This window comes from Ambystoma mexicanum, chromosome 5q (assembly GCF_040938575.1).
Source record: "Ambystoma mexicanum isolate Mex_15411 chromosome 5q, UKY_AmexF1_1, whole genome shotgun sequence".
In the NCBI taxonomy this organism is placed as follows: Eukaryota; Metazoa; Chordata; class Amphibia; order Caudata; family Ambystomatidae; genus Ambystoma; species Ambystoma mexicanum.
In genome coordinates this window covers 615576193-615648281 of record NC_090933.1, presented here as the reverse complement: position 1 = coordinate 615648281, position 72089 = coordinate 615576193, and positions in this window count along the sequence as shown.

Sequence of the window (72089 nt, the reverse complement as noted above, 5' to 3'; positions counted from 1 at the left end):
ATAGGGGGAGCCAGGGGTGGCAGGTGCTACCCCTGTCAACCCCCAAATGATGTCCCTGGAGAAAGGGCGTGCAAACATTTTAGTCCATTTACCTTCAGTCTAAATCTCAGGTTTTCTGCCTTTTCTTTTTGATTTTTATAATGCTAAAAATGATGGGGCTGCCGCTTCAAAGCAAAGGAGGACATCAAGTGCAATACAAAAGTGTGATATATATAAAAGGATTGTACTTTTAACAAACTCTTTGATGCAATTTATAACTGTTTTTGATTGCAAATAAAATAAATAAAAGGATTAGGGAGCATGGGACATGGTTAAATGCCCAAGTAGACTGCCTAATTGAAATCGAGATCTGAGCTGACAGCTGGGTTACATGTTGTGGCAGATGCTTTTGCTAAGGCAACATAGGTTATAGAAATTGATGTGCATTCAGGTATTCAAGTTACAACAAATACAAAATACAGGGGCTATTCAATCGCCCTGAGGAAGGCGGCCACTATGCACAAGCATAAATCCCTCTGATGCATCTTTAAGATGGATTACATTGCCGTCGAAACGTTCTCTGTATGCAAGGGGGAAGAATGAACTCACTACTAGGGGTTCTGTTGTTTTATACCGATCATATAATCACAACATGTGTTGATTAAAACCAATCATTGACCCCCTGTCACGTTGGCAATTGTAACATAAGATGCTCTCTATGCATCAGATACTTTAAAATTGCACATCTCTCCAAGGACATAGATGCTCACAGGTCCTTAAAAGCGCAGAGTTTTCAAACGCTTATTGATTTTTATATAATTCAACTATGTGTTATGGTGCACTCCTCAAACCTTGCCCCCCCCCCCCCCCCAGAAAACAGATATGCGTCAGCTTTCTGGTGCAATTGTGAATAATTGTATGTCAACCTTTTTGAATCAAAGGTTTTTTTGTGTGTTGACTACTGTTTTTATTCTGATTCTATTATATGTTTTTGTCTACACTTTTGAATTTTGTTATATGTAAACATTTAAATAACTTTTTTGTTGTGTTTCAAATATAAATTATGTACATTCACAGCCCCTGATGTGTATGTGTATAAACATTCTTTTCCTCTCTGGACAACTTCACGGGTTAAGAACTTTGAGGATTACTTCCCTTAGTACATGTATTCAAAGGGTCCCCAATATAAATTATATATTTTGTTCCTTTTATTGACAAAAATTGGGCTGAACTTTTTGTTTTGAGGAGCAGTTCTATTTTTCTTTTTGTTTTTAAATCTCAGGTTTTCTGCATTTTCTTTTTGATTTTTATAATGCTAAAAATGATGGGGCTGCCGCTTAAAAGCAAAGGAGCACATCAAGTGCAATACAAAAGTGTGATATATATAAAAGGATTGTACTTTTAACAAACTCTTTGATGCAATTTATAACTGTTTTGATTGCAAATAAAATAAATAAAAGGATTAGGGAGCATGGGACATGGTTAATTGCCCAAGTAGACTGTCTAATTGGAATCGAGATCTGAGCTGACAGCTGGGTTACATGTTGTGGCAGATGCTTTTGCTAAGGCAACATAGGTTAAAGAAATTGATGTGCATTCAGGTATTCAAGTTACAACAAATACAAAATAAGTGGGCATAGGAACACGTCAGATAACATTTTACAGGGCCAAGACAGGGAAATCTGTGTTTATCAGGTAATGGACACATTTTGCTGTGTGGGCGGAGGTATTAGTCATAAGGTAGATCTGAGGTAGAGTCAAGTGTAGGAGTTAGTTGTGGGAGGCAGTGTTACTTGGTTAATGTATGTGGGCATTTCTGAGTTAGAGCTTCTGTTCATGGAGACATGTTCACATTTTTTTTAATCTGACGGTATATTCTGTTTTCAGGTGTGTGGGGAGGTTGTTCCAGAATTGCAGGCTTAATACTGCAAGAGATCTTCCTTCTTTTGAACCTCGTTGTACTTAGGCTGGTAACTTGTGATGATCTTAACAGTCCTAAAGGTACTTATTTGCTTATGTAAGAGAGCAGGTATTTGTAATGGGTAGCCCATTGAGGTTTTTCAGGCCTGACGTGATATGGTTGCAGTGCTTCAGTCCTAAAATACGTCTAGCTGCTTTATTCTGGACAAGTTTCAGTTTGTTTAATTGTTTTTGGTTTGGTACTTTATGGAGACTATTATCATAGTCTTGGCAAGAGGGCACAAGGGCTCTGGTCTTCTCAATTGCCTGTGTGACTTCACAGTAGTGGGCCATTACTCAAAGGATGTTGGAGCTGCAAGTGCAATGTTTGGGCTAGCAAGTCTATTTGTGGTTGTAGTGAGAGTTTAGTGTCCGATGGGGTGGCTGACCATTCAAGAGGTAGTGTTGCTGAAGTTAGGATCCCACAAAGCAGAGACTATTAGCTATGGTCCAATCCTGGATGCTCTAGAGAAGTTTAGTTATATGCTAATTGTTGTCATGAGGTTCAAGGTTCAATAGAGGAAACTTGTTTCCATATGCCTGTTTGTTCAACCATCAGAATGTTTTCCATCAAGTAGGAGGGTCCCTTCACTGTGGAGTTCCAGTTGGGTGATAGTTTTCTTTTCCTGGATGTATTAATTATTATTATAATTATTATTGTGTTATTAATATTATTATTATTAGGGTCTTTTTTGAGTGCGGACCTACGTTCGGAAAGCAACAGAGTCCTTCACAACTAATAGGGGGACGTACACTGTGAGGGAAGCAGAGATACCAGGTAGTGGGGAGCTAAGAATGGAGGAGTGGGAGGGCAGACTTTTCCACAGCATTGAAATGCATGTTAGATATTGGTCTATCATTTTATCTCTGGGTCTGCACTTAACTTTTTTAGGATGGGTGTTGGGATACTGCCTGATGTTAGTGACCTGTTACAACTCGGTCAGTGATTCACCAGGTTAGCTAGTTTTTTCTTGATCAGGATGATTGTGCATTGATCAAAATGTTCAGCAGAGGTGTTTAGTTTCTTAGTGATTTTAATCATCTCTTCAGTTGTAATGGCATTGAATTCCATAAGCATGGTCGGATGCCCCTGGTTTATGATGGTGGCTGATGCATCTGATCATTTCTGGTGATCAAGGTTGGCTTTCATTTTTGCAATTTAACCCTGAAAGGCATTAGCAAGAGAGGTGGCCAATTGCTCTTAACGTTTGGTCTGATTACCGGTTTGTTGTGGGTGGGCTAGTTCTTTAAAATTTTAAAAACCTTTTAAGTTTTACTTTGTACAGAAAAGTTGTTTCTTTCTTACAGCTCTTCTATTGTAGACATGTCTATGAATTTCTCATGCAACTTCATGATTTCCACCATGTGTGTTGTAGCTGGGGCTTATTCTTGTAAGAGTGGCCAATTCATGATCAAATCATTTGTAGTTGATTTTGGGTAGGATTGTTATGCTTTTTTGTTTCTTTGGTGCAATCATGTCCACTGTCTTAGTGATTTCTATGTTCAGTTTTTCTAGTAAGAAGGAGTGGCTGGTTCTGGCATTATTATCCTCTTTCAGCAGTGTTAAAACTGTCTTCAAAATTATATTTGTTGACTTTGTACATTTATCTGAAAAATATCATAACAAGTTAGCCGGTCTGGATTTAACGGTCAATGGATCTAACTACAAGTTCTGTGGCCATGTGGTGTTACACCCACCAGGTCTGACCTGGCGGGCGTTACGCAACCGGCCACAGACAGGCACAGAAACACCAGCACCATTAACCACCATTAACCACATGGTGCCGGTGTTTCCACTTCCCAAATCCCATGGAGTCCTATGGGACTCCACGGGAATGGGGATTTACAGAATGCCGGCTCCGGAATTACCAGATCACCGGGGCTGTAATGCCCCAGTAATTCCAGCAAGTCCGGAGCCGGTAAATCCCCACGAGTCTGGTGGCAGCCTGCCGGTTTTACCGGCATGGTTACCGCCAGACTCGTAATGTGGCCCCTAGTGTTTTTGGTTGTACTTTTTAGTGAGTTTATTTATGTAATGACTCTGGATCTCTCATTCTTTTAATAGCGGATAGTGATCAGACCATGACAGTGCACCGTGTGTGAACTGTTTGAGGCCTAACTAAAATGAGTAAATTATGTCAACTACCTGCATGCCCATCTTTGGGTGTAGGCTTGTTAGTCTAGTATTTGAAACCCGGATTATTCATGATTTGGGTGAATATTTTGGAATCTGGATTATCAGGTGGGTTGGGTCATGAGATTATAACCATAATCTTAAGGATTTGGTTTGAGATGGCTTGTATTCTATCCAATTACTCTGAACATCCCTGGAAAAGGAGAGGTTCGCTCCTGGAGGGCAGTAGATCACTATACATTTCATGAAGATGTTATTGTTGATGTAGCATATGCACACTCATTTTTCAAAACCAAGAGCAAGAGACATGTCTGGATATTTGTAATCTCTATGGGTAAGTGAGGGCTACTCCTCTTCTCTTTTATTAGTTCTGTTTGAGAGAATTTCTTTTTGCAGATGGTAGTATGGAGTCAATGACTACTTGGTAATTGTCAGTGAGCCATGTTTCAGTGATTACTACTAAGTCCACGTTGAACTCTTACATGCAGTGGAAGACATTGTTTGCATTGCTGGTATTTGATCTACTTTTAACTGTACCTATTTTGAAAGATGTGATTTCTTGTTTCATGGATGAGGGAGAGATGGCTGGTTTGTGGGCATATAAACTGATAGCTGCCATAAAGTCTTATACAGTAGGCAGGGCTACTCTGGAATTTGTGGTGCGGGGGTTTAGAACATTAGTAGACTTTCCACCGTTTTACAAATTCCTCCTTGAAGCATTGTTCTCAGAGTTTTCCTGGGTTGTTGGAGGTGAGTTGGTTAGGGAAGAGGTGCTTTGATGGTTAAGGGTCATTTGGAGGTTCTTACTGTCCTTGAGTAATCTGATAGGTTTGGGTAGTATGTCATCAAGTGCAACTAAGGTTGATTTTGTAGTCTGGAATATATTGGTTCAATGTTTGCATGTGTTTATGGTCAATTTGTCTTTTTGTATGGCGGGATAGTTGTGTCCCAGAATAGTCTTGTTATTATAAGGTTTTCAGAAAATTCATTGAAAACGTTTAGGGTCATCGGCCAGAGGTATAGGTGGTTAGTAAAAATGAGAATGTCAGTGCACCCTTCTTTGATAGTATGACCCCAATAGAAGTCAGCAAAAGGGTGTCTGCATTCCACCTGATTGTATACCCACAATGCCCTGCTGGTGTGGCTCTGAACTTGAGGTGAACTTCCAGCAATGGTTACTAGGTGACGTTGTGGCATGTGTTACTTGGCTCAAATGGAATATAGTACTGGATTATTATGGAGGCAGTTATTTTTGAAATTTTTATGATCATTTTTAGAGGTACTTTAAGGGGGATGTTCATGTAGTTATAGCTCTTAAGGGTATTGTGGTGAATATTATCTTTTTTTCCCAACTTTTTAAGTTTTCAGCATATATTGCCCATTAGCAGGCATGCAAGATTATCTCATACTCGTTACATGGCCTCAAAGTCCAGGTTCCGTTATAAATTTAAGACAGAAACATTTATTTATGCAGAGTCCCTTGACTATGTGTGCAAATTGTGGATTTTCCATTGTTTCCTTCCCTTGTGCCACCCTTATTTCTGTTGTTGTTCCTTATAACAGTGGGAGATGTCAGTGTAGTGGCGGCTTGTGCGTGTTTGTTAGAGTGTTATCACTTTATATTTTGACTGTCGCTTTTCTGGGCAGGCAATTGTTTTTTCCATGGCCGAGATGTCCCATATTTACCCCTACCATACTGCCAATAGTGGACCTTAGGGCCTCTTCCACGCTCATGCTATTACTATTCAGGCTGTGATGAGGAGCTGTGTGATCTAAGCGGCTGTGGTTCCACTCAGGCCATACGTGGTGTCGAGTTCTAGATTTCCCCAAATCATATTTAGAAGTGTGCCTCCCGCTGTTTGCACCCCCCACCCCTGGGTAAATGTGGGAAATCTCCAAGTGGGATTGTCATTGCAACCTGTTCCATCTCTGCCCAGATAGCAGGAAATTTTCCCGGGTCAGAACACCTAAACATGTGTGTTACTTGTGTTGCCATTAACTACCTATTAATGTTGGGAAGCCTTAGCCCTACCTTGTGTACTGATCTTGCAAGCACTCATCTGGATATCCTGTGCGACAACTGGACCCATAAGAAGGTGTATAATTTCTGCTGCAGCCTCTTCAGGTGGTATTTTGCTTTGGGTGTCTGCAGATTGCTAAAGCGATACAGGAGTCCGGGCACTGGGTCCATTTTTAGGGCATGTATCCTGTCAATTCAAGAAGTCTCTAATTGACTAATTATTTCCAGGTCTCTCATCAGCTCGGAGATCAATGGAGGTAGTTTGAGTTTTAGAAGGCTTATGTGTTTTGGGCCCAAATGAATGCCTAGTTCCTCTATTAACATTCCTGACCACTTAATGGGGTATTTGTGGGTCAAGGACACTATGACCAATAGATGTCCTGTAATGTTTAAGTCCTGTGACTTCTCAAAATTAATTCGTAAACCTGCCACTTATTTGGAGCTTTGTGGTGCCTCAGGTGAGGGTGTAATAGAGGTATCTGCTTACCGAACATCAAGATCTCGAACGCGTATGATGCGATCTTGTGCTCAGTTCTCCCCATGTAATTCGTCATATTAGGTGCTTAGCTCGGATGCTTCTAGCTAATAGTTCAATTGATATAGCAAATAATAGTGGTGACAGGGGGCAGGCCTGCCTGGTGCTACAGGGTAGCCTAATTGGGTTTGTCAGTTGCATGTTCACATGCATCCTTGTGTTAGGGGAATGAAAGAATTCCATTATCCAGGTCTTGATGTTAGGTTCTAAGTCTATCACCACCATAATCTCCTCTAGGAAACTTTAATTCACCCAATAAAAAGCCTTGTGGGGATCTTAATGCTAGTAAGGAGAATGTTTCTATTGCTTGTGCCTATTTCTACTATGTTAATGGCTCTCCGGATGTTGTCTTGCATGGATCTGTTGTTTATAAATCCTGACTGGTCTGCTGTGATAAGGTGCAGGAGGATTCTCTACAAACTTCTTGCCAGAATTTGGCCTTAGATCTTAACATCGTAATTCAGCAGCATTATTGGCCTGTATGACTCACAGAGCGCATGATCCTTCCATGGCTTGGGTATTAAGATGGTGCTTGATTCCGCCATGGTGTCTGTCACCCTATTGGAAGTAAGAAAGAAATTAAATAAGTATGTCAGAGGCTTTGAGTAATTGAGCTTTAAAAGTCTTATAGAAAGGCGATGTGTATCTGTCAGGGCGTGGTGATTTTCAGAAGGATAGGGATTGAATCTCTACATCCGCTTTCTCTTGGGTTAACAGTTGATCCAGCTTGATCCTTTCTTCTTCTGATATTATGGGCATTTGTACTTGTTTGGGACTTTTGGTTTAAAGGAGTTCCAGTCAATAGAATAGTGTAATACTGGTGTAACATGCAACTCTTTTTCTCTTCCCTGTGACATATGTCACCTCTTCGGTCCCGCAAGCCTGTGATATGATTCCTAGTTTTGTTGCATCTGAGCTTGAAGGCTTGTAACCTACCTGCTTTATTTCCCGTGGTATAATATCTTTGCTTTATAAGGATGAGTGAGTGAGCCGTATGCTCAGGGAAGTGGGCTTCCAACCTAGCCCAGGCTAAATGCCATTTGTGCAAAGGTTGTATGGAGCCTCTTGTCTTGTGTGCCGGTTCCTGTTCTTCCTGTTCTAACTCTGCGCGTAGGTCTGCGTTAACCCTGGTGAATGCTGTAACTCTGGAGATAATGTCTCCCCTGAGAGTGGCTTTGAAAGCATCCCAGATAATATTCATACTCATGGACAGGGTGCCATTTATCTTGAACGCTTTCAAGCTCCTTGCCTGATGCGATCAATTCAGCAATGGCTATATTCTTACCCCCTTTGGTTGGTTTTGCCATTGTGAACTCTAATTCTTCGGTGTGTTACACTATTGATGTCAGCATTGTGCTGGCTGTCACTTCGGAGTGTCATGAGCTACTGACGAGGGGAATTGCACCTGGTTTTTGGTAAGTGTATGCAGCATTGTTTTTTTAAAAAAAAGGTTTTATTGATTTTGCAACAAACAACACATAACTTACACTCCCGACATTTACAGTTACATGTGTATCACAATATGCATTACATGTTTCTCTCCATAATGTCTTCACCCCTCCCTCCCCCATAAACTCGAGCACTCCCCCTTATACCTCCGGTTTATGTTGCTCAGGGTCAGTCCTCCTCCTCCTGGTTCTCGGGCAGGTCCTTGTCACTGGGGTCACTTTGGGTGCACCCGTGTAGCGAGGCTATTATTTGTCTCCATTCCATCAGTGGTCCCACTTCTTCACCCTCCCCTTTGCTAGCCACCTGATACCATGGCATTGTCTCCGCATCTGCCCACTTAAGGAGGTCCTCCCACCACTTCTCCACTCTAGGTCTGTGAGCGGCTTTCCAGCTCATGGCGATTCTTCTTTTGCCCAGGATTTATACTAAGTCTTTGAGTTTGCACACATGTTTCAAATTACGTGGCCTGGTGAATCCCCCTAGCATGCATGCCCATATGGATTCTATGTCTAATTTAATCCCCTTCTCGGACAGCTTGAGTTTAACTTCCCCCCAAAATGTCCGACCTCTGGGCATGCCCAGAACATGTGGATCATCCTGGCTCTCTCCTCTCCACACTTAGGGCATTTTTGTGCCTCTGCGTTTCCAAATTTCACTATCATATCGGGGGTCATATATGCTCTGTGGGTGACACACAGTTGAATTTGTTGTAACCTGACATTTCTAGACAACTTGTGGTATCTTTGAGCCCTCTCCCATTGCCTGTCTTTCATGGCTTCTCCTGCCTCCTCATCCCAATCCCGCCTTAGTTCAAGAAGCTCTTTTCCCACTCCCGACATAGCTAGTTCATATATCCTGGATATCTTATCCCCCTTCCGAGATGTCATACATTGTTTCGATAGCCGTATCCGGTTGCTCTGCTAGCACTATTTCGGACCATGTTTCTTTCACTCTTTTGACTATTCAGTTATATGTGATATGCTGTCCTAGCTGTACCCCTGTTCCGTCCACTATTGTTTGGAAATCCATGGCCTCCCCCTCCTGCCAGATGTCCCCCAGGGTGGCTAGACCCACTGGCTCCCAGTATTTCCAGATCGTTTTTCTTAGTTGGACATCTGCTCCGCATATCGCCACAAGTGGCGCCTGCGGGGAGCACGGGGCCGGGCCACCCATGGACCGGCACGCTTTGTGTCAGACCTCCCAGCCCAGTGTCAACAATCTCTGGTTTGGGTAGCCATATTAGTTCTCGTAAGAAATATGGGGCACTCTCCTCCTTCAGCAGCCTGGATTCTGCCGTCTCATCCTCCGCCAGCCACCTGGCTACGTATTGTAGTTGCGCTGCCAGGTGGCATATCCCCCCTCTATCATATGCATTCTGTAGTTTCCACAGGGCCACTCTATTTCTTGTGTTATGCCACAGGAAGCCCCTGCACAGGCTGCGCAGTTTAGTAAAAAAGCGCCTGGGCACCAGGTATGGGATGTTTGTAAAGAAATGCAGTAGCCTGGGCAAGACCACCATCTTCAGCAGGGCCGCCCTCCCTACCATAGCCAGGGGTAGTTTGCCCCAAAATTCCATGCTATTCTTTATGCCCTCCACTGCTTTCTCTGTGTTGTGTTTGTGCTCAGCCGCTGCCGTATGATAAATGTTAATCCCCAGGTATCTAAACGTTTCGGTCTGCCAAGCTATCTGCAAAGTGGGCAGGTTTGTTTGTGGAATGCCTTTGTATCTGCCCAAGGGAAACATACTTGATTTTTTGGGGTTGACCATTATCCCGGAGAAGGCCGCATAGCGTTCCATCACTTCTAAGATGTATTGCAGGTTCTCCTCCGGGTAACGCCAATATATGAGCATATCGTCTGTATATAGCGATATTAGGTGCGGTCCTCCTTTGGTGTGCACCCCTATCTCGCTGTTCTGTTGTCTGAGGTAGATAGCCAGTGGCTCGCGTGCGAGTATATACAACATCGGTGACCATGGACAGCCCTGCCTCGTACCTCTACTTAATTGCCAACTCTCCGATATGATCTTCCCCGTTCTTACTCTGGCTGTGGGGGAGCTGTAACACATTTTGACCCACCGCAAGTACCCAGGTCCCATCCCGAATCCCTTTAGAGCTGCCATCAGCCATGGCCATCGGACCGAGTCAAATGCCTTCACTGCATCCAGTGAGACTACTGCTATTTCGTCTGGGTCCCCCTCTGTCTGCTCTATGATGTGGTGGAGCCTCCTATGGTTGTCGGATATACTCCTACCCAGAACATATCCTGTTTGGTCTGGGTGTATTAGTTTATTTATCATTGGCTTAAGTCTATTTGCGAGTACTGCCATGAGGATCTTACTGTCTTTGTTCAGCATGGACAATGGTCTGTGCGACCTGCAGTCCACGCTGGGCTTGCCTGACTTAAGGAGGGGAATGATCACCGCCTCTCTCAGGGATTCCGGCAGTCTCCCTTTCTCATATGCCTCATTCAGCATGGCCAGTAACGGGGGAAGGATCTCTTGTCTGTATGTTTTATAAAACTCGCTGGGGAGCACGTCCATACCAGGGGATTTGCCCGTGGGTAGATGCATCACCACTGCCTCTAATTCCTCCAGCGTAACTGGGGCTTCTAAGTTCTCTCTATCTTCTGCGCTTAGTTGGGGCAATCCTATGACTTCCAGGACCTCTTGTGTTTCCCTCTCAATGTCCTCCCCCACATCTGCATAGAGGTGTTTGTAAAATTCGAGGAATCTCTCGTTCACCGTTTCTTGGGTATTCCAGACCTGTCCCGCCTCGCCCACTATCTCTCTAATTGCAGGCCTTTGTTCCTCATTTTTATATAGCCACGCTAGCAGCCTCCCTGGTTTGTCCCCACCAGCATGTTGCCGTTCAATATATTTCTTATAATTCAGGTTGCTGAGCCTGCCCCATAGCTCTATGCCCGCCAATTGCAGCTGACTCGCCCCTTTCGCCTGTTCCTGCGAGGTCCCCTCTTTCTCCATTATTATTTCCAATCTCTTTTCAATATCCTGCAACTCCCGCTCTATATCGCTCTGGAGCCCTTTAGGTTTGGAAATGGCCGCCCCCCTGATTACCACCTTGAAGGCCTCCCACAGGGTCCCTTCCGATTCCACGCTCCCCGTGTTAAGTTCAAAATAGCTTATTATCTCTTCCCGTAGGTCCTCTCGGAATGAAGCATCTCTCAGGGCCTCAGCTCTGAGTCTCCATGTGGGAACTCTGGCTCTTGGGTGCTGATGCCTCCACTCTAGGACCATGGAGGAATGGTCTGACAGTATCCTGGCTTTGTAATCTGAGCCCACCACCTCTCTAGCTATTCCAGGGGTGGTGAACATATAATCCAACCTTGTGTATAGATTATGTGGGGCCGCGTAGTGGGAATAGTGTCTTGTTGTCAGGTGCTGCTGCCTTCATATGTCTTCGAGCCCAAAGTCCCTCAAGAGGGCCCGTAGTGCTCTTGCTGCGGGTGTGGGTTTATCAAATTTTGTGTCTGATCTATCTAATTTAGGGTCTAGCGTACATTTAAATCCCCCCCCCCCAAATAATCATCTCGATCGTGAGGGGACTGATCTTCCTATATAGCGTTTTGTACTAAGTCACAGTATCTTGACTAGGAAGTGTATGCAACATTGTTATATGGATTCTCGTTTTGATGCTACTGCCTCTGGCTCCCTCCCGTCCACTGATGGCAGAGCATGGTTCTTTTCCACCACCTCAATCTCACCAGTTTACTCTATTGACAATGTTTCCAAGGGTCTTTTTGAAGCCCAGACCTAAGTCTCGCCTGTATTATGTCCTCATCCCCTTCGCCTCGGGAGGTATTCTTAGAAGTCAGCAATTAGATGTTTATGAGGCAGGGTGGCCTGGCTCGGTCCCACAGAGACAATCGTTGCATTTCACTGTTGCCCATGTACACCGGTGTTGAGCTGCTCCATATCACTGCTGCCTTTCTGTGCTGCGGACCTGAGTTCTCCAGGCTCTGTAAGCTTCCCTGCAGCGCCTCACTTCTTCGCTCAGCTTCTGAAGCTCCCTTTGTTTTTCCCCCTCAGTGCTGCCATCTACTCTGCTAGCAAGCTTCCCATAATCAACAGCCCTCTTCATACATATAGGTAGTGTCGAGTCACTGCACACAGTGACCTGGGATCTCAGGCGTGCCAGGACCCTTTCTCGTGCATTCTGGTGTCTTGGTCGCACTTCGCTTATGCTCAAGGAGCTTGGATGTATACTTGAACCTCTCTTACTAGCAGGCCTCGCCGGGAATGTTTATTTTGTGGCCATCATGTGGTGCAGCCAAGCCAACCCTCCCTGCAATAATATACATTTTAATTAATTGTTGTTCCTGAGATTGTTTGTACAGATTGCAGGTGTGGGGGAGTAAGCAATAATACATGCCCTTAAGGGGTCAGATTAAGTTTTCAAAAGCAGCAGATCAGATGCAGTTTAGATATACCATCAATAATACAAGATCAAAGGGTCAGAGATTCAATTTTATTTTGAATGCGGGTCAGATAGAGATTACATATACCAGCGATAACACAAGACTTTAGCGGCCAGATTTAATTTTTCAAATGAAGGTCATATGCAGATTAAATATGCCAGCAATAATACAGGGTTTCATGCTCCAGAAGCATATTCTTAAATGCAGGCCAGATGCAATATAAATGTCCAGGGAATAATACAGAGGTCCAATTGTTTGAAATCCAGGACAGGAGCTGATTGCATATACCAGCAATACAGAAACCTAGAGCCTAATGTTTTTTTTCAAATGCACATGAAAATACAGAAACATCCTTGAAATGCACAAGAAGAAACAAAGACTTAGTGTATGGTGTCTCTTTTAAATGGACAAAAAACAGGTCAGATTCAATTGTTTAAATGCCACCAGCCATTACAGGGACTTGGACCTACATCAGGGTAGAAATAACCAGATTGTAGTCTTTGGAGATTGTAATTTACAATGCAGTACAGAGTGCTGTGTTGGTAAAGACGAAGGAGGGTAAGGGAAGGACTTGGGCCTTTCCAGACCCTAACATGGCCAAACAGATCCAGCCCTTGTCTGTTTAGTGCTTTGCTGTGGATGCCAGGCAGTGGGGCATCTCTAAACAGGAATTTATTGAATGCACAAGGCCGGAAGGGACCAGAGAGCTGCCTGCTTGCAAAATGACAGCTCGTGCAGTGTGTGTTGTGTGAGAGAATAGTTTGGCAGGAGACACCAAGTTGACTGCAGAATTGCCCGAGTCTGCTTACTGTGTTTACTTTCAGGAGGAGTGGCTAACAAAAGACAAGAGAACTCAAAAGCACACATATTGCATGGAGCGCACGCGGTGGGTGTTGTGTGTGAGAGCAGTTTGGGTACAAGACACCAAGTTGCCTGCAGAACTGCCGGAGTCTGCTTACTGTGTTTACTTGGAGGAGGAGTGGCTAACTGAAGACAAGAGAACTCAAAAACACATGTACTGCACAGGGCGTGTGTGGTGTGTGTTGTGTGTTAGAGCAGTTTGACAAGAGACGGCAAGTTGCCTGTGTTTGCTTTGAGGTGCAGTGGCTAACTGAAGATAAGAGAACTCAAAAACAGACATACTGCATGGAACGCGTGCGGTGTGTGTCATGTCTGAGAGCAGTTTGGCAGTTTGGTGTGGGATGTGCCATAGAAGATATATTGCTAGCCATCCGCTCCAAAATAGGACAGCGGAATTACACAGACACAAAGTAGATAAGGTGAGAGCTTATATCGACATGTTCTCTGTGCCTTCCTCTGCATGTATGATCTGAGAAGCAGGAGGAAATTACCTGCTATGCAGGATTCTTTGCAGGAGTCAGCAGCCACTTTTCAAATGGCGATTGACTTACCTTTGCGTGAATCACTGTTATTCACAGGAGGGGGCTCCTCAGGTTTTGTGGGTCATCGGTTGATAGAGTCAATGTTGAATATGAAAGCATGTGAGCAAGCCATAAAATTACCTTCTTTTTTAATCCAGTGTCAACACAACTACAACTTTCTCAAATTCTGCCAATTGGTAAAGAGGGTGAGGTGTTCACGGACTTGGCTACGGAACAATATTTGGTTACAGGACAAAGCACCATTATTTTGGATGATATGCTGTTAAGTGTTCTTGATCTTAACGAAGAGCATTAGGGGAATGAGCGGGGGTTTTATGAAGTGCCACCGGATCTCATGGAGGTCTCACTACATGAATCGGAGACCTCAATATCATAATATGTGTCTACTCTGGCTCCTGTCCCTCCTAGGAGACTGTCGGCCATGATGAGGCAGGTTGACAATACATTGTTAGAAGGATCAGGGCTGGGAAATGATGGCTCCCTACATGAAATCAATCATGTTCTATGAATTTATATGAGGGACTAAAAGTGGAATCCAGGATCCAGATGTCCTTACATGAGTCTCTACTTTTTAAGTTTGCTCACCTGTGAGTGCACAATAAATTGAAATAATTCTTTATGCAAATATAAATCAGAAGTCATCGGGGTCAATTGATGCAAATGATGCAATCAAGGGAGTACAGAGTGATAATTATTCTAAGGGCATGCAACCCAGTAGATTTCAAAGGGCAGTATCAATTGAAGACTTGGAGCTAATGTCTATCGCTCCCGTAAGAAATCAGGAACCGTTGAATGGTGGTAAGTCTTCAATGGTGGAGCCTGTACAAAATTCAGGATTCAGGGAATCAGTCTTGGAGTGTGCAAAGTCTCTTTTAGGTGAACCTTTGATGGCAGACATTTTGGAAGCATACAGTGTTGAAGTGATTGGTGCGGAGTTGGCTGTACAAGAGCAGGGCTTGGCTTAGAAGAAAATAATAACAACGGAAAAGCCGAGAGGGAAAGTTAATATTAAATCCAAAAGGTGTAAGGAGAAAAAGGTAAAAAGCAAGGCGAGGGGCAATCAATGTAATCAATCCCCTCAGAAATGTCTGCGCACAGGGACTAGGCAACCTACAGGAAAAAATGAGATGTGAAACTAGGCCGGTCAAGTGGCACAGCGAGTAGAGCGCCCGCTTTGACACCCGTGCAGAGCCTGTTAACGCAGGTTCGAATCCCGGCGGGGCCAAACTCAGCCTTTCATCCTTCCGAGGTCGATAAATGAGCACCACACACTGTGGGTAATAATAAGCAGCGCTCAGATACCTGAGGGTTTGTAGCGCTATATAAAAGCCTAATTATTATTATTATAAAGGATTGGTCATGGCTGACAGGTGCTTTACACCAGTCGGAGGGCAAGTAAAAATGCATAACCAGCTTGGAGATTCTAGTTTGGGTAATCAAGTCACACTTATTTCTTGGAATAACAGAAGGCATCATGTTATACTTGCTAACCCTGAGTTGTGTAAAACTTTTAAAGCATTTCATTTTATACTGCTACAGGAGATGTAGTTACTGGATTGCCCCTCATTTGATGAGTATCTCATGACATCAGTTAGCTTAGAAAGGTTTGTTGCAACGTCTTTCGGGCAGGTTAGTGCCTCTCATTAAGTGGGATATTGGATTGGAAGTTGTGAGCACGCATAATATATGTATAGGTTTCTTAGCGATACACGGGAAAGTAGTAGAGGGGTAATGTGACAAATCTGCTTCTAGTCAATGTATATTGGCATAAAGGAATCTGTAATTTGGAAGTGGCCCTAGATTCCCTGGTGGCATTTGTAAATGATTGGTGTAGTAGAATATGAAGCGGTCAGCCCATAGTAGCAGATTACCTAAATGGAGCATGATGCAGATGTGAAGACTTCTTTAACGCCCCAACTAAAAGCCCAGAATTCAAAAATCTTTACTGGATTGCACTGGCCAAAGGGCCTGCAGGGGTGGGTGTCAAAATGTTGAATGGTGCCGTAAAAGGAGTCATAACCAGTAACAGGACTCAACATCTCAGTTGAATGGAAAACTTTCATGTGAAATTCCCTGACTTTGACCAATGCTAGACGGTTCCTTGTGCTCGACTAAAAAGGACACACAACAGCAACACCTGTTGCTTGACATTTATTTGAAACAACTAGGCTGCCTCCCACACCCGGGGCTAAATGTGCTTCCATCTATGCTTTATCTATGTACTAACATATATGTGCATATGCTGACCTTAATAATAGCCTAAATCATGATAGCACCTTTACATGTATGATAATCGGGTGGCAATGTTTTTTTGCTAGGTATAATTGACCAAAGAAAAACACAGTTGTTAAATCTAGATACTAATTGTGGATATAAATATTGACATCCTTTACATTTATGATGCCACTTGTATTGTGATCTAATATGTTTTTTCCAAATGTTTTCATCGCGCTTGTTAGCATACATAAACCATTGTTTACATCATTTTTGTTTAAATCACATGGTAATTAAATACTTGGTCGTTGGAACTTTTTTGAGGCCAGATGAGTTCTTCTGCCCCTCCTTATGTTCCTACCAACATTGGCAGCACACGTACGTATGGTTTACTTTTCCCATAGTCACACACGTGTACAACAGCATCATAAACATTAGTTATGGTCTTTTGGAGACCCAAGCGTTTTTGACAAGATCGAGTAATGGTTACCATGGCAACCAATATAAACATCATACCAAATAATGTCACAATTAGGGGACTGACCTGACGTCCTAGCTAAATTACTTTTTCAGCAGTTTCGGGGCACACATAGTTGATGAACAATGTTTTGAGGCCCTTAAGACCCCTTCAAGATGGCCGGCCATATATAACAGCCGGGGACGTAGCAACGGCGTCAGTAACGCGTCGTTTCCAGGCCCCTGGTACACGGAATGACTCAGCAATCCAAGTCGCTGCAACACCGTGCGATTCTCTCGCAGCTCTGCAGCACCGTGGAAACGACTCACAGCCCGCGAGCGCTGTCAACTATTGAAGCATTAAGGTATAGAGTACGCGCCATGCCTATTGTTACTGCTAGTTATATTCTAATAATTCATTTAAACACTATATTGACGCAATGTCCTCTTCCAGGACATACCCTCCACTGAGTACCCGAGCGTGTGATTGCCAGCCTCCACTCTGAGGTAAGCGGGGTTCTGCGGTAAGTGCTTTGTTCATGATTTTGTACCCTACTTGTACCCTACTTGTAAGGGCAACACAAAGAATAGCCTCCCTTCTTTTTGATATTAGGAGCTATCCGGGACTATCTCCAGTGAAGACGGTCATCCATAATTGTGCCTAGGGTTATCCAATCCCTTAGGTAAGATGTTCCTCCATGATTTTTCTTAACATGGCACAGTAAAAATATTAATTTATTCTTAAATTATAAATTAAATCCTTTGGACACTCACCTGATCAATTTTCCTTCTCCCTATCCACAGCACTCCACGTATATTTGTCTCATACAGCCCCCGTCCTGATGAAGGCTGTGTCAGATACAAGGCTCATTTAGCCCGCCCAGACGGCTGAAACACCCCGGTGTCGACGCATCTTTTAAAATCACAGTGTATTGTCACTGTTCTCTTATAGATCAATTTTATCTGTTTTGTTATCTTTGTTGAAAATGTTTATTTACTCACTTTAGTGCACTGTCTATAAAGTCCTGACAGTAACTTATGTATTCTCATGTTTTGATACACAATCAATTTGACCAATCAGTATTCAGGTCGTTGTGATCTATCGCTCTGTATGATGTTTATGTAAAATCATTGACTATATGCAATCTGTCAAACTATAAAAATCAAGAAGTTACCCACGCTGGGTAGCACTTACGAAGTGTTGTGTATATTTACTGGAGAGTGGAAAGAGTGTTTGTTCTCGACCTATCCAATTATATTTTGTTCTCACAAGTAGCCTTCCTGGGCAGAATAGGTATTCTACCACGAGCCCTGATTTAGAATATAACCAGTAAGACTACATGGCGCAATTGTGCTTCCGTCTCCACTCTCGATTATATATTTGATGGGGAGTGGCTATTTAATCAATGCTCTTTCCTGAAGGTCAAGCGTACATCGTTTAGTGACCACTGCATCCTAATTGTAGAATTTAGGCTGATGATGAGTATAGGTGATCATGATGGTCTAGTGGAGTTTACAGTAAATCTGTCAGAAAATAAGATCAAATAGAATTCGCACACTATGAAATTAGTAAACGAAGCACTAATTGGATGCTTAGAAGAACCAACATTATCATGGAAACATGATTCATTTGGTGTGGTTTTGTTTGAGCCCTTCTTGCATGATCTTTTAAAAAATTCATTGAAATTGCAGGGTTCATCAGTTATAAACACACTAAAGAACATGTGTGTGATGAGAATGCAGATAAAAGCATCGAAAGCAAGGAAAGATCTAGCTCCTGAGGTTGTAGTTCAACATATGAAGAAGGTTAAACTCAATTATAAAAATTGGGTGAGGGGAAATAGAGTGTACATGTTACAAAGGAATGCAGAGAGAATGCTTATGGTCCTAAAAAAAGAAAAATACACAAGAATTTTGGAATATGACCAATAAGGGTGGGGTCGCCACGGCAGATGATCAGATTAATGCAGTCCCAGAGTCTATTTGGGCGAAGTACTACGAGAAGACATTCTCGGAAAAGACCCCCACGTGGACCACATGCCCCCTAGAAATGAGGAGATTGATTAGAATAGGAAAGTTGACCAGGAGGTGATTGAGGGCATTTTGAGTCAAATCAGTTCAACAAGGTCTCCAAGTCCTACCAAACCTTTCAACACTCTTTTCAAGAGCTGCCCGGAAATGTGGTCTTTGGTATTGACTATTTTATTGAAACAAGGAATAGAGACCAATTCCTTGCCTGATTCATGGAGAGTAGCTTACGTTATTCCAATATATAAAAAAAAGGGGAGAGATCGGGCCAACAAACTATAGACTAATCTTTATATTGGACACTGGCAGTAAAGTATTTGCGTTGTTGTTAGAGCATTTAGAAAGGTGGGCTAGTGACATGAGTAGATTGATGAAGTGGCAGATCGTGTTCGGGAAACTGAATGGATTTATCTTGAAATGCATTCAGTCACTTGCCTGGTCTAGAAAATATGAATCAGTGTACATTCTTTTGTGGAGAAAGCTTCAGGGTTGGGGAATACCACATGGATTGCTATGACTGATTTGTGTGATGACACAAGCATTCTTTTGTGCTGGTAAGACTGATAAAGGAAAGAGCATTGTCAAGAACAATCTCAACTTTTAGGGGTTTTAGACAGGGGTGCATATTGGCCCCCTGTCTTTTTAATTTGTACATGTCAGTAATGGGCGATTATCTGGAACCTGCTGAGTTTGTTTCTTTATTTATTTATTAATTGGATATTTGTAAGTCGCCTACACAACAAATGATGTTTCAAGGCACCACAAGACAAAAGTGGGGGGGACAAGGGAGAAAGATAACAATAACGGTCCTACTAGGCCTTGCGACATTCGGATTGTGCAACTGCAGTAACAAGAAGTGAGGAGGTCGGGGGAGATTGCTGGTATGTGCAAAATGTGAAGTGTTATGGCGGGAATGAGAGTGCAGGGCAAGAGGAGAGAGGGCAAGTGAGAGGGGGTGTGGAGGGGGCAAGGCGGCCACAGGGGCTCGGCGAGTGCTAAGTAGAGGCCAGGTGGGCAAGTGCTAGGTGTTTCATGGGGTGCAGGGGATGAGGGTCCACATGCTAAGTGCGAGGAAGGGGGTGAGGTTTGCGAGGGCCTGGTGCCCTATAGAACTCAGAGGGAAACCAGGCAGCCAGTCACTTAGGCAAACAGGGGCCTTAGCAGGGGATGGGGCATGGGGAGGGAAGGAAGAAGTGAAAAGGAGCGTCTTGAGGAGTTTCTGGAATTTAAGGAGATTCGGCTGAAGCCTGAGAGGGGCAGGGAGACTATTCCAGAGGGAGGCTCCTGCGGAGGAGAGAGATCTACTCCCCACTCTCTGCTTAGAGAAGCATCTGATCTGCAGAGAGTTGGAGCTAGAAGGGCTCTAGCAGAGAGGTATTTAGGGAGAGACAGTTGGCTGTAGTGGAGACCCAGGACCCAGAAAGCCTTGTGGATGATGCAAGAGGGTCTTGAACTTGACCCTAGCAGAAACTAGGAGCCAGTGGAGAGATTTTAGGGCTGGAGAGATGCGGTCCCTGGGCTTGAGGCCAAGGATAAGTCTTGCAGTCCTACTCTGGATTACTTGAAGGGGGTGAAGGGAGGATAATGAAAGATTGAGGAAGCGGCTGTTACAGTAGTCCATCCTAGAGAGGACTACAGCTCTGGAGACATTGACAGAGAAGGTGAGGAAAGGTGAGGAAAGGGAGAATGCCTCTAAGGAGGTGCAGCTGATAGTGGGCCTCCTTGGGAAGGTCCGGGGTGTGAGGGGAGGGGACAGCAAGGTTTTTTGCCTCACAGGAGAGTGAGGGGAGGGGACCCATAGAGGGCGGGCAGAGGGTAGGAGGGAAGGAGGGAGCTGGAGTACCAATTAGAAGGATCTCAGTCTTACTGCCATTAAGGCAGAGATCATTGGCAGCACACCATGCCTGAATAGCAGTCAGGGATGAGAGAGGAGGAAGAGGAGGCAGTGGAAAGAAGCTTGAGGGAGAGCTGCATGTCATCTGCATAACACTGGAAGTGGGGAGAGAAGGAGGAGATCAGGTGGGCCAGAGGGGTAAGGTAGGTGTTGAGCCACGGCAAGAGGATAAAGCCTTGAGGGGTGCTGTAGGTGGGTAGTGTGATGGGAGAAAAAAGGACCCAATGGAACCTGGGAAGGTCGATCGGAGCGGAATGAGGTCAACCAGTCCAGTGCCAGGCCCGTGATGCCAAGGGTGTCACGCAGTAGATTTGTCAGGGTTGCATTATTGACCTTGTTGAAATCAGAGGAAAGATCCAGAAGGATACAAACAGATCGAGAGTTGGAATCGCGATTTGAGAGCAAGTCATCATGGATGTTCAGGAGTGCAGTTTTTGTGCCTCTGGCTGCTCTGAAGCCAGACTGGTGGTCGTGGAGACAGCCAACAGATTCAGTGTGTTGGATCAGTTGGGAGATAACCACCTTCTCCAGGAGTTTGCCCAGGAAGGGGGTAATGGAGATAGGACTGTTGTTAGCCGGGCACGAAGGGTCGGGAGAGTGATTTCTGAGGTGAGGATGCATAAGGGAGTGCTTGTGGGAGAGCGGGAAGGAGCCAGTGGCAGAGGAGTGATTACAGAAATCTGCCACGGCTGGCGCAAATAGAATGATCTTGCAGTGACATGGATCAGTTACGCAGATGATTTCCTTATCTTCGTCAACACAAAAATAGTTTGACAACGTTTGATTAACACTTTTGTGAAATTTGTAACAGTTAATTCTTTGGAGATCAATTCACAAAAAACTAAGGTTATGCAATCTACTTTGAAAAAAAGAGCTACCTCCTTTCAATGGCGTGTTTTAACAGAGTCTTTGGAGAGGGTGGATGATTTCATTTATTTGTGATTTCCCATCATTGGCAAACCCTGTAAGTGTCAGGTGCGAGAGTGGTTGAGAACCTGGGCGATAACTCTACCAAAACAGAAGAGCAAGGTGGATGTCAGATTTGGCAAGTTCTCACTGCTTCCTATGTTGAGATTTTATGAGGGGAATATTATTCCGAAACTGCTTCATGGAATAGAAGTGCAATTTTTTTGGGTGCTAGAATGTTTACCTATATTAGAAAGCTTAATTTGGCGTAGAGTTTTATGGTTGCAGAATTCAGTTCCATTGGCAGTAATCTAAAGCAAACTGGGCATTAACTCTCTTAAGTCTAGAGCCAATAGGAGAATGTTATCATTTTATCGAGATATTATTTGCCCTTTGGAGTATTCTCTATATTACGTTCTGCATATTTTAGTTACAATAAAAAAATTGGGTTTTCATGAGAATTTGCAGCTGAGTCAGATGGGGATGTCGGAGGAGGATCTTATTAGTAATCCATTGAGGGTCAAGCAAAGTCTGTATAGTAGGGATTGGTCTTTGATTATTGAAAGTTTCCATGGTTATGAATCGATGTGTCAACTTAGGAATGATCACAAAAGACGAAGGATAGTAGCACTGTTTTTGACCATCTACCCAAATAGATCAGTCAGAAAGTCCTTCTTGAAATTTAGATGGAATCTACACTTGATAAAACAAATTTTGGCGAGATATGGGCTTATCTCCTGTGAGATTAATAAGTGCAGGTTTTGTGATAAGACTGACACCCAAGAATCGCTTAGACATTTCATGCTCTGCTCTCCATGTAAAACGCTAGTGTTATTGTAGCAAGTTTGCACATCTCTTGCAGCCTGACAGTGAGAATGATGTTTGGAACAAATGTTTAGCAGGACGAACTACCTCAATAGGTATAGCAACAGCTGGTTTTCTAAAAAGTTGACAACTTGACGAGAATGTTGAAAATTATTGATTGAACTCTTATAAGATGGATTTAAGAAGATGATGTTTTCTTCATATGATTAGTCTCATGTCTTGCTCTGTTTTACATATTTAAATGGTAGGATTCTTTACCATTTTAATGAACTGTGTTAATTATTAGAATTACGATTTTAAATAATTATTGTTTTTACCATTGTCTTGTACTTATTAAAGGTTATTTGATTGACCATAAAACTATTTAAAACATGTTTACAAAATGGCAGCTCAGGGACAACGGCCAGGCAAAGTGGTGGTCCAAATGCTAGGGTCATCTTCATTGCCGCTCCAGTTCCAGCTCCAGTAGGGAGCAAGCAGGGGTTGTTACTGCTTGCTACAAGTGGACAATGACAAGTTCCCTTCTTCCCAGGGCAACACTAGTAAAATATGGATCTGCAGTCCTACAATCGCAAAGGCTGGTAGGACCCGTAAGGGAGCAGACTGCTTCCAAAATTGGGCAAAGGACAGACAAAAAGGTGATCTAGCTGCTGTGATCGTCTTCAGATCCGCTCGAGCAGGGAATAAGCAGGGATTGTTGCTGTTGACTGCTGGCATAAAGGGAACAACGAAGAGCTCTCTCATTCCCAGGGCAAGGGTGGCAAAACTGGATCCTGCAATCACATGCACTTGATGGAACAATCAGTGAGTTACCTGCTTCCAAAATGGCAGTTCCGATATATAAATCGGGTAAAAGAGTGGCTCAAATCCTGGCCTCTTCCTCTTCAGCTGAGCTCCATCTCCAGCTGAGAGCAAGCAGGGGCGCTGGGTTCAGGGGAACTATGGATTGTATAGGAAATATCCAATGATTTTTGAGATCTAACATTCCTGACCCCTTCCCATGCCATCTTCGGGATGTTGGGCCACATCACACACTTGCATTGCCAAAGATGACACTTCCACAACTCAAGGTTATGTGATGAAAGGGTTCAAGGCTTATAACACATCTTGGCTATTCACTTTAATTTATCCATTATACTGAACTTTCAGACAATAAGCGGACAGCATGTTTGAAAAATCCCTATGGTTTAAAGCAATGTTGTTGTGGCCTGGTAAGGATTATTAAACACTGACATTTCAGAGACTCCTGTATTGTAGTATGACTTTAACCACACAGAACAAAAGAAAACAGTCTCCACGGTCTGTGGAACACTCACACCCCTTGCACACTCAAGATATTGTCAGCAGACAAACAACATTCATAAAAATATATTGACCATATAGCAAAACAAATTTAGGATACAGTGGGGTGTCCAAATATATGCTACATATACAAAATACTCTTACAATTTTGTTTTTTCATGGTTTTCTTCAAATTGTTACTTAAGAGCTAGTGGACCTGTAATGTTTCTACCAGTTGTCAATATTATATTCATGTTGTACAATATAGTATTTCAGATGTAACAACTCTTCACAGAACCAACGTTAATTGTGTATCAAACATAAAAGATTTTTTAAAGAAAGAAAACAAATTTGCACAAAAAGCTCAATGCATTTTGGGATGTGATATCCCTTCTTCAGGAGCTGGATTTCATATTAGTCCAATTGACTTTTTCTTAAAACAAACGCTCTGTAGGGTATAACAGAAAACATTTTGGTTAGCTATTCTATACTGTTCCAAATTCTTCATGAATCGTACTCTCTGGACTAGCATATTCATACCTGTCGTGGATGCCAACTGCAGATCTCTAATGGTAAGGCAAAGGCGGAGGTCCTTAAAGGGAATTTCTCCAGGTGTATAGAGAGTCACCTTGGGTCTAGGTAACCTAGAAAAATTAATGTAGGGTCCCTTTTAGTCCATGCGTTATATTTATCTCATAAGGAGGTCAAATAAGCAAGTGGCTGATAATTAAGTAATACTTAAGAGGAGGCAGAACCCTATCTGTCTGTAGGTGGTCAGGTTATGTCATTTTCTAATAGCTTCTCTTGTTCATACTGCATGTGCTGCTGCTTGGCCCATGAGAACAGTAGTCACCGGGTGCTTAGTATTTTGTAAAGGTGATATTAAATGTACCCTAGTTGGAGATCATCGATAAAAGGGGAATGCTTTGCCATAGTCCTGTTTTTTATATCCATTTACAGATAAACAGTAAATTAATCTTACCTGTCCATAGACAGAGTTTTAAATGCCACGGGGGTGTGACCAAACTCTTTCGAGCTCTAGTCTTAATCAAATGACCGCTTGACACTGTGTTAAGTCTGTAGATAGCAAGTCAGAAACAGTAGTATGAGTATGTGAATGCGATAGTGCCCCCTGATCTAACAGGATATTCCCCATTTCTAACCTGCTTACAACTACGGAAGACAGAGTTAGGATGTTTGCATGCAGCATTCTCTATCGGCGTGCTGTGGTCATGTCCCCACATAAGCAAAGCCGAAAGGCTGTGTCACAGTGTTAAGTCTCTAAATAGCAAGTCGGAAACAATTGTATTAGTAGGTGGACAAGATCGGAACTCCTGTTCTAACATGGTACCTTCCATTTTTCACTCGCTTACCGCTATTGCTGGCAGAATTAGAATGTTAGTATGCAGCGTTCTGTATAGGCGTGCTGTGGTCATGTACCCAAGCAAGACGAGCCGTGAGGCTCATTCGTATCTATAAAGCTTCCTTAGCAACTGGTCTATAGGAGGAATATGGAGGGGTGTGCATAACGTGTGGGATACACAAGCTGTCATCACGTTGCAATGGTGCAATTCCCCATATAATTAATTTGATTATATGTGCAAACACTTTCTTGTGTCGGATAACTTTTTCCATATAGAAAGTAATGAAAGTATCATAATGAACAGAATATTGGGTGTTCTGAAACCGATTCCATAATAACAGTAACTATGGAAGCGTATCTTTTGTAGATGGCACATCGGGATACACAACGTCGTTGCGTTCGAGTGACTGCCTCTGGGATATTGCCTAATTGTTGGATTCTTAAATCAACTGGATGTATTTGTATGTACCGAGTAGTCATTGTTCTGAAATCAGTGTGATTATATAGTGAACTCTATTTCGACGTCTAGTAAAAGACAAGTTAAATATGCAGATCAATCAGTATAGTCAGTAGGCATCCACGCTGACATTCTAAGTGTGCATCCCCGTAACTCATTTGGGATGGCATTTAGTGGCTTATAAATAAAGTCATGATGCTGCCTCGATGCATATCTCGAGTTGCTCATAAAAGATAAAAAAGTAACAACACTTACTTTAGCATTCATGTTTTCTAATGCAAAACTCCAATTGCGAAATATTAAAGGTCTCCAAGATTTCAGCTCTTCTGGATGTACATACACATGTCCCAGTCTATCTTCCAGTAGGTAATTACATCAACTTAATGACCCTTCCAATATGAGTTATTAGATTACTTTTGTTGTAGTGCGTCAAGTCGAATATATGTCTAAAACTATGGGTTTACTTCACTGCATTATTCAATTAGACAAAGGTTTGTTAACATGACGTTAGGTGGATCGCATCCATGAGTTATTATGATCAGTATCACATATGAGACCTGCAAGTGATAATTTTACATGGCCAATGTTTACCTCTAGGGGAGGAAACACATATCTGCCTAAAGGTGTATGTGTGTCAATGTAATTGGGGACCATTCAACACGGGAGATAGGCATCATAAAAATGCTCCAAAGTAAAAGTCTTCATTCATACCATGTGGTGTGAGACTGTCCAATTTGTCTATCCAGAACAATTCCCTTTGGTCAAGTTTCTTGGCATGATTTCCTCCTCTTGGGAATCTTTGTACTACTTCAAGTATCAAAAATCTAAATTGAGCAACAGTGTGTCTTTTTTTAGCGTAATGCCTTGCTACTGGTGAATGCGTATTATTTGTCTGACTATTACTTTTGTGCTCATTGCACCGTTCTTTCATCTTCCTTGCTGTTTGGGTTGCGTAGTAAATCCTACAGGGACAATTTAGGGCATAGATTACAGACTTAGTATCACAAGTCGCAGTCTATCAATTTGATTTTAGATCCTGTTCTTGGGTGTCTTACATAGTTGCCCTTTATCACATTGTTACAATGTAGACATGGGAATGTGCCCAGTTTTTTAGTATGTAGGATTGTTTGTTTCTGTTCGCTTTTTCTTTCCGCTTTCACTAAATTGTCTCTTATATTCCTACCTCTTTCATAAGCTATTAGCGGAGGTTCCAGGAATAATTAGGGTCCATCTGTATAATTCTCCAATTGTTCTTAATTAGACAAGTAATCTAATGACTTTGACTCAAGTATTTTAGTGTGTAGAAGAAAGGGATGTCTTTACTCCGTATTTTGTTTTTTAGTAGATCATCACACGAAGTGAGGGTGGATCTGACCTTATCTTCTTGGATCACTTTCTCGGGGTATCCCCTTTCTCTATATTTAGAGGACATCGTCTCCATTTCAATGATCAGCAGGGATTCTTCAGAGGTTATGCGTTTCGCATGAAGAAACCGGCTATAAGGGAGATTATCCCCAAAAGTGTTTCGGGTGATGACTCATGTAGTGCAGGCTGTTATTCACATCCGTGGGTTTGTGAAACACGTTAGTGATTATTAAAGCATCTTGCAATTTCATTTCACATCCAGATAATGTATTGTGGGGCTACCCACCTCCATTGTAAGCTTGATGTGATTGTTGACTGAATTTATGTATGTAAGGAAGGAATCTAGTTCTTCCCTTTGTCCTCTCCAGATGGCAAAATGTGATTGATGTATCTCATGCAGGCGATTAATCTGGAGCCCCAGTGGTGATGATTTGTTATGAATTTCGTTTCAAGATGATACATGAACAAGTTAGCGTAAACTGGGCCCATGGCCGAGCCCATGGAGGTGCCTGAGGCCTCTAGGTAAAATTGGTGCCCAAATCTAAAGAAATTATTCATCAATATGATCTTGGTTAGTTGCAGTATCAACTGCTTTGATGCTATGCAGTGTTCTTACTTTAGTAATGCCCACTCTAGTGCTTCTAGACCTCTTGTATGGGGAATGGACTTATACAAACTCTGTACATCGAAGGTTATCAGAAGATCATTCTCTTGGAGATTGTCCAGATGTTGAATTACATTAAGGAAGTGTGTAGTGTCCCTTAGATAAGTCTCAGTTTTTTGGACAATTGGTTGCACCGCCTGTTCAACATAGATGGCAAGGGGGTCAAAGATACTCTTGTACTTGCTACAATTGGTTTTAAGGGTAGATTGGGTAGCTGTTTGCGAATTTTTGGGAATCCATAAAATACGGGAGTAATTGGATTGATTGTGTGTAGAAAGCACCTGTTTTTTTAACTAATCCTTCCGTTGTCAAGGGCCCTCTGTGATGTTGTTTGTATTATTTCCATGATCTTCTGTGTAGGGTCTTCATCAATAGGGATGTAGGTATTCGTGTCATTAAGGAGTGTGAGACACTGAGTGTTATAGAAGGTGGTATCCATTATCACCATAGCTCCCCCTTTGTCTGCCGGTTTTATGGTGATAGAAGTGTCATCTGCTAGGTCTTTCATAATCTGACTCTGATGTGTTCTTATGTTATGCCTGTTGATTTTACGCTAGAGGGCCGACAAGGATGGCGGCTTCCTAAAGAGCTCTGTGCAGCTCCCAATAAATCCTGCAACATCATCTGTGGTGAACACTTTAACTGCTTTTGCTGCTAGGAGTCTGCAAAGGGACACTGCCATCCATATAGAGCCCATTATTACAGCTGACGGCTGTGATTTTACACATCAGCGGTGCAGCCGATAGGGGCCTACCCGCCTACCCTCCCGCGTTGCCTGGGAGCCCTCGCTAACAACGCAGCAGACAACCAACAGAAGAGGAGCCTGCGGAGGCTCGGACCGGCGTTGGAGGAGGGTGGCTGGTGGACGCCGGGGATGACTTGCCGGGGGCTCCGGGCTGCATCGGCGAGGCAGAGGGGCGAGTGCAGCCCGAGCGCCTGGAGAGGCGCGAGTGCTACTGTTGCTAAGGCGGCCCATCGAGGAGTGGGGAGACAGCACCACTTCACCCAGGCGAGCCCCTGATGAAGACAAGATAGGAACGTTCCACGAAGTGCGCAGCACTGCAGGCGTTTGCTCGCTCTGTCGGCCTCTTCACAAACTCCCCGGCCTGCCCGTGTGACATTTACAACCACCAGCAAGCATGGGAGCATGCTCCACCTTAGACAACGTTGACCCTCTCCCTGGGGTAAACTTGGCCATATGTGGGACCTCCATAGTGCACTACAGAGACTCTGCCAACAACACGCAGATCAGCAGGCAGTAAAGAGACACTCTCTTCATTTGTCCCCAACTAACGTGAACAGCCCACCACACATACCAAGCCATGCAGCCTTTCTCCTGCCCTCCAGACTATGGAGGTGTGTGTGGGCGGCAAGATCAAACCGCGCAGCCTCCCTGCAAAAAGCTGAGCCCCCGCACATACCGCAGCGGCTGCTCCCGGCCCCAGACAACAACCACAACAGTCAAGACCAACGCGGCTACACCCGGACATTCTCCCTACCAGGCAGTGTCACTGTGCAACAGTCCAAGAGAAGACAGAAAGTAATATTCCCAGTCAGTCCGGACCCTCACGGGGCTAGAGGTAAACCCCACCTCTGTTGAGAACTGAAACCCACACCTCATCAATATCAGTGAAAGTTCCATATAAGCAAGACCCACCCCAAATCCCCAAACGGTCATACTCTGAAGGTGCACTTTTCTGGAACCAACTGTCCTAAGAGTCCCGAAGTCTGCGCTGACCATCGGCGGAAGCCCTACGCGGTCTCCGGACCTCAGTGCAGATCAACCAGAACACGTAACAACCAGTGGCCGGTCCTCACAAGCCGCCCACAACACTGGTGCAACTCACCATACGCTGTTGACCCCACTGGGTCACTACCATCAGCATTCTAATTAACCGACAACTGCATATCAACAGCAGCCACTTCAGGGCTGATCATGGGGAAGACCGACAAGTCCCAAAGGAAACTAAACTTCGAAGCCAGCTCCTCCACTAAATCAACCAACCCCAACAGCAGACCAGAGTCACCTTTACAAGAGGTCTCCCAAGCAGAGGAGCAATCCCAGAACTTTGACATTAGGGAAATCCTGCTAGACCTGAAAGCTGGAATTGGGGGCTTGGGAAGCAAACTAGACACACTGTCCTCGAAGGTCGATCAACTCCAACATCGTCTGTACAAACATGCAGTTGAACAGCGCGTGTCAGACCTAGACGATGGTGAAACACCTCTGACCTCCAGAGTATCCTCGTTAGAGTCTCAAATGAAAGCAGTGTATGCCAAAAATGAAGATTTGGAGGGGCGCTCTCGCAGAAACAAGGGGCCTCATTACGACCCTGGCGGAACGAGTTAACGGGCTCCGCAAAAGGAGGCGGACCCGTTAAACCCGTTCCACCACATTACGAGGTCCCCTCGCGGGACCCGGTAAGGACGCCTGGTAAAACCAGACATCGTTACCGGGTCCCACGAGGGGAAGAGGGAGCAAACAACGGGCCACTCGTAATCGGCCCGTTGTTTGCTCCCTCTCCCATTCCAGTTCAGCCCTATGGGGGCTGAAATGGGAATGGGCAAGGTCCGGGCCCGAGTTCCTGGAGGGAGGAATTACCGGGCCCTCTAAACTCGGAATGGCCGGTAATTCCCCATTCTGGGAACCCGGACCCAGACGCGATTTCGGCGGTAGCCATGCCGCAATAGCAGCATGGCTACTGCTGAGGTCGTAATGAGGCCCAATATCAGAATTATTGGGCTCAGAGAGCAACAGTTTTGAATCAAAATGGAAGAGCATGTTGAAAAGATTTGCATAGAACTACTTGGAGCTGAGACTCTCTCCCAGTTGTTTGTCATCGAAAGAGCACATAGGGTTCCCAACACTAGACCAATTCCAGGAGCAAATCCACGCCCGATTATAACAAAGCTCTTAAACTATAGGACCACGACGTGATACTCAGGGCTGCCAGAGAAAAAGGAGACCTCCAATATGAGGGAGACCACATTCAGTTCTTTCCAGACTTCTCCCCAGCTGTCCAGGTGCAAAGGAGGTCATATGCAGCCGTCAAACGCTGATTACAGGACAATAAAATACTGTACTCAATGCTCTTCCCCCGCAAAACTTTGTATCCAGCATGAGGGCAAAGCTCAATTTTTCAACACACCAGAGGAAGCCAATGATTACCTGGATCGAATCGGCTGCAGACCTGCCCCTAACAATGCGAGGCCACAACGCAGAGACCGGATGAGGAGAGACCCACAATAAAACACCTCTCAAGCAGCATGTGAAGGTGGTACCAGGTCACCACCACTACTCAAAGATAATCACCACAGAAAGACTATCCTACAAATCAAGGGAGCCCTTTCCCCCCTTGGAAGGCTACTAGCGCCCCAAGCACGGCAATGTTAACTGTTTTGTTTATAAGGGAGGGTTCATCATGGGCCAGTTGAGGGTTGCCTATGCAGGGGAGGGACATCAGTAACATGAAGATGTCATCAACTGCTCACCTACGCTCCATTACGGATACACCACAGACCACCACCACGACGACTACAAGATCCAACAGACTCTCACACATACCCAGGCTACAGCCGAAACACGCCGACCGCGACAAGCCTGTTACTAACCAACCACCCACCCTCCTGTAGAACTGTTTAAAGTAGCCACCTGGAACATTCGAGGTGGTAATCAACCTGAAAAACCAGGAAGATCCTCCAATACCTCAGGAGGCACAAAATCAGCATAGCCATGCTGCAAGAGACCCATCTCCTACCGACTTCGGAACAACACTGGGCCCGATCCTGGGGTTGCCATAGGTACTTTTCATCATACTCATCCTATGCAAGAGGGGTTGCAATCTTAATCGACGAGAGGGCCAATTTCAGTTTGATCGAATCGAAGAAAGACAGAGGGAAGAGCCCTGCTGGTAAGAGGGATCATCGCGGGGCAAGAAATAGCCCTAGTGAACTCATACACCCCCAATACGGACGGACCGAACAATTTCAACTGTGTCATGTCACATCTGGGAGTGCTTAGTTCGGCGACAATCATCTGGGGAGCGGATCTGAACACACCGTTAGACCCCAAGACCGACAAATCATACAACACAGCTGATGAGCCCTCCAAAGCAAGTCTTCAGGTTAAAGAGATCTGTCAAGCATTTAATCTGATTGACATTTGGAGATACTCCAACCAAGATGCGAGAGAATACACGTTCCACTCGGCAGTCCACAACACCAGCTCACAAATAGACTATATTATGGTGTCAGCTCGCAGCCCATTCTGCTGGGGGCCTGGTCAAATTCTCCCACGATCCTTTTCCGACCATTCAATGGTGACACTTGAATTTACTCTTTCTAGCGCTAAGACACCAGTGCTCAACTGGAGATTCAAGCCAGGATCACTATCAGACTCCGTGCTCAGAGCAGAGCTACAACAGGAAATTACATCATTCCTTGAGGTAAATCAAGTCGTCAGTTCTGCTGGCACCTTTTGGGAAACACTAAAATGCTATATGCGTGGAGTGTGCATGGCAAAAGAGAACGGTATCTTGAAACTGATACGCCGTGAACTGGCAAGCAGTGAACAACGTCTGAAAGAGCTCAAACTCAAGTGCACCACTTCCAACAAACCACACCCTCAAGCTGACCTAAAAGAAGAACTGCTAAGATTTTAAAAAACGGCCGAGCGTGAGCTGTAGTTCCTGGGGCGCAGACATCAGATCCGTCAATACGGTGAGGGCCAGAAACCTGGGGCGCTACTAGCTCACTTAATAACAATCGACAAAAAACCTGCCCGAGTAGAACATATTCGTGATACACAAGGAACCCTAGTTTACACAGAAGAAGAGATAGTTAATACGTTTTGTAACTTTTATCAAGATCCATATAGCTCCAAAAGTACCATGAGTTCTGAGACGCTGCAAAACTTCCTTAACAACACCAAACTATATTGGGCAGCCAGTGAACTTCGCGAACCTCTAAATGCACCTATATCACTAGAAGAAATTCTAGAAGCAATCAACAATCCCCCAAACACCAAAGCACCAGGCCCCGATGGCCTCACAGAAGAATTTTATAAAACCTTTGCAGACACCATAGCCCCATTACTTCTCCAAGGCCCTCATTACGACCCTGGCGGAGAGGGGTTTACGCCAGCGTAATGCATGGCGTACCTCTCCGCCTTACTACGACTTCCCGTAGCGCCATGGTGATTTTTACGCCTGCTTTTTGCAGGCGGAGAAATCCATGGCGCTACGGGACTTCTTGTTAATTACACCACCGTAATTTACGGTGGCGTAATTAACGCCTTCCCCACTCCCATTATAACCTATGGGGCAAAAATGGGAATGGGGAAGGGTAAATGGGGATTGGGGACTAACCGCCCCGCCAACCTCGGAATGGGGCGGTGAGTCCGCCAACCCCCATGGCGGAGTTGGCAGCTCTGCGCCATGGTCCATGGTGCAAATTGCACCATGGACCTCCGCCAGGGTCGTAATGAGGGCCCAAGTCTACGAAGAAACTCTAGAGCAGGGGATTCTCCCACGCACTCTACATTGAAGCCGTGATCCTACTGCATAAAACAGGTAAACCCCCGGAAGACTGCACCTCCTATAGGCCGATCTCCTTGATCAACCTCGATAACAAGATTCTGGCCAAAATCCTAGTGGCACGACTACTCCCTCTCATGCCCGCACTGGTGATAGGAGACCAGGCCGGTTTTATTCCTGGGTGCAGCACAACCTACGGCATAAGGCGGCTATTCAGCATCATAGAAACACTTGATCCAGCACAGCAAGCAATAGCTATCTTACTCGACGCCGAAAAGGCCTTCGACTCTGTGGAATGGCCCTACCTTTTCGTGACACTCAAACAGAGGGGACTCGGGAACTTTTTTATTAAATTGGTTTGGCTGCTCTACAATGGCCCGCCATCCTACATTACCTTGGGTAACAAAAAATCCCCTGGTATCAGATTAGAACGCATTACCAGAAAAGGCTGTCCCCTATCGGCCCTCATTTTTGCCTTAATAATGGAACCACTAGCCTCAAGGTTGAGATCCTACCAACTTCACAGAGGCCTTACTCTAGGACCCCATAAACTAGTAGTCTCCCTATATGCTGACAATGTTATTTTATTTGTCAACAATCCCTAAACTAACCTCAACCCGATAATGCGGGAAGTAATTAAGTTTAGTAATATATCAGGCCTTAAAACCAACCATTCTAAATCAGTGATATTCCCCCTGACACCGAGCACCTCTAAGTTCCCAGACGACCACGGTTTTAAATGGGAAAACTACAGGGTCAGCTACCTAGGTATTTATATGTCCCTTAACCACAGCGATATATATAAAGATAACTATGCGGCAACGTTGGGCTCTCTCCAGGAACGCGTTCACAGATGGAAGTCACTCCCACTAACACTATGGGGGAGAGCCTCACTGACCAAAATGGTGATTCTCTCCAAACTCCTTTATCTATTCACAAATATACCACTACTCCTACCATGGTCCTTTTTCCAAAAAGTTAAAAGCCTCATTCTGGAACTATTGTGGGCAGGGAAACCAGCAAGAATAGCCCATGCAACATTAATACTACCAACGTCACGGGGCGGCATGCACTCCTGGATATAGAGAGATACTATTGGGCAGCCCAGGCACAATTTCTTTTTTTTTAACTTATTTTTATTATTTTCTTAGTGATCAAAAATACATAAGTAAACAATATCACCATACAACCCATCCCCCCTCCCGAACCCTACCCTGTCCGGAAGAGATCTCGGTTCTTCAATGTCTCCGTCCTCAGTTATGACGTGAATAAGTCAGTGATTCTGATGGAATGTGGGCACCATTGCGCCATATAATCTGACTGGAGATAGTCCAGTACTCCTCCCTATTCTTTTGTGAAGGAGCCTTGCGTTCCTTGGGTTTTGTGTGTGATCTTTTCCATGGTCATTTAGGACCAGACCTTTTGTAACCATGTGAATAGCATCGGAGGGTCTTTTTTCTTCCATCCCTTTGCTATGGTAGCCCAGGCCGCTATGACCAGGCCCATAAGACTTCTCCTGTGTGCCTTAGTGAACCTTTTGACGAGTTGCCCTTTCAGTCCGCATAGCCAAAGCCTCTCACTGAATTGATCCACCTCCGGAAAGAACTTTTTCAATTCGGATATTACTTCAGACCAGAAGCTTTTAACCTTTGGGCAGTCCCACCATATATGTCTCCACGTGCCTACGTCTGTACAACCTCTCCAGCCGAGGTTCGACGTATGCGGGTACATGCTCTTTAGTTTCTCAGGGGTGAAGTGCCTTTGCGTGACTATTTTGATCCACATTTCTCTGGTCTGGGCCGCTCGTGTTAGTTTGGGGATGTTTGCCCACAGTGACTGCCACTGTTGTGCCGAGATATCCTCTCCCAATGTCTTTTCCCATTTTTTCATGTATGCCCATTTTATGTCTTCCTCCTGTGTGTTTATGAACTTGTAGAGCGTGGAGACCAATTTCCTTTCTCCTGAGTTTGTGATGAGAAATTCTTCGAAGGCGGTTAGTTCTCTGGTCGCCGCAAGCATGATCTCTGGCATAGTTAGCCAATGTCTCAGCTGTTCATACTTGTACCTGTCCGCATTTGTTAGGTTCCACATTGACTTGCAGTCGGCGAACGATCTCACTTCTTTGTCCACAAACATTTCCCCAATTTTCCTACAACCTGCGTCCTCCCAGTTCTCATAAGCGCCGTGCTCCAACCCCGGTGGAAACCGCGGATTCCTACATATTGGAGTGAACGGAGCCGTTGGCGTAGTAAAGTGCCCCTTACGTGTCTGTTCGTCCCAGGCGGTTAGAGTTGTCTTCATGATCTCGCTGATGCGTAAGTTTGGATGTCTGTGCTGCTTTCGTTTCCATAATAATTCTTCCAGCGGTGCTCTAGCTACCGCCCTGTCCTGGGTCACCCAGATCTTTCGCTGCATGTCTCCAAGCCATTCTCTCAGGACCCATAATTGCGCCGCATGGTAATAATTCCTAAAGTGAGGGAGCGCTAGACCTCCCTCTAGGGTATGGGATGTAAGAACTGCTCTGGCTACTCTTGGGGGTTTCCCATTCCATATGAATAAGTATACTGTTTTTGCCAGGGATCTAAAAAAGGATCTGGGGATCGAGATCAGGAGGGATTGAAAGTAATACATCAGTTTAGGTAGGACATTCATTTTTATCAATTGGATTCTTCCCCACCATGAGATATTTAAGGGCATCCATCGCTCTAGATCTTTTTTGACTCTGGACAGGAGAGGGGGGTAGTTTCTTTTGTATAATGTCTCGACCTTTTACGTAAGGGTTATGCCCAAGTACTTAATTTCTTCCTCCACCATTTTTAGGCCCAGCTGCCCTGCTTCCCTGCCCGTTATATCGCTGCTCCCGGCTAAGTGCAGGATTTCCGATTTCTTTTTGTTAATTTTTAGGCCAGAGATGTTCCCAAATGTCTCTAGTAGGTGAATAGCCTCAGGTATGGAAAGGTCGGGGTTTTCAAGTGCTAATAGCATATCGTCTGCGTAGGCTATTACCCTATGTTGTCTACCCGCCATCTCAATCCTCCTGATTTGGTCTGATTCCCTTATTTTAATTAAAAGTGGTTCCAGGAAAAGTGCATACAGGAGCGGAGATAGGGGGCATCCCTGTTTTGTTCCCCTGGAAATCTGCACCCTCTCAGTGATTCCCCCATTTACCGCTATTTTTGCCGAGGGGGAGGAGTAGTTGGCTTTAATCATGTTTATATAATGGTCACCAAATCCCATGCGTGCCAGGGTTTTAAAGAGCATGGACCATTCCACCCGATCAAACGCCTTTTCGGCATCCAGAGACAGAAGCACAGCTGGAGTGTGGGACATGGTGATTTTCTCTATTAGGTGGATTAGCCTTCTTGTGTTGTCATGTGTCTGCCTCCCCGGTATAAATCCGGATTGGTCCGGATCTATTAAGGTGGGTAGCAGAGGGGAAAGCCTGGCTGCAAGGATCTTCGTATATATCTTTGCGTCCAGATTAATCAGGGCAATAGGTCTGTACGATCCCGGGAGAGAGGGGTCTTTTCCTTGTTTGTGGAATACCAATATTTTAGCCTCATTCATGGATGGGGTAACGTTCCCAGTGTCTCTAAAGGAGTTAAGTAATCTTGTAAGAATGGGTGTGAGGTGGTCTGCATATTTTTTGTAAAATACGGCCGTGAAACCGTCTGGGCCCGGCACTTAGTTGAGCGGAATATCCTTTATAGCCTTCTTCACTTCATCTTCCGTTATCTGGGCGTCTAATTCTGACCTAGCCTCTTCTGAAATTTTCGGGAAAGGGATTGACTCCAGATAGCTGTTTTGTTCCGCTTCATCTGGGTGCTCTGAGGCATATAAGGCCTGATAGAACTCCCTAAAAGAGTCCCCTATGTCTTCGGTAACCGTCAGGTTGTCAGCCGCGTGTGTTTTTGATAGTCCGGATGGTCATTGATTTTTGTTTCGAGGAGAATAGACGTGCCAAATAACGATCTGCCTTATTGGCTTTAATATAGCATCTCTGTTTGAGGAATAGCAGGGCTCTCTGTGCTTTCTTGTTACCGTGTAGGTCCAGTTGCCCCTCTGTGTGTTTCAGTGTCCTCTTTAAATTTCTGGTGGGATTTGCCAATCGTTCTCCACGGATATCCGACAGTTTCGTTTCCAGTTCCCTTTCCCATTGCTGGCATTATTTATCCCTTGTTGCTTTCATGGCAATCATGTGACCCCTGATTACCGCCTTGAACGCCTCCCAAACTGTGCCCAGGGGGACCTCTCCTGTATCATTGTGTTTGAAGAATTCAGCAATCTTTTCTCTTAAAGATTCTCCCAACACCGGGTCTGCCAGTACCTCCTGTGGGAGTGACCATCTCCATATTCCCCTCTCTTTCCCTGGGACTTACAGGTCCAGCCAGAGTGGAGCATGATCTGACAGAGAGATAGGGCCGGTCTCTATATCTTGTATTTTCCCCAGGGTCCCCACCGACACCCAGAAATAGTCAATTCGTGACATTGAGTTATGTACGTGCGAGTAATAGGTGTAAACCTTGGTTTGACCTTTCTGTTCCCTCCACGCATCACAAAGTGCCATATCTTCCATTCTTCGTTTGAGGCACTCAGACGGGGCGGCCTGGTGGTGGGGGCCCCCCGCGCTCCGGTCCAACCGTGGGTGCCAGGCCAGATTTAAGTCCCCATCTATAATTATTTCCCCTTTCGCATACCTCTCCAGCCTCCCCATGGTGTCTCTCAGGAAACCGTCCTGGCCCGTATTTGGGGCATAGATAGATGCCAATGTCAGCGTGGTATTCTGTATTTTGATGTTGACGAATGCAAACCTACCTTCCTTGTCCGATTGTTTGTCAATCACCGTAGTTTCCAGGCTTCCCCTGACTGCTATCATCACCCCCGCGCGTTTGTCAGTGGCATTGGATTCTGCTAGTATATCATAGCCCTTGAGGCGAACTTTCCCCCTATCCAGGGCTCTGATGTGAGTCTCCCGAAGCAGGAGCAGATCTGCCTTTTCCCTCCTCAGCATGCATTCCACCTTTTTCCTCTTCACCGGGGAGTTCAAGCCCCTCAGATTCCAAGTTACTAGTCTTATCCTCTCCATTTCAGGTGGCCATTACTGCGCACCCTTGTTTGACCGAGCTGTATGTTCCCCCTTCTCTTCCGGAGTTCCCCCCCTCCCACACCACCCCCCTAAACATAAATGACCCCGCAACATAAACTTCAATTTACCCCCAACTATTAAACGAAACTCAACTTTGATCCCGAGGAGGGCCCAGGCACCTAAGGTTGCTAGGGCGTTTCGCCTATCGTTCCTTGCCCTCTCATGACTCAGGACTAACTGTGCGGGGAGTCCTAAACCCCTCATCACTCACAGACCCAAATAGTGTCCCCACCGGAACCTCTACCTGGCCGCCCCACATATGGTATTCCGTGTATCGTACGGGTCCTTCCATAACCGCCTACTCCCTTCGCATATCATCCCCTCTATGTTCCCTTCAAGCATTCTATTTCTCCCCCGCTGGGTGTCTTGCTTTCCCCCCACCATTTTGTTTTTTCATGTGCCTTACCACCTCCCATCCCCTGGGCCGCTTATGAGGGTCTCCCCTTGACCTGTCCCCTCTTGCTCCGCCCTCCTCCTCTTGCAAGCCCATTATTTGGAGCCCTTCCTCACATGTTGTCACTCTTCTCTGTTTACCCTCCCACTCAAATAGAAGGCCAAATGGAAACGTCCACTTGTATCTGAGTTCTTTCGCCAGCAGTTCTTTCGCCAACGGGGCCATCTTCCTTCTTTTTAACAGTGTTGCCGCGGCTAGGTCTTGAAATAATTGGATTTCCACCCCATTCATCCTAATGTGATCTAGTTGCCTTGTCTTCCTTAGTATCAGTTCTTTTTGCGGATACGAGGTTAGGGCAGCGAGCACGTCCCTTGGCCTCTCTCCTGGAGCACCCGATCTTTTCGGACCCACTCTGTGGACTCTGTCAATCCCATTTGTTTCCGCATCCTGCTTCTCTATTATGTCCCGAAAGACTTCCTGCACCGCACTCTTCAGGTCTTTGTCCATCACCGATTCCGGCAGGCATTTTATATGGATATTGGACCTGTGGGAGCGGTTTTCGAGATCCTCACATTGGATTTCCAGATTGTGAGTCAGCCTGACCAGGTGTTCCTGTGTTTCGCTGCTCTGCTTTGCCTCCTCTTCCACGTTTTGCACAATTCTTTCTAGAGTGTCCGTCCGATCCTCCAGCTGGGCTACCTCCACCCTTAGCTCTTGGACCGCCTGCTTCATGTCACCCCTCAACAAGGTAAACTGTTTCTGGACCGTGGACATAAACTTGTTCTGAAGCTCCACAAACCATGCCCGCATTTCATCCTTTGTTGGCTGTAGGGGGCTCTGGCTAGGGGAGGTGACAACTGGTGCATGATCTTCCCCCGACCTATCCTTTATGGTTGTTGTTGGGTCTGTGGACCACATTTGTATCAGGTTAGCGTCCTGTCTGGGTGGTTGCGATGCTGTCTGCGACGCTCCCCCCTTCCCTTTTGCCCTAGACATCTTCGCCGGTTCGTGAGCTGGGGGGCTGCTCTGTCTTCCCTGTGCCAGATTTGGGAGCTGCCGTATTATGATATGGAGGTGGGCTACTTCTCTCTGCTCAGTGTTTTTCAACTCCGAGAGCCGGGCCCCAGGGGCACCGTTTCTTCGTGCCGCCTCGGTGTGGGGTTCAGTGCTGCTCTCCCTTTACTGTCCCCGGGGTGGCCCTTGTCCCCTTGAAGATTTCACTATTCACCCTTGCCGTGCCCCCCCCAGCACAGCACCTCTCCGTTTTCAGTGAGGGCGGTGGATGGGTGCTGCCGCGTTCCTGTGTCCAGAGCGGTGTAAAAGGCCCTGCCCAGCACCACTTATGACGGGGAGAGATGAGCGCTTATATCCGCTCACTCACCTCTGTTCCCGTGCTCGCCGTCTCTGCTGCCTCTGCTCCGCCGCTCCGCGCTTCCTCCTCGCGGCTTGCACCGCCGCCATGGATGTTGGGGGTGAGGGGGGGACACCTGGCCCCCAAAGGCATCCTTCTGTTGTGTGTCCCCCACGGGGGGCGGCGATCTTCCACTGTCTCCCGCTCTTCCCCAGCGGCCCGCGCCCAGGCCCCTGCAGTCGCCGCCAGTGGGAACGAGCCTGCCCGCTCCTTCTCTCTGCCCACGCCCCGGGCTCAGCCACCAGCCTGCAATCGTGGGTCTGCACCCTCCAGATCCTGTAGGGTTTGACTGCTCCCACGGCGCCTGGTATGTGCTCTCAGGCGGCTCTAGACCGTTGGATGCTGTTCTCCTCCTATCCCTGCACCGTCCTCAGTCGCTACGGCCTGGTGGGATTTCGTCGGCGGGGGAGGGGTTGCAGCCTCTCACGGGTGTTTCTTCTACCAAACTCCGAATTTCCGGCTGAGATATAGGCAGCTCTCCTCACATCTCCTCGCGGGGTGCTCCGGTGACAATGTGAGCGGGAGCTACATGGAATTTTCACATTGCAGTGCTTTTTTGTTGGAGGCCCGGCGAGAGCGCGACTCAGACGCAACTACTCCTGCTGGCGGCCATCTTGGAATCCCAGGCACAATTTTTAAGTCACTGGTATACAACACACTTTATCCAACCGCACGTACAGGTTGAACAGGCCCTCGCATCTCCTAACCTGCTGAGAGCTGTCATTATTAGCAATATTCCAGTACCATACAACACGATGAACACTGTCCTCTCCACCTACGCTATCTGGAAGAAAATCGCACAAAAATATGATGTACACATGAGATTCTCCCCCCTGCTGCCAATCATATTTATCCCAGGCATACCCCTGACAGCTGAAAAAGTATTTCATTTATGGCTTAATAAAGTCAACTTCCAATCCCTTGGAGACCTCTTCCCCGAGGGCACATTTCTCCGCAGACGGCCAAAGAGAGAGGAGGTTCTACATCACTTGACACGTTCATCTACTTCAGGCTACGCTACACCCTGCAGTCCTTGTTCCCATCATTCCCTAAACGGCCAGCGACATGGGACCTACTACATAATGTAATTCAGGCGAAAGGAGAGGGGAGACTAGTGTCAATGATATATAAGTCCCTACTAACAGACACAGTAACCATTGACTACCAAACGAAATTAAGATGGGAAACAGCCATCCAAGCTCAATACCTGAAGATGACTGTGCTTACATCCTCCGCCAAATTCAGAAAGTTGCTATAAACACCCATTTCAAGCAAATTCATTTTAATTTCGTGCACCAAACCTACTATAACCCTTCTAAAAAACATAGACACCATCCAGAACTATTGGCGCAATGTGAAAGATGTGGCGCCATGGCCGCGGACTTTCTCCACCTCGCCTGGAACTGTCCCATGGTATCCCAATTCTGAACTCCAGTCCTGCAAACAATTGCCGAAATATTAGGAGAAGAGCTGTCCCCACTCCCGACGATAGCCCTCCTAAGCCTGACCAAATATCTGCAGCCCTCGTCAAGGAAACTCGCAGCCCTTCTCCTGGTGTTGGCGCGCAGGAGGATTGCAATGACATGGGGTCGAGGCCCTGATCCCATGCTAGCAGGCTGGAAAAAAGACATTTGTACTGTCAAGATCTGGACACTGAATTCACACGAACGCTACCCCTTCATGCACGACCTCCTGATATCTGGAGTCCATACATTGCATACCTTCTTTCCAACTCAGATACCTCAGACTCTCAAACGCAGTCCCTGTAAATACGAAGTGTGGACAAGAACCCGTTGGTGGAACCGCACGTGGCGGACTGAGTAAACGTGGGCAAGTCGGCAATAATAGCATTTAAGATTAGCATCATGGGTGGGGGAAGTAGAGTGAGAATATTGAATGTCGTGACTGTTATGATTGCACCCGGTTGGTGCAAATGTGTTCATTTTTTGTATGTAAACTCAAAAGAAAAAGTTTTAAAAGAAAATGCCTGTTGATTTTACTGTAGTTGATATTTTTCAATTCTGCCAGAATTTGTGACCCAAAGGCCCTCATTACGACCCTGGCGGAGTGGGTTTACGCCAGCGGTATTCGTGGCGGACCCGTCCGCCCTACTACGAGTTCCCGCAGCGCCATGGAGCCTTTCCCGCCTGGTTTTTCCGGGCGGAGAAATCCATGGCGCTACGGGACCTTGTTGTTAATTACGCCACCGTACTTTACGGTGGCGTAATCAACGCCTTCCCCACTCCCATTATACCCTATGGGGCAAAAATGGGAATGGGGAAGGGTAAAATGGGGATTGGGGATTTACCGCCCCGCCAAGGTAAAATTGCACCACGATCTCCGCCAGGGTCGTAATGAGGGCCAAAGAGTATTAAAGTTGTATTATTTACTTGTGGATCAAATTAACTCTTTTGTTTTATCTCCAGAAACTCGCTCACCTGTGAAGAGGTGGAAGGCAGTTGGATGTCAAAAAATATTTTTAATCTCATCTTCCTGATGAGTCTAAATAAGTTTGTTCTCTCCTCCAAACGTGTGGTATTGTGGGAGGGAGTGAAGGATTTTTTAAAAATGTTATTTATTTATTTTTTTTAAACTTTATTTTTGAAATTTTACAGAACAACAGAGAATACGAGAACACCATCCGGGTGCACTAACGTAGCAAGGTGGAACAGAGGGGAAAAGGGGACGAATTGGGGAGAGGGTAGGGAAAGGAAGGGGATAGAATAAAGCGAAAAGAAAACATAACATTTCCCGCTCCCAGGTTAAGTACATCCAGTTGACCTTTGAATAAATGTTTGGAATATAGATTTACTACTAAGGGCCTCATTACACGGTAGGCGGTGGACCAAGGTGCTATTAGCACCTTGGTCCATGCCGGTAAATTACCGGCACCGCCTTGGAGGAAAGGGGAATTACCGCCCTATTCCAAGGTTGGCGGGGCGGTAATTCCCCCTTCCTCCATTGCCATTCCCCATTCCCATTTTTGCACCAGCCGTTAATGTCGGGTCCCGCAAAGGGACCTCATAGTAAGGCGGTAAGGGTAAACGGTCACCGGTACCATTACCGGTGACCGTTAACCCTTACCGCCTTCCGTGTAATGAGGCCCTAAGTGTTTTCTTGCTTGCTCTTGGACTGCAGGTTTATTGATCCTTCTTCTTGTCTTCTTTTGTCTAAAAAAGAAGCCGATGGCGTGCAGTTGATGCAGAGGCTGGTTGCGAGTTATGAAAAGTAGTTGTTATGCGTTCAGTGTTGCTTGTCTCTGTACTAGTGTTGTCTTCTCCACTGTGGGGAGTATTGCTACTGATCTCTCTATCGTCTTGCCTTGGGGCTTTCGGCTGAGGTCTATTGGGGCTAGATTAGGTAATATCCCAGAGGCAGTCACTCGAACGCAACAACGTCGCATGTCCCGATGCGTTGTCCATCTACATAGAGACGCTTCTATAGTTACTGTTATTATGGAATCGGTTTCAGAACACCCAATATTCTGTTCATTATGATATCTTCATTACTTTGTTTATGGAAAATTTTTATCCGACACAAGAAAGTGTTTGCACATATAATCAAATTAATTATATGGTGAATTGGAACATGATGACATCTTGTGTATCCCACACATCACGCACACTCCTCCATACGCCTCCTAGAGACCAGTTGCTAAGGAGAATTATAGCTATGAACAAGCCTCATGGCTCTTCTTGCTTGGGTACATGACCACAGCACGCAGATAGAGACGCTGCATTCTAACATTAAAATTCTGCAAGCAATAGCGCTAAGCGAGGGAAAAATAGGAGATACCATGTTAGATCAGGGGGTCCGATCTCATGCACATACAATTTTTTCTGACTTGCTATTTAGAGGCTTAACACTGTTACACAGCCTTATGGCTCTGCTTACGTGGGGACATGACTACAGCACGCTGATAGAGAATGCCACATACAAACAACCTAACTCTGTCTTCAGTAGCGTTAAGCAGGTTAGAAATGGGGGATATCCTATTAGGTCAGGGGGCACTATCGCATTCACATACTCATACTATTGTTTCTGACTTGCTATGTAGAGACTTAACACAGTGTCAAGCGCTCCTTTGATTAAGACTTCTCGTCTTCAACTAGAGCTCGAATGAGTTTGGTCACAGGTATGGTAAATTTACTGTTTATCTGTAAATGGATATAAAAAACAGGGCTATGGCACAGCATTCCCCTTTAATCGATGATCTCCAACTTCGGTACAATTAATATCACCTTTACAGAATACTAAGCACCCGGTGACTACTGTTCTCGTGGGCCAACCGGCAGCACATGCAGTATGAACAAGAGAAGCTATTAGAAAACTACATAGCATGACCACCTAGAGACAAGTAGGATTCTTACTCCTCTGAAATATTACTTAATTATCAGCCACTTGCTTATTTGATCTCCTTATGAGATATATATAACACATGGACTAAAAGGGACCCTACATTAATTTTCCTAGGTTACCTAGACTTAAGGTGGCTCTCTACACACCTGGAGAAATTCCCTTTAAGGACCTCCACCCTTGCTATACCACTAGAGATCTGCAGTCGGCATCCACGACAGGTATGAATATGCTAGTCCAGGGAGTACGATTCATGAAGGACTTGGAACAGTATAGAATAGCTAACCGAAATGTTTTCTGTTATACCCTACAGAGCGTTTGTTTTAAGAAAAAAAGTCAATTGGACTAATATGAAATCCTGCTCTTGAAGAAGGGATATCAGATCCGGAAATGCGTTGAGCTTTTTGTGCAAATGTGTTTTCTTTCTTTAAAAAATCTTTTATGTTTGATACACAATTAACATTGGTTCTGTGAAGAGTTGTTACATCTGAAATACTATATTGTACAATATGAATATAATATTGACAACTGGTAGTAACATTACAGGTCCACTAGCTCTTAAGTAAAAATTTGGAGAAAACCATGAAAAAACAAAATTGTAAGAGTATTTTGTATATGTAACATATATGTGGACAACCCACTGTATCCTAAATTTACTTTGCTATATGATCAATATATTTTTATGAATGTTGTTTGTCTGTTGACAATATCTTGAGTGTGCACGGGGCACAAGTGTTCTACAGACTGTGGACATGGTTTTCTTTTGTCTTGTACACCTACAACCTAGTGTCAGGGTAGATATACACTCCTGTGCACCTCCCTACTTTCATTAAGCTAAATATACTTGCTTGAAACAGACAGGTGTGTGTCTGTATAAGCATTTGTTTTAACTACACAGAGGACAGTTGTATGCACTGCCCCTTTGTTGCCTTGAGCCAGATCATGTAGTTGCTTGTGTACCTAGCATATGTCCTCATGGGGTTGTATCCCACTTGCAGGAGGAACGCCATGATGCAACTGCTCTCTTCCAGCTCCCACATCTCTCCTCTCATCGACACTGCCGTCACCTATGCCCGGGTCAAGTCTTGCAAGAGCATGGCAGGAGCAGCTCTCGCAAGACTAGCCCTCCACAAATGTCTACATGCCAGTTATGTAAGAGCACAAAGAGACAATACCAGGACCATGGCACCCTAGCCCCCCCAATCCCCAAGTGGACAACAGCTTTGTTACCCTTTCCTTACATGTACATGCAGTGGGTTAAAGAGATAGGTTGTAAAGTATTGTAAGCTGGTAGGGACTTGCCCTTTAACCCAATGGAAACACCTTTTATTGAGCTGTGATAACTTGATGGGCACAGGTTGCATTGGAGGTCAGTGGTGTAATGTTGCATACACCCCTGCATTATGCTTCTTCATTCTTAAGTGTACTGGCCCCTCCTTCCTACTGAAGCTGTTACTGCTCATTCAATCTGCACGAGGGTTTCTGGCCACCTGACTCCCAATATAGGCACTGTTGTCCCATCACTGTATCTTGACTACAGAAGTAGTATTTGTGTCTTGCTGTGGTAACAGGTCATCCTCACTGCCTACAGCTTGGGACGAGCAAGCATTGCAAGAAAGCAACAATACACAAAACGGCGTGGGTATGCATTAAGTCCAATACTTCATTGACTTAATATGTATGTTTTACCATTTGACATTGTTCACGTACCCTTGTTGGAGCACATTTTTGCATGATACCTCTCCGTAGCCAATGCCACATTTCAAGAATTTAAATCTGAGTAAAGCCTGCTAGCTCTTAAGTGTCATAAAAATTAGTTGTGGTTGCTTTCATTTCAATAGACCCTTGATCAAATGACATGCACTTACCTTCCCTTTATATTGTATAAAACCATTATATGAACATGATATGTCTTCAGCATACATTTTACCTTGTATTTAAATTTTCATTGGGGTTATGTTTACAAAGCATTCAACCAACAGATTTATTCTGTTTTATCCTGTTGACCTGGACATGTCTTCAGTAATGTGAAATCAAATTACCATGCTTGGCACGCCCAAAAGGTGCATTAAAATCTTTTGCCTTTCAAATAAAATAATCATCACATGCTGAAAGGAAGTATTGATGTGGTTTCTATTACCTTTTCTCAAACTAAAGATATATCTGCTTCACCACACAGCTCATGAATCAAAGAAACAAGAAAATCAGTTTTTTGAATTTGCAATTTTCAATTTTCGTTTGAGTTAGTGCGATAAATCACAACCTTTTTGTTGGCGTCCCCTATTTAATCATTAAAATGTGTAGTAATCTAACCACCAGATTTAAATCGATTGGTCATTAATCTAGTCCTATGTATCACACATTTGTATAGCAGTTTTATGCAAAGCATGCCTAGCTGTGCCTTGAAGTATTTTTTAAAGGCCGGGTAGCACCTCATACAATTGCTTCTATTTCAGCTTTCTATTCCATATTTTGATAACCTCTCATTGATGAGTTTGAAAATGAGTTTCCTGGGCCCATTAATTTATTATTTAATGGGATGAGGTGGAGTGAGGAGTCGGACACAGAGGTAACATTTAATAAACAACACTTTATTGATAAGTAAAGAAAAACACCTATCTTTCCCTATCTCTGGAGGGTTATAGCTGCCTAAAGTAAGGGTGCTTGTCATCAGAATGATTGTCTTAGGAATAGTCATCATCCTCTATCCAAAACCTACTCTAACCCTGCCCCTAAGTTACAAAGTCATTCAGTGCTTAAAGGAAAAACAAAGTACCAAGAGAATGGCTCCCTAATCCTGGCAGACTGGTTCAGTCTTTCACAGTCTTTTGCTTCAGTTTCTGGTTCGACAAAGAGTTCCGGGGCAGAAGAATGACTTCCTCCTCCTGTCTCACCCAATAGTCCTCAAAAGTCTCTTTAGTTCCTCCAACTGATTTTTACAAACTTGTTCCACATTTGCAACATTCCTTCCTAACTTTTTCTGACACTGAAAGTTCTCTCTAAATAATTCTGATTGCTTGTTCTCCTCTGCGCTGTTGTTAAAGTAATCACTGTGGCAAGGGAGAGTATTACTGAGGCGCTCTTGACTTTTATTAATTTCGCTGTCACCACTGTGACAAGTAAGCTCACTCTTGTTCAACTCTTGACTTAGTCCACTTGGCAACTGCTGTTGTAATAAGGGAAAGTACTCCTGAGTGCTTCTTCTTTTTGACTTATCTTACTGTCTCTACTGTGACGAGAGAGATTACTCCTAGATATTTCCTCTCTCTGGCTCACCTTAATGTTACCACTAGGATCAGGGAGATTACTCCCGGGAGTTTCTTCTCTTTGGCTTCTCTCAGTATTACCACTGTGATGAGGGAGCTCACTCCCGATTGTTTCCTCTCTTTGGCTTCTCTTAGTGTTATCACTGTGATGAGGGAGATTACTCCCAAGTATTTCCTCTCTTTGGCTTCTTTCTCTTAGTGTTATCACTGTGATGAGGGAGATTACTCCCAAGTATTTCCTCTCTTTGGCTTCTCTTAGTGTTATCACTGTGACGAGGGAGATAACTCCCGGGGCACTTTTGGTTCTTGGCTTTCTGGTCAATACTGTGATGAGGGAGATCACTCCCGATGCACTCTTGATTCATGACCTTCTGATTCTCACTACCGTGATGAGGTAGATTACCCTGTATGCATTTTTGGTTCTTGGTTCTCTGATCAATACTGTGACGAGGGAGATCACTCCCAATGAACTCTTGATTCTTGACTTTCTGATTCTCATTACTGTGACGAGGGAGATTACTCTGAATGCACTTTTGGCTCTTCGCTCTCTAATAAATACTGTGATGAGGGAGATCACTCCTGATGCACTCTTGATCCTTGACTTTCTGATTCTCACTACTGTGATGAGGGAGATTACCCCACCAGCGTCTCTTGCAATTCTTGTTACCTGATTTGAACAGGGAATGCATTTTGGGTTCTTCCCAGGGTCGCGGGAGACCTCCTCCTCACCGCTTCCTTCTCGATCACAAGTGCAGCTCTACGTAGGCTTGGAGCTGACAGTCTCGCCAATGTTGTTGTACTGAATGGTCAACATTGCAGAGGTCATGCCGCTGCCTTGGCTTGCCCAACTCTGGAGTGAGTCAGCTCCCTGCCAGCTCACAGAAATTTCCTGGGGCTTCCCCCTTTCTGCATCCCCGCTTCTGAGGACCAACTTCTCTGCATCAACAACAGGACTCCTTGTTTGAACTTCCCGGGCTCTGCTGGCTTCACACCTGCTGCACTCTCCTTCTGTAAGTCCCGTCTCATTTTTTATTGTTGGATGCTGGGTCCACCCAGTGCAAAGTTAGTGTCCTTCTTTACTGTTGTTAGAGTGATCTTCATTTCTCCACTGGACCAACTCTTCTGAGTACTTTGGTTATTGCCTGAGCTGATCTTCACGCCTCCTTGAGGTCACCTCTTTTCAGTACCTTTAGAAAAGGATATGCCACCCTTCTTGTTCTTCCTTGTCTCAGTGAGTTAAGTTTAAAAGCAGTAAGGGTATCCACAAAACATGGTTTAAGAAAATAGGAGACTGTATATTTTTATGAATAATTTAATTGGAAACCTGTAATTTAAACAAGCCAAAAAGCCAAATATAACCTATCTATCTTATCCTGTAACCATTCCATGAACTGAGAGGACAGAGTTGTTTCCTGTTTCCAGGCACAACCATTAAATGTTTCACAACTGTACAGAGTGTACCTGTACAATAAAGCCTGCATTCAATTTTACAATCCACATTGCTTTTCTCCACACACCTTATTGAATTTAGTGGAGCAGACCCACTTTGTGTAAATTAGCCTTTTAAATTCCATGTAGCACTCCATACAGTTCTCCATTCTGCTAAGCTAGTGGCCCCCACTTCCCTCACTTCCCAGCTTTGTCCCTCTGTACAGTATTAAAAGCCATTTTGCTAAAGAGTTTCTTATATTTAGTACATGTCATCTCACCTCAACTACCCGGAGTAGAAGGCATTTTTGATATTCACAACAACTTCTTTATAGTGCCCAAAAGGGGTACAAAGAAAATCAAAGTAAGCAAAGGAAGTGCCTTGTATATACCTAAAGCCGAGTAATGACAAACATGGCAATAAGGTGAGGTTTTAGAAATGTCTTTCTTAAACCTTGTACAGGAAAGGGTTATGCCAAATGCATGCAGGTTCTTGGATGTAAATTATAAATGATGAGAAAACATCTGTAGTAAACTGTGACAGATGGGACAACACAAAGTGGGGTCTGTTACAGGTGCCTAAAGCTTTGGAAGGTCAAAGTGCAACACAAAGTTCCAACTCTATTCTTATAAATCCCTTCTCCTCGTCGGGACACCCTACACTAAAACAAATGTCCCAACTAAGTGGATAACACAAAGTTCCAGCTCCTTATCTTCATAAATTCTTAGCCTCTACGCCTCTGCAACCTATAATGAAATGCCTTCGGATTTGGTCAACACTACATTTCTTTAACCTATTTTTTTTTCAGAAGTCCACCCATAGGTAATTGATATGATAGTTTATTTATGTAGTGCCTATACACAATGTGTTTCAAACTAAAACCAAACAGTACCCTTTGGAAAGGCTCTTCTTGGAATTACACACAGTCCAGACTTTCATCAGTATTCTTACTTTCTCCCAGCTTCTAGAAGATCTCCCCCAGATATTGGATTGAATGGGCCCTTGTATCAGGTTCCTTCTCAACTGCCTTGTTCGATATTCAGAAAAGGCACCATCTGGATCTTGGGTTTTTAGGATTCACAACAGGTCCCTCCTGGAACTTGGCTTTCTCAGAATTCACAACAGGTTTCTTCTCAGACCTTAGGTTTCACAACAGGATCCTGTTGGACCTTAAGTTTCTGGAATCACAATAGCTCCCTACCCAGACCTTAGGTTGTCAGGATTCACAACTGGTCGCTAAGGGACTTCGTTTTTCAGGATTCACAACAAATGCTGCCAGGCCCATGCCTTTCTTAGGATTCAATGGTCATTTTCAGGCAGTGAATATTGCCTTGCCCTTCCGCCACAGGCCTGAGTCCTCCACTTTCCTTCTCCCAGAGAATGCTGGAGGAAAGCTTCAGGTATAGCTCTCCACTTTCCATACAAACTGGGGAGTGCCTCTTGTGCCCTAGCAGCATTCCATCTCTTCTCCCAGCATCTCAAGGCTTTGCTGCCTTCCTCCAAGTGGCAATCCTTACAATGTTCTTCTCTCCAGAAGTCTCCCCTTGTTTCCAGAAAGCATCAGCAGGTACATCTGCTTCCTCCAGGTCCAAGACCCTGAATGAGCTTATGGGGGAACATGGGAATGGGGTGATCAGGGTCACCTTGGAAGCATATAAGTCTCAGGTAAGGCAAGCTGTCCTGTGCCTTCCTCCAAGTGGCAGTCCTTACAATGCTCTTCTCTCCAGCAGTGTCACCTTGTTTCCAGGAAGCATCAGCAGGTACGTCTGCTTCCTCCAGGTCCAAGACCCTGAATGAGTTTATGGGGGAACATTGGAATGGGGTGGTCAGGGTCACCTTGGAAGCATATAAGTCTCAGGGTCTCAGGTAAGGCAAGCTGTCCTGTGCTGTGCTGAACTTTGGAGAATGGCTAGTTGCTTGAACCTCTCAGTTATTGAAAAGAAGTATTTGAAGAATATTCTTGGTCTGCCTTTTAATGCACCTAATCTTCCATCTTGTTGGGAAACTAACACGCAGCACAGTGAGTCAATTTGCAAGGCTAGACCAGTTTACTGCTGGGCAAGGATCTGGTCAACTATGCAATTCTGGGTATTTTTGATGTTAAAAGAGTCCATCATTTTTGATTTTGATTTTATTTTATTTATAAAGCGCAAAAAACCAGGCCCAGGGGCAACCGGGCGCATACTCTTAAACATGTTACAAAAAGCAGTAGTTACAGAAGTTACAAAAATATACAGCATATATACATGTACATACTCTTAAACATGTTACAAAAAGCGGTAGTTACAGTGAGTTACAAAAATATACAGCATATATACATGTACCGAAGGGTACCATTAACAGTGTATAATACAGGGACAGAGCAAAGAGAAAATGTATATTCAGTTCTGTACCCCACATGGAGGCTGGACTGTGTCAAGGTCTCATGAGTCTTGGGAGAGCAGCCATGTTTTAGCATTGTTCTTGAAGGAGTGGAATGATGGTTCAATTCTGATAGGTGTGGGCAAGGTGTTCCAGAGTTTGGAGGCCAGGACGGGGAAGCTCACCCCACCAGCTTTTTGAGTTTGCATCTAGGCACGATGAGGCTGTGAGTTTGGGCTGCTCTGGTAGGTCGAGTGGAGGTGTGGCGTGAGAAGCGAGTGGACAGGTAAGGTGGGGCGTTGTTGTTCAGACATTTGTGAGTCAAAGCTAGGGTATTCAGGGCAATTCTCTGTTTTACCGGGAGCCAGCATAAGTCCAATCTGGCGGAGGAGATATGAGAGCGTCTCAGGATGTTTAAGGCTGCCCTTAAGGCATTATTTTGTACAGTTTGCAATTTATTAAGGTTAGACTGACTGGTCCCTAGGTAGAGAGCACTACAGTAGTCGATTTTGGCCATAACAAGAGTTCTGGCGAGTGTGATACAGTTGGTGGAGTTTAGGAAGGGTCTACAGGCAGTGATAAGTTTGCAGGTATAGGCCGAAGCTGACCTAACTGCATTTATTTTTCTGTTCAGAGAAAGCGAGGAGTCAAGATAGACCCCTAGCATCTTAGTATCTTTGGAGACTTTAATGTCATTGCCGTCAATAATGAAGGACTTGTAGGTTTGGTCTAGTTTGTTGAGCCGATGATTTGATCCTAAAAGTAAGAGCTCAGTCTTATCATCGTTAAGGCCTGGATGACCGAGTAAACATCGTTAAGGGCTTTGGTGTCAGCTGTGTAGTCTCCTGTGATAGGGATGAGTATCTGGGTGTCGTCCGCGTAGTTAGTGTAGGAGACACCCAGATAGTCAAGCACTTCGAAGAGGGGCTTGGTGAATACGTTATACAACGTAGGGGATACACACGAGCCTTGAGGAACGCCACAGTGAATGGGGGAGGGATCCGCTGATGCCAGCGGTGAGAAGACCCTCATGGATCTATTGCTCAGGAATGAGTGGATCCAGGCATTGGCAGAGTCGGAGAAGTGGGCTGCGGATTTGAGATGCTGGCAGAGTATTTGGTGGTTGAACAGATCAAAAGCCGCGGAGAGATCGAGGAGAAGGAGAAGAGCTAGCTTCCCATTGTCCTTCAGTGACTCCATCTGAGTTTTCAAGTCGATCAGAGCTGACTCTGTGCCATGTTTAGCGTGGAACCCTGATTGTCTTAAGCCCAGGAGATTGTTTAGTTCGAGGTAATCCTGAATCTGCAGGTAGGCTGTGCGGTCCAGGATCTTGAGCAGGAATGGGACCGTAGTGATAGGTCTGAAGTTAGTTGGGATATTAGGGTCAAGGGAGGGTTTTTTTGAGGAGTGGGATAACCCATGCATCCTTTAGGTTGTCAGGGACAATACCCATCTTGAAAGAGGCATTTATGAATGCTGTAATGAACGGGGCTAGCTCATGAGATGCTTCCTTGATAATAGGTGCTGGGCAGGGGTCGCCTTGGCAATTGGAAGGTTTTAAATTGTTTATGATGTTTTCTACTTCGAGAGAAGTGAGTGGGGAGAAGGAGAAAGGTTTATGCGGATAGGTTAAATGTGTATTAAGTGTAGGTGTGGTCGGTGGTTGGTCAAGCTGTAGGGATTTCTGTTTGTCCCTGATTTTAGATTGGAGGGTAGCAATTTTACCCAGGAGTGCTGACTGAATATTGGTGCACCAAGTGTTGTCTTTGGAGCAAGAGTCAGAGGGGGCTGCAGGTGTCTCGAGTTCCTTAAGGATATTAAAGAGTTCCTTAGTATTGGACTGGGCTGACATAATGCGGTTATTATAAGAATCTTTTTTTGCCTGGAGTACAGCTTCTTTATAGTTAAGGGTGGCTATCAGAAGACTGTCCTTGTGGGCGTCGGAGTGGTGACTTCTCCAGCGTGACTCTGCTGAGCGTTTCTCTTTGCGTAACACTCTAAGCTGGGGAGTAAACCATGAGTTAAGGTGTGCTCGTTGTTTGGGTTTCCTCAGTTTGAGCGGGGCGATAGAGTTGATGGCTGCAAGCAGTGACTGGTTATACATGTCGGCTAGGTTGGTGGGGTCTGAGCAAGTGTCAGGAGCGTTATTTAGTGTGGGAAGGATAAGGGGGAGTATTTTTTCTGTCGTAATGTTCTTTTTATTTCTAGTGAGGGTGGCTGGGGCGACCAAAGGCCTGGGTGGTGGGGCTGCTTCAATGCTGAAAGTGATGACATGGTGGTCAGACCACAAGCAAGGGACGTTGGAGATTACGCTAATATTGCAATTGGTGTCACTAAGCCAGTCAAGGGATCGCCCTTTAATGTGGGTGGGTTCCTGTATGTGGTGAGTGAAACCTAAATCTGTTAAGGTATTAGTTAGGTCGAGGGCCGCAGGATCATTAGGGTCTTGGTGTCCTAGATTGAGGTCGCCAAGAATGATGGTTTGGGAGTTGTATTTAGCATTGTTGAGTACTAACGTAGAGATATCATCCATAAAGGATGTGGGTGGACCAGGGGATCTGTATATTAGGTGGATGGTAGCCGTTTGGTTAGCTGAGAGTCCAAGCTTGACAGAGAGTAACTCTGCAGTTTCCACCTTAGTGCTTGGGATGGTTCTAAGTCCTAGTGAGTTTCTAGCGATGAAAGCAATTCCTCCACCTCTCGAGGTGCGATCACATCTGATGATGGAGTATCAGTGGGGATGGCCAATGAGAGTGCCGGGCCGGAAGCCGCATGCAGCCAGGTCTCGGTGATGGCGATGAGGTCGAGTTCCTGAGTTTTGATAAGATCAGCAATGTCCAGAGCGTGCGCAGCTAGGGATCTTGCGTTATCAGGGCAGCTTTAATTAAACCAACGTTGCTTGATGAAGTTGTGATGGTTTGAGTGTGATGGGGCGTGGGTGAGGTGGCCGTTTGTGGAGGCGGGCTGTGCGTCTGAGTTTTGAGGTATGAACTCAGGTACATGGGGTGTCCCTTCTTACCCATAAGTCTAGATCCTAATCTTAGGTTTCTAAGAGTGATAGGACATGGTTGGTTAGGTGAGGGTTTTTTGGCGAAATGGTCGAGCCATAGGGCCGGATCGTTGAGGTAGATGTTGTGGTATTGAGGTGCAGTACTTTGGTAGGTATCAGGAGATCTGTGAGAGCTGGCCATGGATGAGGTGTGCAAGGAGCTAGGTGCAGCTAAATCGGGAGGTGGTAGGTGTGATGACCTGGTAATTGACCACACTGAGAGTAGCACTTGTAATGAGGAGAGCAGTGACCTTAGGGAGGACCAGCGTGGTAGCATGTTACCGAGATTAGAGAGGAAGGGCCGCTGGGTCTGTGAGGTAGTTATAGGTAAGCGTTACAGGCCCTATTTGGCTAGGCAGTGCGTGCTCTGTACGAGCAATGCAGGCTAATGAGTTTAAGACAGGTTAAGTCTACTTATTCAGAGTCAAGCAATGGGGGTGCATCAGATCAGGGTACACAGGCAAAGCAAATAACAAAGCTTGCATATACATTAGCATGTTAGGCAGGGAACAATGCAGAATGCAAGAGGCGTGATCTAATTGTAACAGTGCAACAATTCAGGCAGAGAAGACATTCTAGTGTTGGCAGCAAGTATTGGCAGATCAGGTAAATGTCAAGCTGAAAGGCACGGCAGAGTAAGGCAGGTACCCTGGAATTAGCTTAGATCATGTGGACATGTCTTACGTGGAGCGGTGCAACATATGCAGGCATAAATCAAAGTGTGGCGCAGCAAAATTGGCAATACACAATGAGCGTATCAGGCAGGCAGAGTAACATATATCATGGAGCTAACAAGTGGGTCCAAGTTGCGGTTCTGAGCAAGAGCTCAATTATTTCAAAAGCGAGCATGGGGTTGACAGCATAGTAGTTTCAAGGCAAGCACAGGCGAACAGAGCCGCAAATGAAAGTGGTGCCGTGGTCATGCAATGCGAAGGTATGGGCTGGGCGGCAATGAGAACAGACGTAGGCAATGCAAGCAAATAAGGCGCTGAAATTGTGCGATCACTTGGTGGTAAGCAACCGCGAATAGGTAGCGACTAGGGGCTCAAATATGTAGTCGGCTCAGTTGATTAAAGTCAGGACGCTCGTAATAGATGTGCAGACTTAGTACAGAGGTGTGCATGGAGCAGGTTGCTACGTTGCTACAGCTTGTCAAGTGGCATTTGTGATTATATTAGCATAGTAAAGGCATTACCAACATCAGGATAGATAGTATGCCAGCAAGTTCAACAGGCAAGATAAATGCTTGTAGGGCATTAGGCACACAGTGGACAGCTTATATAGCTATACTAGGTATCAAGCTTGTGGGAATAAGCATAGCATTCGGAAGCGCTGGAATAGTTGATAACGTTACCAGTCTTACTTTCAGGATGAGGAGAGCGCTAGTCCATAGGTTCACGAGAAGGAAAGTCAGCTGTGTAACCACAAGCAGGGATTAGTGCGAGGTGAAAAAGGGCATAGTGTCCAGGCGAACGGCGAGTAAGGCTGAGGACAGGCTAGGACAGGAGTCAGCCCTGTTTCACTGGGCCTTGGTGAGAGTGGGCCAGCTTCGCCTGCCGGCTCCCGATAGGTAGCTGAAGAAGGGTCACCAGCCAATCGGGACTCAGCAGCGTCTGCTGGGTGGATTAGGCAGTGGATGCCTTAAATGGGTGGCGGGCGGCCATCTTTGAGTGTGCTGGGCTCCACATGGTGAGCAATGGTGGAATCTGTTCATAAAACACCAGATGCTCCCAGACAGAATATTTTGCATTTTTATGATATAGGGTCATGAAATTCCTAATAGCCTTAATCTGCCTAATGGGGTCTTTCACTAGAACTCTCTTTTGTTTATTGGCCTTATTTTGACACTTCACCCGAGTCCATTCACAGTCAGACCCACAGCTGCTACTGGTTGAGATCCCCTCATTATCTTCTAGGCGCTCCCTGATTCTTTGAGCTGATAAGTAGCTCTCAGAATGGTGGGCCTACTTTCTTCTCCCCTGTGGCGCACGGGAGAGTAGTCTTCTGACTCCTCTCTGCTTCCAGGATTAGTGGAGGGTCACCCCCCACACTGCCCTGATTGGGTGGAGGTTTTTAAAATGGTCTTTTGGGTACTCAATTCACGCTCTTTTTGTTCTGCAAAGCGAACCAAATGGTCCCTTTGGAGATGATACTTTTGCAGGTCTAACTCCATGGGTTTCTCCTCATAGGAGGCTTCCTGGTCAGAGACATCAGCCATAATATTTTTGAATTGGTACAGGGATGCTTGTCCATCAATCTCTGATGGGCAGTGGCCTGCCTGTTTAATCATGCTAGGCCTACTTAATTCTGACTGCCTCATGGTTTTTGGCTCATATGAACCTGTAAACATGAAGTGAGCAGTGTCTTGAGTATACAAGGGGGTCAATGGGTTTGAGGCCCTTAGTACATAGGGCATCACACTGTAATCAGGGGTGGCCCTGTCCCTCTCTACTTGTTCGGTGCTTCCTCAAGTTTTGATTTAATGCAGCACACTATTTTTCTAACCTCCCTAGTTTCTCCTTCTCAGCCCCTACCTCTTGATAGTAGGCAAAGTTCGAAGCCGTTTGCTCTGCTATCAGGGTTTGACTGGCCTCTATTACCTGCTCTTGAGTTGCTACCTGCTTGTGGAGTCCACTGTTCTCCTCACAGAAGGCCTCATTGTCTTTTTGTGCTGCCTGTATGGCCTGGGAGCACGGAGACAAATTCTGTTGCAGGAGGTGAACCTCCTTTTTCTGCACATTTTGAGCCTATGCGGCCTGCTCTAACACAAGTTCCATTTGTCTCCTATGTCCCATTCATTTTCTGCATTCTTCTTTTATGCCAGTCAGTCCCTGGAGGTCTGACTCCCTTCTCTCCAGATCGGTTTTTAATTTGCTCACTTCCTGGTGTAGGGCATCTTTTTCCTGATACAGGGTGCCAACCTGTTCCATCAGGTCATCCCTTTGTTGCCTTATGGTGCTTAACCTTTGGCGCTCTTCATCAAATTCTGATTGAAAATGGAGTTCTTTAATAATTAATGTATTACTTTCCTCTTCCAACTCTTTGATCTGATTTTGTAACATGATTTTTTGTTCTGAGCAGGCCCTGTTATATTTTAGTTGTTGATTCAGTTTCCGTTACTCCACTTTTAATGTGTCAAACCAGGTTTCTTATTCTGAATTATTTTGTTGTTGTAGAGCCAAGTCCTCTTTTAGCTGTTTGATGTAGTTTCCAAATTCTACCTCAGAATCTTGGCTCTTTTTCAATTTCTCTTCTATTTGTTTTAATTCAGTCTGGATTTGGTTTAAGAGCCCAGACTGGTTTTGTGCAAGGGTTCTATTTTCTTCATATTTTTCCTCCATAACTCCCATGGAAGATATAGGTAGGCTGTGATTCTGACCATTTTAATCTTCTACACCTTAGTTTTCGGAGTCATATACAACTCGCTCATGGCTTGATGTAATAGGCCATCGTCTTGCCACACATCCATGTTCATGGCGGTGAACTGTTGCATCATTTCTACTAGCCAGGCCTCCTCATTTTGCTGTCCTGATTCCCCTCTGACAAATAATTTGTGCAGAAGGTGCTGCCTTGCCATGTTTATCTGCACTGTGGTCATTATGAAGAGTGTTCTTCCTTAACTAAATTATTTATATCAGGGTAAACCTGTATTCTGTTTCTTTTTGTCTAATTCAAGGTTGATTTTATTTTATTCTTACACACAGGTCTGATACTTAGGGTTTATATTTTGGGAAGGCGCTGTGTTAAGGATTTTAAAGGGGCCTCACACTCCAGACCAGGACTCTTTATACTGGCCTTGGGTGCAGCGCACAATCAAAACTGTTTTTATTAAATTTAAGTTACATACCAAACAACACAACAGCGTCCCAGTAACCAGGACGTAACCCACCCTCCTACCCACGCACCTTTGCCATCCGAGCCCCACATAAATACCAAAATAGCACGTCAGCATGTCCAAGTCACAGCAAAAATTCCAACAAATACAAAAAGGAACATATAGTTCATTGTTACAATACAGGCGGTGGCCACTAGACCAGTTCACACCAGAGCGAAGGGGGTGGCCAATTCAGTGGCGAGGCACCTTCAAAGCATTGTTGAATGGATTCCGGAGCACCCTGGGAAGGTGAAGCCCGCCTGCTGCACTGTCAATCAGCTAGGTAGCTCCTGAAGGCCCCCCCAATAGTCCCTGGGTCTGCCACCAGGCAGAAGTGACTGGTTGTACTGCGACTCCCTACATTCACATAACGACATAGAGTTAATCTAGTGGTGTAGGGTAGGAGCCGCAGCCGCCCCCCAGGCACGGGCCACTAATGACCTGGTGACCACGGAAGCCATGCACACAAATCATTTATCACTGTTAGATCGAAGATCCACCAATGCCAGCAGCCAAGTTTCAGGAGTGAATGGGATCGGATCGTCAATCATCTTTCCCATAGAGTCTGCAACGGCCCTCCAAAAGGGTTGAATAAGTGGACAAAGCCAAGCCACATGGAAGAAGTCAGCCATAGATTGCTGGCATCTTTTACAGTTCAAAGACCGCAGTGGGAATATTTTGTGCAAAGACAAGGGAGAGTGGTACAGCTGATATAGGAACTTATAATGAATCAGGCGATATCTGCAGTTAATGGAGATTGATTTGGACTGACCCAGAACAACACCCCATTGTGTCTCCGTTAGAGATTGTGTTAAGCAGCGTTCCCATTTAGCCCTATATTGGGATGATGAGGGGGACACTAACAATCTAGCCATACCATACAGAGATGAAACCGCCCTTATAGAGGACGCTGAGTTTGTAACATACTCCAAAATTGGAGAGACGACTAGCGCTAAGGGGAAATCCGGCCATCTCGACCTCAACACCTCGCAAAGACGAAAGTACAGCAGCATAGTGAGCGGAGACCAGTCGCCCTGGGACTTAAGTTCCTCCCAAGTTATGAATATACCATGCGGTGCAACATCCCCCAACGTGGAGATACCGAAGGCCTGGAAATGCTGAATAAATATATGTTTGAATGTGAGGGGGATAGCACGTACCCTGTAAATAGCCAGCAGCAGGGAGTACCACAGACCCAGACCCGCCCAATTCGTCAATTGATCCCAGGCCCTCAACGTAATCTCGAGGGGTTGACCCTCCGCCTTTACCTGACGCTCCCGGACAGCCCAAAGAAGGCCCCTCAAGTCAATGGTCTGCGCGATGGCCCTCTCGAGGAGGGATGAGGACAACCATCCGAGGGAGACCACCACAAGTTGAGTATTGGATCTGAGCAATAAAATAATAAAGGAAAAGATTAGGCACCTCGAGCCCCCCCCTGGGCGTACGTGCAACATAGCATGGATAAAGATACGCGAGAACGTTTCCCTGCCCAGATCAGTTTGGACATTAGAGCATTTATATGTTTCCAAAAGGAAGTAGGGGGCCATATTGGGACGTTATTAAAAACATATAATAATTTCGGCAAGATAACCATTTTAGACAGAGCGATGCGGGCCGCTTGAGACAAGGGAAGCCTTATCCACACATCTACCTTGTGCTCCAAAAGTTGTAGGGCAGTGATATAGTTTTCCTCGAATAATCTAGTAAGCGAGGTGGACACTTTTATGCCTAAGTAATTAATTCCCCGTGGACACCATGCAAAGGATACACCGACATCCTGAAGGGAGACCCCAGGAGTGATTTGAAGAACTTCGGATTTAGACCAGTTTATTTGTAGGCCAGAAATAGCCCCAAAAGCAGATATCTCCTTCATCACCGGTGGTAAATTAAGCCGAGGGTATTTTACATATAACAGCATGTCATCCGCATAGAGGGAGACAGTGGATACATGAGAACGGATAGTCACACCACGATGGGAGTGGAACTCCCTCAGGGCACAGGCCACCGGCTCAATAGCCAGAGCGAACAAGAGGGGGGAGAAGGGACAGCCCTGCCTAGTCCCCTGGGTAGGGTAGATAGAAGAGGACTGAACTCTGTTCGTGTATACCAGAGCACGGGGGGCTGAAAACAGCAACTTGGTCCAGTGAAGAAACGTGTTACCCATGCCCGAACGCTGAAGGACTTTGAACAGAAAAGGGCACTCCACTGAATCAAACGCCTTCTCCGCGTCCAAAGCCACCACAGCGATAGGGACGTCCGGGTTCATGTTATGAATTAATGTTAACAGCCGACGCAAATTATTTTGTGTCGACCGGCCAGAAATAAATCCCGCTTGGTCCGGAAGAATCAGAGCAGGCATATGAGGAAAGAGCCGGTCCACAAGCAGCTTCGCGAAGATTTTATTATCCGTATTTATCAATGGGCGCGGAGCATGCTGGACGTGTGAGACCAGCGCTCCTCCACCACCGCAGGGCCTAGCAATCTGAGCCAATCCCCGGCCGGGAGTTTTGAATAAACCCAACGGGAATGTGCACCCCTGCGGCAGCGGGCCAACGAATCGAGCGCTCCTCTGAAAGTGGATATAACCTGGCCCCGATCCGAGGCACCGTTCGCCGAGCAACAGAGAGGACACCTTCTCGGAGGCCGGGCAGCAGAGCCACTGAGGGCGTCACCTCTCGCGGTGCCCCAGGCCTCGGCCGGACCTCCCGTGGAACCCGGAGTAGCTGGTCGTCATCTCCGGCAGCCGCGGCCCACGCCCATAACACCGAGAGGAAGACGCCGGAGCACGCCCCCCACCGTGCACGGACGCTGACCCGGCCCTGGAGCTCTGCCCCGGTGGTGTGTGGACATCGCACGGGGCCAGGGACGAGTGGGGAGTCCTGGTGGGAGCCCCACACCACCAAGAACCGCTCCAGTGCGGACCACTAGCAGCAAATCAGGACTCTTGAAGCCTCCCGACCCATTCCCCGCGCATGGAGGCCCACTTGAAAAGGAGCCCCCAGTGAAGGGGTCCGAGCCCACAATGGACGTGTGGTGGCCCTCGACGGCCCGAAGAAGGTGAGGAGCGCAGGGGGGAGAACTGATACTCGGCGGACTGGGTTTGGCCCCCCCAGGCACGGACCAGCGCAACTCACCCCATAAAAGCTGGCACGGCCTTCCCCCCTGGAGCACAGGGGTCCCCCCGGAACATTTCAGCTGTGATGCATCGGGGGAAACAGGCCCCAATCACAATCCTAGCCTCCCTCTTGAGGACCGTAGCCATCACCGGGGCCCCCCCACAGGCAAGCCTGCCTCCGCGGAAGCGGGGAGGGCCCAGGACGACCAGAGGAAACCTCAAGGCATTAAGGCACAGTGAGAGGCGCCCCCCACGCCCACCCAAAGGGCACCCAGAGACCGGAGCCCTGAAATCAACCCAGCCCACGTGCGCAATCTGCTCCCTCCAACGCTTCCGCCGGTCCAACGCACCCCTCGGTGATCCACACAGAGGCACCATGCCTTTAGGTGCCAACCCCTTCTCCCCCTGCAGTGCTAACGAAGGACGACCTCAAGGACATCCTCCAGGAGATAAAAGCGATTCGAACGGACATACAAGCCTCTATAGTTGATCTCAGGGGGAGAGTGGAGACGCTCGAGGACAAAATGGAGGGTATGGAAAACAACCACCTCCAAATGGACCTGTTACACATGAAATACGAAGCGAGGCTAACAGACCTAGAAATCAAAGAGGAGGACATAGCCATGAAAATGGATGACCTAGAGAATAGAGAACGCCGAAACAACCTGCGCATCATGGGTGTGACTCAACAGAGAGGCGAGACTGCCGCAGACGTGGGGAGAAAGCTTCAGGGCCTCATCATCCAACTCTTCACACTCGAGGGGGGCAAGGAAGTCCAGCTGGAAAGAGCCCACTGAGGGGGAGGTGGAGCGAGGGGCGGCCCAAGGTCCACAGTTGTGCGCTTCCTCCGCTACAGAGATAAAATGGAGGTCCTCGAGAAAGCGAGAAGGCTGGAGAGTTTCTTGTTCGAAGGAGACACAGTGAGGATTTACCAGGACCTCTCGGCTTTCACTCTTACCCGCAGAAGAGAGTGCTGGCCACTCACCCAGTGGCTCACCAGCCAAGACATAAGATACAGGTGGTCCTTCCCATTCGCCTTGTCTTTCGAACGCTCAGGAGTAGACTATAGAGTAACCAGCAGCAAGGAGGCCTCCCAAGTGCTGCAGGTACTCAAGGGGGAGACCCCAGAGGAAGGAAACGAGATGGAGGTGCAAGAGCCTCAGAGCGCTGTGAGGGAGCCGGAGGGCCCCTGGTCCACAAAGAAGAAGATAAAGTGCCGAAGGAAATTCAAGAAACTTAACACCCCCACAACGGAAGCCGAAGGGGACTAAGTGGTCAGAGGCTCGCTACTAGTGAAATGGAGAGATTGAATCAAACAGCCCCGGCCGGGGACGCTGTGCTTAACGAGGGGACTGCGGTGGATGGACTTGCATTCACCCTGGTAGCTTGCCCATTGGCAGGCGTCATGATAAAGAGGGGGGGAAAGGGGGGAGTTGGGGTTGGGGATTTTGGGGACCCACACAGTCTCAAAACCACATTGGAAGGTGGCAGCAAGCACAGATCTGGGAAGACGGTACATACAAGACAAGGACCCAATGGCGGACAATGAGAATAGGGGCCGGGCCGAGTCACTGAGAATTGGCTCACTCAATGTAAAGGGTCTGAACTCCCCAGCAAAGCGCTCCCTCTTGGGGAGGGAAATGAAGAACGCTAAAATAGATATCCTCTTCGTACAGGAAACTAGAACGGTTACGGGAGAGGAGAGAGCCATCCCGGGAGCACACGTGGGCCAGACCTTCTGGGCATCCGCTCCCACGAAACTGAGTGCAGTCGGGATCATCCTGCAGAGAAACCAGAGACTCACAGAGGTAACCAGGTGCGGGAGGGAAGACGGTAGAGCCATGATTATATCAGGTGACTTGCACAACTCCAGGGTCTCCCTGGTGGCGATCTATTGCCCTAATGTGGGCCAGGTTGAATTTCTCAAAGAGGTGATGGGAGAGATAATGGCCAGGACAGAGGGGCTCCTTATACTGGGTAGAGACTTTAACATGTGGGCAAATCGGGAACTAGATCATAGTGGAGGGGCCATCCCGCCAGGCAGCCGAGGGGGTAGACCCCAGGGGAAATTTCGGGAGCTGATGTGGGGCTATGGGCTCGTGGACACATAGAGGGAATTGCATCTGGAGGGAAAGGGATACACCTTCTACTCAGCGGTCCATGGCACCAGAACGAGAATAGATTACCTTTTCATGGGGCACCAGAACATGAGCCGAGTGGAGTCCTGCATCATCCGCCCGGTTAGCTGGTCGGACCACGATATGGTCTGGGCAGAAATTAGTGTATTGGGTCTGAAACCCAGAGAATCCCTGTGGAAATGCAATGACTTCCTGCTAAGGGACGTGGTTTTTAAGGAGCAGATGAATAAGGCGATCAATGAATATTTTGAACTGAACAACACAGGTGAAGTCAACATAGAGACAGTATGGGAGGCAGCAAAGGCGACCTGGAGGGGTGTTCTGATTAGAGAGGGGGCTTCCAAAAAAAGGACCAGGTCTCTCCTGGCTCATAGGCTACAGGCGGAGATAATAACATTGGAGGGATCTGAAGGGAAGAGGGATGAGGAGAGGGAAAGGGACTTAGGGGAGGCATGAGAGATAAGGCAAGAGCTGAGAGCATTGGAGATGGGGAAAATTGTAGCGGGCCTCCAACACCTGCGCCAAAGGTATTATGAGAAAGGGGATAAGGCTGATGCCATGCTGGCGGCCAAACTCCGGGGCCAACGGAGAGATAGATGGGTGTCAAGGATCTCATGCAGGGATGAGGGGACAAAAACGGATCCCGAGGGAATAGTGGAGGAATTCGCGGGGTTCTATGAGACTCTCTATGGGAGGGAAGGAGAAGTGGAGGTGGAGGCACTGGGAGCATACCTCGGAGAAGTAACATTATGTGACTTAAGGGGTACCTTTGGCTGAGTTCCCCCTGTACCCACGCTCTCCTCACCTGAGCTTTCCGAGTCGATGGTATCTTGCAGGCCTCGACGTGCCAGGTAGTCTCTCTCCTTCTTCTGGTGCGTGGGCTTGTCACGGAGAGAAGCCACTGTGGCCGCTGGGTGAGAACAGCGGCACAGTGACCTCCTTTCCGGAACCAAACCAGAAAATACAGGGAAAAACCCACTAGGGGAAAAAACCCTGATAAGAGGTGCCAGGACTTGTTTCAGAAGGCCAGTAGTCCACCGATGAAGAGGGGGAAGCGGAGGATCTCCAAACACTGAAGGTGTGGCCACAAAACGTCCAAGTCCACTGTAGCGGTCGGCTTGGAGAGCAGGCGGAGAAAAACAGCTGCTGAGAAGGCCGGACTGAAGGTAGAAGCCAGAAAGCACTGCGGAGGGGCACGGGAGCACGGGAGAAACCCCGCGAAGACTAGACTCAAGAAGCTAGGTGAGAGGACGAGAGAGAGAGAGAGAGAGAGAGAGAGAGAGAGAGAGAGAGAGAGAGAGAGAGAGAGAGAGAGAGAGAGAGAGCACGGGAAGGCAACGGAGGGCGATGAGAAAAAAAAAGTATGGTGTTTCCGGGGACCGGACACCGGAGAGAAGTAACCACGTGGGGAAAAGAATGAACCCCTTGTAAATTCCAAAGCGAGGTGCAGAGGAAGAGCGAAGGACCCAGAAACGAAGTAAACAACAGAGAGGGGTTGCAACGCAACGACCTGCCGGGAGGCGGGGATTAAATACTCCCGGCAGCGTTGCGTCCCGCGTTAGGAGCTGCGGCTGCAAACACAGAAAAGGGACTAAAGTAACCTTCCTCTGTGTCCTCTCAATCTCCAACGCGGAAGAAAACGCCAGTCACGGCGATGGCCGCGACTGCAAGTGACAGTATGCCCCCCCCTAGAGTGCAACCACCCAGGCCTAACCGGGTGCAAGCGATGGAACTTGGCCAACAGCTGAGGGGCATGTACTTGGGAAGCTGGCTCCCAGGAATCCTCCGACCTTGGGTAACCCTTCCATGACAGGAGGTATTCCAACCGACCATGAAGGAATCTGGAATCACGAATGGCAGAAACTTCGTATTCCTCCTGGTCGGCTGTAGTGACAGGTAGATTCCGGCGGAGAGACCGGCGATTGGGATCTGAATAGTAGGGTTTAAGAAGAGAGACGTGAAAGACAGGGTGTATGCGTCTGAGAGATGGAGAGAGTTGTAGACGATAGGCAACAGGATTGACCTTGGAGAGAATGGGGAAAGGTCCCAAGAAACGTGGAGACAGTTTAGAAGGTCTTGTCCATCTGGGAAGGAATCTGGTGGACAACCACACTTTGTCCCCGGGTTTCCATGAAGGTGCTTCCCTGCGATGTTTGTCGGCTTCAGTCTTATTCCGCCGTCTGCAATCCGCCAAACTTAGCAATGCACTGTTCCTGGCCTCCTTGAGATTTCTTAGCACCTCTTCTGCAGTTGGAGAGTTGGAGTAACTGGGCACCTCGGGCATTAAATAACGCGGGTGAACACCGTAGGTACAATAAAAAGGCGATAGACCTGTGGCAGTGTGCTTGGAGTTGTTGTACACGAATTCCGCCGTAGGGAGTAAACAAACCCAGTTATCTTGGCACTGGGAAATAAAGCATCGTAAGTACTGCTCCAAGGTTGCGTTGAGTCGCTCCGTTTGGCCGTTCGTCTGGGGGTGAAACCCAGAGGATAGGGCCCTTTCCATTCCCAATCGAGTACATAAAGCCGTCCAGAATTTGGAAATGTACTGGCTTCCTCGATCGGATATCATCTTGTCGGGGAGGCCATGATGTTTAAAGATATCTCGGGCAAAGGTTTCTGCCATTTTGGTGGCAGAAGGGAGTCCTGGAAGAGGAGAGAAATGGGCCAGCTTGCTTAGAGAGTCCACTGTCACCATGATACATGTGCATGACTCGGAATCAGGAAGCTCCACTATGAAGTCCGTGGAGATGAGTCCCCACGGGCGAGTCGGCATCTCCGCTTGGGTGAGAAGTCCTAGGGGCTTCCCTGAAGCATATTTGACCCTGGCACAAGTTGGGCAGGTTTTTACGTAGTTGAACACGTCTCTCCTGATGTTAGGCCACTGAAATGATCTCGAGATGAGTTCCAACGTACCATTCCCGCTTCGGTGTCCACCTAGACGTGAGTCGTGACACCATTTAAGGATTTTCCGGCGCAGCGACCCCTCAGGAATATACCACCTCTTTTTGTAGAAGACCCAGCCGTCCTTGATTTGGAAAGGAGAATCTACGGAAAATGAGATATGAGGAGCCTCTTGCGCAACGGCAGCCTTGACCTCCTGAAGGAAAGAACTCACTGTGGCTAAGATCCGATTTCTGTGGAACAACGGCTCAGACCTGACCACTACCGTTTCCAAGTGGGAATCTTTGCGAGACAAAGCGTCAGCCAGACGATTGAGAGACCCAGGGATGTACGTGATCTGGAAGTCGTACTGCGAAAACAGGTAGGCCCATCTAGCTTGTCTAGAGTTCGAACATTCCATGTTCTGTAAAGCCTTGAGGTTCTTGTGGTCAGTGCGAATGAGAAACCGATGACGGGCACCCATAAGAAGGTGCCTCCATTCCTCACAAGCCAATTTCATCGCCAACAATTCTTTCTCCAGAACCGAGTAGTTGAGCTGGCTGGGAGAAAGAGTCTTAGAGAGATAGGCGACAGGGTGCTCCACCTTGTTGAAGGACTGAAGCAACGCTGCTCCGACAGCGATAGCAGAGGCGTCCGTCTCTAGAATAAATGGAAGAGTTTGGTTTGGATGCTGCAGAATCGGGGAAGAGCAGAAGAGGGTTTTTAGATGACAGAAACTTCTTTCCGCCTCAGTAGACCAGGAAAAGGGATAGGTCGTCTTCTTGAGTAGGCGGGTGATGGGAAACACCACCTCCGAAAAATTTGGAATGAATCTCCGATAGTAATTCGAAAGACCCAAGAACCTCTGGACCTCCCGGACCGAGGTCGGGGCCGGCCAGCCAAGAATTACTTGCATCTTGTCAGGATCCATGGCGATCCCTTCCTCCGATAGAACATAACCCAGATAATGTACCGAAGGTACCGCAAATCTGCACTTCTCCTCCTTGACCAGAAGATGGTTTTCCTTGAGACGCTCCAAAACTCGTCGTACTTGTGCTATGTGTTCTCTCATGTTAGGGGAAAAAACCAAGATATCATCTAAATAGATGATGACCGAGATGGAAAGCATGTCGGAGAACATCCGATCCATGAACCTCTGAAATACCGCTGGGGCGTTCACCAAACCAAACGGCATTACCTTGTATTCAAATAAGCCCAGAGGAGTACGAAACGCAGTTTTCCATTCGTCACCTTTGGCTATCCGCAACAGATGGTAAGCGTTTCGAAGGTCCAGTTTGGTAAAGACTCGAGCACCTTGCACTGCCTCAATAATATCCATGATTAGGGGCATCGGATACCGGTCACGGACTGTCACTGTATTTAGACCCCTGTAGTCGATGCAGGGTCTAAGGTCGGTGGAATCTCTTTTCTTTATAAAAAACAAAGTGGCTCCTGCTGGAGATTTGGAAGGTTGGATGAGACCATTCTCCATGTTGGTATCCAAATATTTCTGAAGCACTTGTCTCTCGGTCTGGGTGAGAGCGAACATCCTTCCAAATGGCACCAAGGCATGGGGCTCCAGGTCGATAGTGCAGTCCTCTGGCCGATGGGGTGGAAGTCTGGCATGGAGGCACTCCTGAAAAACGTCTGAAAAACCCGAACAGAAATTGGGTAAGGCATGGATACCAACATGGTTGTTGGGAAACACCTTGACTGGTTGAAGATCAGCTCGACCTTCCAGAGAACAACAGTTGGTTGCGCAATATGGGGAACTGAAACTTATTTGGTTCTCGGTCCAATTAATCAGAGGATTGTGTCGTCGGAGCCAGGTAATGCCCAAGATGATGGGAAAATGGGCAGCCCTGATAATATCAAAACTCAGAACTTCCTTATGTTGGTTGATCGTCAAGGAGAGTTCCTCAGTGGTATGGGTGATAGGACCTGAGGACAAAGGCGAACCGTCTACCCCTTCCACCTTCTGACCTTCTGCCCGGGGAATCCGACGGAGACCCACCTTGTCTGCCCACAGGGTGTCAACAAAGTTCCCTGCCGCGCCACAGTCCAATAGAGCCAGTGTCTCCTCCTGATGGTTTCCGAGGTTGAGTTGTACTGGAATGACCATTAGCCTGGAGTCCTCCTTGGATTCGGAAGAGGTCACTGACAGAGAGACATAGGGACGATGAAGATTTCTTGAAGACCCTCGGTCGCTTGTCCCTACTGACGCCGAGGGTAGTCGTTTCCCGACCTCTTGTTTGACAGTTCTGCGCAGTCTCTGAGAAGATGCTGCTCTGATCCGCAGTAGGCACACAGTCCTTTCTCTCTTCTGCGACGTCTTTCAGCAGCGGACAAGAGCGCCCTGGTAGCACCGATCTGCATCGGTTCTTCCGTAATGATGTTAGTAGAGCGACCAGGGAGAACGGGTACAGAGGGGTCTGAGCTATGGCCAGGAGTCCTTTGCTTACGACGTTCCACTCGTCTCTCTTGAAGGCGATACTCTATATGAAGGGCAGCAGAAAGTAGGTCTGAGAAAGTAGGAGAACGAGGAGATCTGGCCAGCTCGTCCTTAATTTCCTCCTTCAGTCCTCTTCTGAAAATGGCATACTGTGCTGTCTCGGGCCATCCGGCCCCGGCTGCTAACGTCTTGAAAGAGGAGATGTATGATAACACGTCTAGCGAGCCTTGCCTGACATCCAACAGGTCTTCGCAGGCTGTAAAGGAGAGCTCTGGTCGTTCGAAGGTGTGCTTGAGAAGATTCTGAAACCCCGGATAGTCCTGCAGAATGGCGTTTCCACTAGTCACCAAAAGGGTGGCCCAGGATAGAGCGTTTCCCGTCATGTTGGTTATTAGGAAACCCACCCGGGCCTGATCTGTAGCAAAGGTACGGGGTCTGAATGTAAAATGAACCAGGCATGCTTCAAGAAACTCCTTCACCTTCTTTGGGGAGCCATCAAATTTCCCCGAGGACAGTGCCATGGGTGGTAATTCCGAGGGAGTAGGTTCCCTAGCCGCAACCATTTGTTTAAGCAAAGCGTTCTCAGTCTTGACCCCTTGCAGCTCCTGGGACATCGCCTGAAAAGCCTTCCATAGCTCTTGGACCTGTTCCTCAGCTGACATCGTGATACTCTTTGGCGTTGCAAACTGTGACTTAAGGGGTACCTTTGGCTGAGTTCCCCCTGTACCCACGCTCTCCTCACCTGAGCTTTCCGAGTCGATGGTATCTTGCAGGCCTCGACGTGCCAGGTAGTCTCTCTCCTTCTTCTGGTGCGTGGGCTTGTCACGGAGAGAAGCCACTGTGGCCGCTGGGTGAGAACAGCGGCACAGTGACCTCCTTTCCGGAACCAAACCAGAAAATACAGGGAAAAACCCACTAGGGGAAAAAACCCTGATAAGAGGTGCCAGGACTTGTTTCAGAAGGCCAGTAGTCCACCGATGAAGAGGGGGAAGCGGAGGATCTCCAAACACTGAAGGTGTGGCCACAAAACGTCCAAGTTCACTGTAGCGGTCGGCTTGGAGAGCAGGCGGAGAAAAACAGCTGCTGAGAAGGCCGGACTGAAGGTAGAAGCCAGAAAGCACTGCGGAGGGGCACGGGAGCACGGGAGAAACCCCGCGAAGACTAGACTCAAGAAGCTAGGTGAGAGGACGAGAGAGAGAGAGAGAGAGAGAGAGAGAGAGAGAGAGAGAGAGAGAGAGAGAGAGAGAGAGAGAGCACGGGAAGGCAACGGAGGGCAATGAGAAAAACAAAGTATGGTGTTTCCGGGGACCGGACACCGGAGAGAAGTAACCACGTGGGGAAAAGAATTAACCCCTTGTAAATTCCAAAGCGAGGTGCAGAGGAAGAGCGAAGGACCCAGAAACGAAGTAAACAACAGAGAGGGGTTGCAACGCAACGACCTGCCGGGAGGCGGGGATTAAATACTCCCGGCAGCGTTGCGTCCCGCGTTAGGAGCTGCGGCTGCAAACACAGAAAAGGGACTAAAGTAACCTTCCTCTGTGTCCTCTCAATCTCCAACGCGGAAGAAAACGCCAGTCACGGCGATGGCCGCGACTGCAAGTGACAGTATGCCCCCCCCTAGAGTGCAACCACCCAGGCCTAACCGGGTGCAAGCGATGGAACTTGGCCAACAGCTGAGGGGCATGTACTTGGGAAGCTGGCTCCCAGGAATCCTCCGACCTTGGGTAACCCTTCCATGACAGGAGGTATTCCAACCGACCATGAAGGAATCTGGAATCACGAATGGCAGAAACTTCGTATTCCTCCTGGTCTGCTGTAGTGACAGGTAGATTCCGGCGGAGAGACCGGCGATTGGGATCTGAATAGTAGGGTTTAAGAAGAGAGACGTGAAAGACAGGGTGTATGCGTCTGAGAGATGGAGAGAGTTGTAGACGATAGGCAACAGGATTGACCTTGGAGAGAATGGGGAAAGGTCCCAAGAAACGTGGAGACAGTTTAGAAGGTCTTGTCCATCTGGGAAGGAATCTGGTGGACAACCACACTTTGTCCCCGGGTTTCCATGAAGGTGCTTCCCTGCGATGTTTGTCGGCTTCAGTCTTATTCCGCCGTCTGCAATCCGCCAAACTTAGCAATGCACTGTTCCTGGCCTCCTTGAGATTTCTTAGCACCTCTTCTGCAGTTGGAGAGTTGGAGTAACTGGGCACCTCGGGCATTAAATAACGCGGGTGAACACCGTAGGTACAATAAAAAGGCGATAGACCTGTGGCAGTGTGCTTGGAGTTGTTGTACACGAATTCCGCCGTAGGGAGTAGACAAACCCAGTTATCTTGGCACTGGGAAATAAAGCATCGTAAGTACTGCTCCAAGGTTGCGTTGAGTCGCTCCGTTTGGCCGTTCGTCTGGGGGTGAAACCCAGAGGATAGGGCCCTTTCCATTCCCAATCGAGTACATAAAGCCGTCCAGAATTTGGAAATGTACTGGCTTCCTCGATCGGATATCATCTTGTCGGGGAGGCCATGATGTTTAAAGATATCTCGGGCAAAGGTTTCTGCCATTTTGGTGGCAGAAGGGAGTCCTGGAAGAGGAGAGAAATGGGCCAGCTTGCTTAGAGAGTCCACTGTCACCATGATACATGTGCATGACTCGGAATCAGAAAGCTCCACTATGAAGTCCGTGGAGATGAGTCCCCACGGGCGAGTCGGCATCTCCGCTTGGGTGAGAAGTCCTAGGGGCTTCCCTGAAGCATATTTGACCCTGGCACAAGTTGGGCAGGTTTTTACGTAGTTGAACACGTCTCTCCTGATGTTAGGCCACTGAAATGATCTCGAGATGAGTTCCAACGTACCATTCCCGCTTCGGTGTCCACCTAGACGTGAGTCGTGACACCATTTAAGGATTTTCCGGCGCAGCGACCCCTCAGGAATATACCACCTCTTTTTGTAGAAGACCCAGCCGTCCTTGATCTGGAAAGGAGAATCTACGGAAAATGAGATATGAGGAGCCTCTTGCGCAACGGCAGCCTTGACCTCCTGAAGGAAAGAACTCACTGTGGCTAAGATCCGATTTCTGTGGAACAACGGCTCAGACCTGACCGCTACCGTTTCCAAGTGGGAATCTTTGCGAGACAAAGCGTCAGCCAGACGATTGAGAGACCCAGGGATGTACGTGATCTGGAAGTCGTACTGCGAAAACAGGTAGGCCCATCTAGCTTGTCTAGAGTTCGAACATTCCATGTTCTGTAAAGCCTTGAGGTTCTTGTGGTCAGTGCGAATGAGAAACCGATGACGGGCACCCATAAGAAGGTGCCTCCAT